At 42.2% G+C, this 71,912-nt stretch overlaps 3 protein-coding genes across 3 annotated transcripts; 2 read left to right on the forward strand and 1 right to left on the reverse strand.

Annotated features, from left to right (window-relative positions):
- Window positions 1-668: 668 nt before the first annotated feature.
- pnn (pinin, desmosome associated protein) lies at window positions 669-11,858 on the reverse strand. The gene is made up of 9 exons (XM_034195594.1): window positions 11,711-11,858; window positions 8,093-8,173; window positions 6,293-6,364; window positions 6,105-6,180; window positions 5,221-5,315; window positions 3,788-3,863; window positions 3,535-3,690; window positions 2,053-2,191; window positions 669-1,975 (listed from the first exon to the last, which is right to left on the reverse strand). The coding sequence occupies exons 1-9, from the start codon at window positions 11,821-11,823 to the stop codon at window positions 765-767; spliced, it is 2,019 nt and encodes a 672-aa protein (XP_034051485.1). The 5' UTR covers window positions 11,824-11,858; the 3' UTR covers window positions 669-764.
- Window positions 11,859-13,748: 1,890 nt separating this feature from the next.
- ehd4 (EH-domain containing 4) lies at window positions 13,749-49,061 on the forward strand. The gene is made up of 8 exons (XM_034195309.1): window positions 13,749-14,052; window positions 18,447-18,623; window positions 24,465-24,562; window positions 43,032-43,198; window positions 43,278-43,411; window positions 43,537-43,648; window positions 45,114-45,278; window positions 46,732-49,061. Exons 1-8 carry the CDS (start codon window positions 13,823-13,825, stop codon window positions 47,287-47,289), a joined length of 1,641 nt encoding a protein of 546 aa, XP_034051200.1. The 5' UTR covers window positions 13,749-13,822; the 3' UTR covers window positions 47,290-49,061.
- Window positions 49,062-57,151: 8,090 nt separating this feature from the next.
- Window positions 57,152-58,868, forward strand: foxg1a (forkhead box G1a). Its single transcript, XM_034159432.1, has one exon. It carries the CDS (start codon window positions 57,405-57,407, stop codon window positions 58,716-58,718), a length of 1,314 nt encoding a protein of 437 aa, XP_034015323.1. The 5' UTR covers window positions 57,152-57,404; the 3' UTR covers window positions 58,719-58,868.
- The last annotated feature ends 13,044 nt before the right edge of the window (window positions 58,869-71,912 follow it).

The raw sequence follows: 71,912 nt of genomic DNA on the forward strand, positions 1-71,912 counted from the left end.
GCCTGACAAAAGTTTGCTCTGGATTGAGGATGCTGTGGACATTTTAATAGTGAAAAGCCCATTTAGTGTACATTTTGCATTATATCTCAAAAGTGCCCCAATCACTCATTTGTGACAATGAGGTGCAAACTACTGCACTCATTAAATAGACAAGTTTGATCAGCATCTGATCCATATTGCAGATTTTTGATATACATTTTAGCTTATGAAAAGCCACTTCTAACAGAACTTTGACCGTGTAATTTTTTTCCAAGGTAAAAATTTGTGAAATTGGAAACTAGCGTTGGCCGACGTTTGCACTATATAAGCGCAGTGCTCTAGTTTGGGGTGTGTCTGAGAGGAGACCACATTTGAGACTGATGTTAGCGCAGACTTTGAGGTTGTGGACTTTGTCCCTAATGAACAGATGACCCAATTACATATTTATAAAGCCACAAAACACCTTCCAACAAGGACAACTTTATTTTTTAAGCAGATAACCTTACAAAAAAGAAAAAGCACTTTAAAAAGAAAAATGCAAGCGATACACACCAGCATGAGAAATGATCTGAATCAGCATTTAAATCAGATCGTTTATCAGGTCACAAACCCAGATTTTTAACAACCATCAAAAACTCCCTTCAGAATAAAATCGGACTAGTTTTGAGACAGCTGATTAAACTCAGAGGAAGGATGCTGTTTTTATTTCTTAAATTTCTACCTTAAAAACCACAAGTCAGGACAATGTGGAAAATGTGTGAAGGGAAACTTCCGTTTGCTTGGATTTAGCGTCTCTTGTCCTTCCGGTCTTTGTGATCCCTCTCAATCCGGGATGACCTGCCCCGGCCTTCCTCACCTCTCTTCCTCCTCTCCTTCGCGTCCCTTCCTCCTCCGCCACTGCTCCCTCTCCTGCGACGACTCCGCTCCCCCTTCTTTCGGTCACTACCGCGATCCGATGGCCTCCTCTTGCGTTTGCTGCCCTCTCTGCTGCGGCTTCGGCTGCTGGATGAGGAGGAGGAGGAAGATGACGAGGAAGAGCCGCTGGATCCAGAGGAAGAGGAGGAACTCCCACTAGACGAGGAGCCAGAGGAGGAAGACGACGAGCTGTTACTCCGACTGCGAGACTTCCTCTGCTCTCTCTCCTTCTTCCTCCCTCTCCCACCTTCCTCCTCCTCATCTCTCATCTTTGCTGGAACAGACGGCAGATCTTCAATGAAGTCGTGTTTTTGTGGCACTTCAGGACCTGGTGCTCCATCTGCTTTTTGATTTTCGATGCTGGGGGAAATCAAATCCTGCACAGGCTCACAGGATACTTGCTGGGAGACTGGAGCACCCTCTTGTGTCTTGGGGGACTTCTCTGTTTGCACCTTGATGATGGGGGCAGGCTCAGGCTCTGCACAGGGTTCTACAGGTTCCTGGACGGGCACGGCTGGTTCTGATGGCTGGACGTCTGGGGTCTTTTCATTTGCCATACCATCGGTGTGTTCCTCCTCTCCTGTAATGCCTCCTCCCCCCTGCTCTCCTGTAACTTCTCCTCCTCCCTGCTCTCCTGTAACTCCTCCTCCTCCCTGCTCTCCATCCAGCTTTCCTCTAACGCCTTCCTCTAGCTCTCCTCCAACTCCTCCCCCCTGCTCTACTCCCTCCATCTCCACCTCCTCTGACTGTGGACTTTCCTCCTTTTCCTTCTCTTCTGCTGGTTGCTTCTCACCACACTCCATTACTTCCTCCCCCTCTTCCACCACCTTCTCCCCCACCTTCCCTTCAACCTCTTTTCCCCTCTCCTCTTCCTCCTCTTCTTCCTCCTCCTCCTCTATGTCTATGTCACCCCTGTTACCTGGCACTTTGACTATCTGGCCTGTGGGCTTACCCTCCGTCGGGTTGTCCATCCTCATCGTTGCTGTGCCGCCGTCTGGATCACGGTTTGGTTGTCTCCGGGGACGGGACTCCATCTTGTTGAGGTGTTCGGCGAAAGCGTTTCGCCTCTCCTCAAATACAGCTGCTCGCCGAAACACAACATGAGTTACTTCAACAACTAAGAGCACCCCACACACCCAGAACTAGGACCCGGCTCACCATTCAGCTTCTTGGTGGAGTCGTCAAGAAGTTTCTGGGAGGCGGAGCACATTTTTCCAGGCATGTAGAAGATGTGAGGTTTGGCTTTGGTGCGAAGGTATTTGATCAGGCGGTTGTTGTGGCTCGTCCACTCCTCCTGCTGCATGAAAAGAGAGAGTGAGAAAAAAATTTTTTATATTTTATGCTCAGACACTGAACCGTCTGAGCTGCACCACACTCATCTCATCACTTATTTCATATGTGAGATAAGTGAAGTTACCCGTTGTACAGTCAGGCTGCTTCGAAACATCAGGGTTAGCAAGCTAGCTACTATTGCTGTGACCAGGTAGCATTCAGTGATTCAGCAGCATCTGCCAAGCTAAATCTATTAAGGGGGAGGGGAGGTGATGGTCTAGTGGTTAAGTGTTGGGCTTGCGACCAGAAGATCCTCAGCTCAAATCCCAGCCTGACTGGAAAGTCACTAAGGGCCCTTGGGCAAGGTCCTTAATCCCCTATTGCTCCTGGTGTGTAGTGAGCGCCTTGTATGGCAGCACCCTGACATCGGGACGAATGTGAGGCATTACTGTAAAGCGCTTTGAGCACCTGATGCAGATGGATAAGTGCTACATAAATGCAGTCCATTTACCATTTATTAAGTGCTAATACATACCACTAATCCTTAAGTCTATTATAAACTATACTGTAAAGTGGGATAGGGGAGCAGCATCCATGTTGTTAGCTGCACAAAATTCGCTGGCTCTGCTCACAAGTACACAAACACAGCCTATGCAAACATATGGCTTCCAGAGTGATCCACCCTGCGTCCTTGTGGACAGCAGATCTACAGGGTGTTGTTGGGTTACCATGAAGAACATTACAACTAAATTTACATTATTCTGTCATGCAGCTTTAACTGCACATGTGACTAAACCAGATTACCTGAGCTGTTCCTCTTGCTGTACTCTTTTGGACAGACAGGGGGCGTGACTGATATCACAGAGCCCTTCCAATGATTAGCAAAGGTTGAAGGACAGCACAGAGCTAAAGAAGAGACCCAGAGCATCAGGACCCGAGGTTCAGAGTGTGCAGAGGCACCCAGGAACATCTGTGCTTGATACAAATGGGAAGTATTAAAGTTCAAGTCTGGAACAGCAGAGGAAGGAGCTGTGGGACTTGAAGTGCCAAACAGACAGAGAGGTGGACACCAAGGAACAGAAGAGGAACACTGGTGATTACCAGTCATGGTAACCTCCAGAAAGAATGAGCACGACCAGATTAAACAGCACCACGACTTTCCTCTCTTACAAACTGAGACGGCACTGGACATCTCAAGTTTCTGTGTCTCGGATGTGGATCATCTAATTAACACACCACCACTGCTTCCGCTCTGAAATGATGCTCGCTGGATACTTAGTCAGCCTCCTGCAAAACCATCTGAAGCATTTTATTCTCTTTAAATTCTCAAAAGCTTTTAACTTCTTGTAATTATTTTTTCCTTCTTACCAGTTGAGCTAATTCAACTTTCTGTTCCAGCAGTCGGAGCTCCGTCTGTTTGGCTCGTCGCTCCTCAAACAGCTCCCTCTTCTCGTTCTCCACCTTCTTTCTCTCAGCTTCTGCCTGAACCTCCAGCTTCTGCTCAATCTCAGAGCGACGTTTTTGCTGCCAAAAACAAAACCGCATAGAGTAGAGTTCAGTGAGCAAGCAGAGCAGGGTGGGAATCTCGCGTCGAGCTCAGTTAACTGGTGGACCTGCTTACCTTCTCTGAGGAGACGTTTGACTCCTGTTTGAACTTCTGCAGCGTTCCCATCAGCAGGCCGAACATACGCCGATTCCTGAGGAGTCACAACACAAAAACCATCTTTATCAAATGTTCCTGGGACCAACAGCATTAATGTTCTAATGATCACAAAAACAACAGGTTTCATGAAATAATAATTCCAGTTAGCCTCCGTCAGTCATCATTTGTGTGCTTTGAGTCATCCAGTTAACTGGACAATGATTTGAGGCACAGCTTCACCAGTTTGACTTAAAGTCAACTTGGAGATACACAGTCACTTTTCTCCACGGTGACAATTGTGTGTCTGGATGTCTTTGGTACCAGGTCTCTCTGGAGGATCCTTGGATTCCACCAGAATGACTGTCATTCAAGGGTTTTTTTTTTCCTTTTTGCAAATTAAAAAATGTTAGCGGAAAAACCTTCTAAACCAATAAGCTTTAAGCCTTCAGATTCACTCTGCAGAGGTTTTCTGCTTTGGACTTTAACCAGATGATGTTTCTTCATCAAGTCTGGTGCATTCCTCGCTTTTAACTGGCTGAGCACAGTGAGTGGAACCAGAACAGCTGGAAAACATGCAGGTGAAGTGACCACCAGCAGCAGTGCTCAGCCCTGCAGGGTTAGGGCCCGTAGGGCCCCTGGATACAGTCAGGCCTCAGCGGGCTAGCGGTTTTGGTCTCATCGCTCTCGTGACCTTGTCCCCCGAATGAACTGCAGGTTTTTCACTGCAGTTTTCAGACGTGTACAGCGTCTAAACAAAATAAGATGCAGTTTGCTGTCTTTTCTGGTTTCATTGGGTCTCTGTGTCAGAGTGGACATGGCTCAGCGTAAGACTAATAATTTTCCTGCTAAAACTATTTCAGGATAAACACCACTTGGCTAAAGTTGCACCTGTAGCTGATGACGGTGCAGTGCAGTATCACTGCTCAACAGCCTCAGTTAGGTCAGGGCGCAGGTTTCATCCTCACCTTCCTGATGTTTCTTAGTAAATATTCTCATGCCCGGATAATGATGTGCGTCAGACTTCGCAGGCTGGCTATAGTGGCGCACGAGGCGGCAGATGGTGTCCGCTTTCAACAGGCTCTGTTCAGTTTTTTTTTTTTTGGCTGTCCACACTTTGATTTCATTGAGATTTGATCATCAGATTTATCATTTTAAAAACATATGACCATACTTCGGTGGCAGTGGATATTGCACATTAACAAACGTGCAATCATCAATTATTGTTCAGACTTTGAGGCTGCAACTACAAAGCATTTTACTTTAAGCAACCTGCTACATTAGGACGCTTCAACCGAAACGTTAAAGGCATCTACTCTCACTAGCATTAAATAAAAACAATGTTTATGTGGTTCCATCAGATCTAAGTCAAAACTGAATCAGCATTTGTTCTGCAAGACTTAGAACTTGCCCACCTCTGTTTGCCTTTCTCATCCATGGTCTGGTCTTGGATCAGGTCTCGGCGTGTTCTCTCCTTGGAGGTAGCTACAACAGACGACTGCAACGCCGGCTGACACACAAAAAAAGGCTACATCAGTTCATAACCGATACCATGACTTAAACTGATGTCTGACAACTAGTACTCCAGGACTAAACTTATCAATGTCAGTGTAGATGATGTAACGTTGGCTCCAGTCAATCATGCAGGTTACTGGTCTAAAAAGCGTTACCATTTTCTCAGAAATACCTGACCTCAAATTACTCACTTTGTCCAAACAATTCAAAATATAAATTTAGAATAAATGAAAGGTATTCTGACCAGAATATCTTGAGAATGTTTAGCTAGTTTGTCTTGTTTGTCACTAAACAGGATAAGACACTTCTGTGCCAATTTTGTTAAAGGCATCTACTCTCTTTATATACATATATAAATAAAAGATCACTGGCATTAACCTGCTAGTTTTCTGCATTACCTAACTAATTAACAAAGCTAGAGTATTTATTGTACTATTCAAGGGCTTCCACCTGATTAGGCTAATTTCAAACCCACTAGTTGAATTCAGCAAAGCAACAGTTTACTTAAAAAAAAAAACAAAAAACAAAAAAAAACGGAACAAGCAGCATTTTCTCAAACTCCTTCAGCCACATCAAATGAGTTTTTATCTCACTGACTGAACCCTGCAGGATGATGCCAAATGTATTTACCAAGTTCACACATCAAAAATCTGCATTTTTTTAAAAATAAGTTCCTTGTGAAACTGGCATTCGGTTCATTTTCAACCATAAAATAATTATTTGTTGAACTTTCACACAACATACACACAAAGACACAAACACCCGCTAAATGTTTTATTCTCACCTTTTTGACATCATCGTCATCCTCGGCGTCAGAGTCGTGACGTGGGTCTCTCCTGGCCCTCTGGTCCCCTGCCAGCCTAAACACACACACACACGCGCACGGAACTCTTCACTATGGACATTTTGACTGATTCCTTGAGCTTGAAGACAGGCTTCGGGGACAAACTGTTCCTTTAACTAAAGTCTCACCTCAAGAGTGCACCTTCTATGTCCCTCTGTTTAGCAGGGGGGCCACCGCTTCCCATCTCAGAGAGACCACGTCTGAGGACACAGGACACAATCGTCACCATCCTTCAACAGTTTCAGTTATTTGTATCCAAATCGGGACAAGATCACATCAGAGCATCACCGTGTCAGATCGCAATACATGTATTGTGACAGCCCTACTGTATGCAGAGTACAGATCAGTTATAACCACACCAAAACAAAGCTAAAACTGTATGAACCAGATTTAATCTGGATTTAAATAAAATGTATTTTTTTTAAATATAGCACCAAAAAAAAGGAAAAAAAAAAAGATGCATCTCATGCTGTCCACAACATGTGACTTTTGACCCTTGCATCACATCAGGACCATCAATTTCTATTTACTCCACCAGATGGCGGATGCAGCCTGTGAGCTGTTGCTAGCAGCCGCCATCTTGCTTAGCGTTATTCCACGTGTCAGGCTTTAGATTAAATATCTTTGATGCGCTGACTTAAACTTGTGTTAAAGTGATCTGAAAACGCTGTTTTGTGCAGCGTTCAAGTGCTATTACAAGCTGACAAAGGAGTATCAGCTGGTTAAATGAATAAAAAATAAGTAATAATAAATTGTGGAGTAATAAATTGAGCTTTCATAAGTGTGGATTATATGCAATATAAATGATGTGGGGAAATGACAGCAATTGCTGAATAAAGGCTAGAAAATTATTTATTTTTGTGTCGATCTGTATTCTGTAGTGACTTCAGTTTTACTGCCTGAATGCTTTTTCGTGATAAATATTTCACCATTCGTTTAGCGATTCAATTAGAAATCTCACTTTCGGAAGTCGCAATGTTTCCCTTTTTAATTAGCCTCTGGGTTTTAATTCACGTCAGGTTTTCCATCTTGAGATATTCTGTAAGAGAACATTCATAGAATGGAAATGTTTTTCTCTGTTTGTTGGGTCATATAACAGTCGCTTTGACATTGTATATTCTACTAATATAAGAATATACATGAATGAGATTCATTTCTCTATGATCTACTCCATATTAGTGTTTTCAGATTTCTTTCAACTTGATCCAAAAATTATTGAATCATCTTACTTTCACCCTGGCTGACGTGGCTGTTTCATTTTATTCATATTATTTGATATTTTCGGAGAAGCTCTCCGTAAAAGCAGTACTGCAGGTGGGTTAAGAGCAGACTTTAATATTAATATCTTTAATATAATGCAAGCATGTGAAGCTCTTACTTTCACCCATGATTATTTCCTATCTTTAACTTCATAATAAAATCAAGGATCAGACGAGTATTTCATGTTGTGGCAGACAGTGTGCTTTGCAAACTGATGGTATTATTTACACGTCTGGACTGGGACAAAGAAATTAATTCAATCTATTATATAAATAGTCTGATTCTCCACTATTTGTTTTGACAAATAGTGGCTATATAAATGCGGGACTGAGTCTGAATAAATGTAACAGCACAGTAACATCACTGAAAATGCAAATGTATCCTGAAATTCTCCTGAAAACATTGATTTCTATTTATTCCTGGTTGTTAAACGCTAACCAAGATGGTGGCACTCAGGCAACAGCCAGCGAATGAGTGGATCAGTCCAGTCCTCCATCTAGTGAGTAAAAAGAAACTGATGATCAGGACTCAAGTACAAAAGTGCACCAGTGTAATAAGAGTAAAATAACATTTTAAATTGGTTTTAAAATAGTTAATGCTATTTTATTTTCAGGTTCTTTATAGATAAGACTGTTGACCGAGATGAGCAGAAGTGTGTCCGTGTGTACCTGAGCAAATTGATGCCTCTGCCTCTACCTCCGCCCACGCCAGGCGCCATGGGACCGCTGAGCCGCCGCAGCAGACCCGGCCTGTTAACACAGAACCAAACCTCAGCTGTAAAACTGTGAGTGTTAGCTGCATGGGAGAGACACGCAAGTATCTGCGCATACACACGGATCCAAATGGTTATCTGTATGTAGCCGTAATAATAATCCCAAATTCTATTCATATGTAGCGCAGCCATGTTATGGTTAGAGGTTGTGGTTAGGGATTGTAGATTAGAATACATAGCACCTTCCATAACATAGTTCAGAAATCTACACATCAATACCAAATACACATACAAGTATGTAACTTCATAATGACATGACCCATATTGACCAATGAGAGAAACGCATACAGAATACAGTTATGTACGGGCAGCAATAGTAGTAATACATAATTAATTTATTGTGTGAAGTAAAACAAAACATTAAAAAAATAAAAGGCACACATCATTAATCATAAAAAGTATCATATTAAACTCACATATCACAGTGTCAAACTTGTAAATATTACTGTAAAAACCATCAATCACCGTAAAATCATAGCATTTTTTTTTCAAAGTAATGACACTTGAAGCGTTTACCACATGATGAGGGAGGCTATTCCACAAAGTTACAACTCTATTACAAAAAAAATATTTTCTTAAGTCTTATCTGCATCTTTGCACCTCAAACATGTGAAAGTGACCTCTCAAATCTGAATAAACTATTTTGGAAAAAAGTTTTAGGTCTGATATTTTCAAAACCATAAACCATGTTGTAAACCTCAATCAGGTCTCCACAAACCTGTCTATTTTCAAGAGCAGTAACCTTCAGCTGCTTTAATCTCTTCTTACATGGTAAATCAACCAACTCTGGTACAATTTTTGTGGCCCTCCTCTAAACTTTTCCTAGGCTTGTTGCATGGAAAATGTACACTCATTTATTGTTTCCTGTTTCAGAGTACGTTACAAAAACTTGCACCCAGAGATGACATACAAATGATGCAGGGCAGCTGTTTATGGAATGTTCGAGGATCTCCTCAATCCCATCGCCACATCTTCCGAAGAGGAAGCAGAGACTGGGGACTCAGAGGCGGACTCATCCATTACCCAGGCCGAAGTCACCGAGGTGGTTAGAAAGCTCCCCGGTGGCAAGGATCCTGGGGTGGATGAAATCCGTCCTGAGTACCTTAAGTCTCTGGATGTTGTGGGACTGTCTTGGCTGACACGCCTCTGCAACATCGCGTGGTGGTCGGGGACAGTGCCTCTGGATTGGCAGACCGGGGTGGTAGTCCCTCTGTTTAAGAAGGGGGACCGGAGGGTGTGTTCCAACTACAGGGGGAATCACACTCCTCAGCCTCCCCAGTAAGGTCTATTCCAGAGTACTGGAGAGGAGAATTCGACCGATAGTCGAACCTCGGATTCAGGAGGAGCAGTGTGGTTTTCGTCCTGGTCGCGGCACATTGGACCAGCTCTACACGCTCCATCGGGTGCTTGAGGGTTCATGGGAGTTCGCCCAACCAGTCCACATGTGCTTTGTGGATCTGGAGAAGGTGTTTGACCATGTCCCTCGGGGCACCCTGTGGGGGGTGCTCCGGGAGTACGGGGTCCTTTGCTAAGGGCTATCCGGTCCCTGTACGACTGCAGCAGAAGCTTGGTTGGTATTGCCGGTAGTAAGTCAAACCTGTTTCCAGTGCATGTTGGCCTCTGCCAGGGCTGCCCGTTGTCACCGCTCCTGTTCATTATCTTTATAGACATAATTTCTAGGCGCAGCCATGGTGTAGAGGGGGTCTGGTTTGGGAACCACAGAATCTCATCTCTGCTGTTTGCGGACGATGTGGTTCTGTTGGCTTTGGCAAATCAGGACCTTCAGTGTGCACTGGGGTGGTTTGCAGCTGAGTGTAAAGCGTCCAGGATGAAAATCAGCACCTCCAAATCCGAGGCCATGGTTCACAACCGGAAAAGGGTGCTTTGCCCTCTTCAGATCGGTGGAGTGCCCTTGCCTCAAGTGGAGGACTTTAAGTATCTCGGAGTCTTGTTCACAAGTGAGGGACGGATGGAGCGTGAGATCGACAGACGGATCGCTGCAGCATCTGCAGTGATGTGGTTGCTGTGTCGGACCGTCGTGGAGAAGAGGGAGCTGAGTAGGGGGGCAAAGCTCTCGATTTACTGATTGATCTATGTTCCGATCCTCACCTATGGTCATGAGATTTGGTTCATGACCGAAAGAACGAGGTCGCGAGTACAAGCAGCCGAGATGAGTTTCTTCCGCAGGGTGGCGGGGCGCTCCCTTAGAGATAGGGTGAGGCGCTCGGAGTCGAGCCACTGCTCCTCCACGTCGAAAGGAGCCAGTTGAGGTGGCTCTGGCATCTTTTCCGGATGCCCCCTGGACGCCTCGCTGGAGAGGTGTTCCGGGCACGTCTCATAGGGAGCAGGCCCCGGGGAAGACCCAGGACACGCTGGAGGGACTACGTCTCTCGGCTGGCTTGGGAACACCTTGGGGTACCCCCGGAGGAGCTGGGGGAGGTGTGTGTGGATCGCGAGGTCTGGGCGGCTTTGCATGAGCTGCTGCCCCAGTGCCCCTGCGACCCGACTCTGGATAAGCGGAAGAAAATGGATGGATATATGCATAACTTTTCACTTGCTAGAATTAAAACTAAATAATTTGTCACACTATTTTAAAAGGTTATCAGTATCATTTTGTACATGGCTATATGGTCAACCAGTGACAGAATTGGATGATAAAGTTTTGTATAGTCTGCAAAAATTTTTACATTGTGTGGTTATGATTGCTGGTAAATCATTCATTCATTCAAATATTAAAAACCAGTCCCAAGACAAAGCCCTGCAGGACTCCACCAGTAATACTCTGGTGAAGGGGGCTTGTACCATTTAAACAAACTACCTCTAAGGAAGTCCTTGATCTAAAATTAAATTTTCCTACTATTCCTGCTTTACACAATTTGTATGACAATCTAGTATGTGGCATTGACTCAAAAGCCTTTTAAAAATCAAAGTACAATACATCAAACAGTAACCCAGTATCATAAAGCCTGGTCCAAAGTGCACAATAGACTGGTTAAACAAGCTCTGGCTTTCCTAAAACCATGTTGTTGGTCACACGAAATGTTATTCGAGGAGACACATAAAACAGTTTAAAATGACGCAATTATCAAAAGTGTGACTGTTTTGTTTTCAAACTATGCAGCAACAATGTTTTAATCTGCGGGAAACACAACCGTAAGACAACGTGTCCTTCTGGATTTAACAGACGTCAGTGACATTCTTTCAGAACATCGAAAAAGAAACTTTCCAGATGTTCAAAATGAAACGGCGGCAGCGATCATCCGCTGTTAGTTATCAGCATTTGAAGGATTTTCTTTTTCTAAAGATGACGCTGTTGTTGTCAATAATATTAAAAAAAAAAATAAAAGTTTATAAATAGCAAACACCGAGTACATCCCATGATTGTTCCCGACCATAGATTTAGCCATAACACCGGCTAACATTAGCACGCTATTAGCTGGTTAGCTGTACGAGCTTAGTACCACAGAGCCGAAGCAAATTACCACAAAAAAAGATCACCATGTGAAAAATTTACCTCGATTCATTGGGGTCCCGTCCGGTCAATTTTCGGATATTATCATCGACATGTTTTAAACTCTCTTTAGCTTTTTCCAGCTGGTCCTGCAAGCTCCGCACCACCACCGCCATCTTTGTTCAACTTTAACAGAGGTCACGTGGGTCGTCTTCTTCTTTTCAGTGATCTCGACAGCGCGTGCTGACGTCTGCGACCTGCTGGCAAAAACGGGCAGTTACATGTCTTGATTGGGGGGACGCGCTTCACCGCGTTCACGACACCACGGAAGATGGCAACGACCCACATCGACAAACCAGTCCATCCCCACAGCTCCAAAATAATGGGCGTGACCTCGGGACAGAGAATCAAAATGTGGTAGCTGATGTTCCCTCACCGTCTCACTGATCCTCCTCATCTGAGTCTCATTAATAATCTAAGTAACAGGTCATTTGACATAAAGCCACTCCAGCGGGACTCCAGGATCCTCCATGGAGACCTGGTATCAAAGACATCCAATCGTCACTTTAGGTCACTGGTTAGAGACCAAGTCTGACAACCGGACAGTAAGACAGGAAGCACCAGGACCCTGAAGGCTTCAACCTCGTTCTTCAGCATCACCACACAGCTCTGATCTTTGACCTCATGACCCCAGAATATCTTCCCAGATGTCATTGGATTTCAATGGCCAAGGAGGCAGAGACATTAAGGTCAGTGGTGATCAGTGAATGTCTCTACACGTTCAACACATTCACCACAAATAGATACACTTTGGATGGACGAGTTCAGGAAGTCACTGAAAGCCTGGATCTTAGTCTGGATCCAGGACCATCTCAAACCCAGACATTCTGATTCCTCACTCAGTCAGAGTGTCCACTGATTCCTCAAAGATCACAGCATCGGCCACAAAGTCAAGGTCATGAAACAGCTGCTGTCCACCATCTGTCCATGGTCCATGCAAGTATACTGAACAGTGGGAACCAGAACCACAATCCCCCTGCTGAGTACAGCACGCACAGAGCAGGATGACCATAATGCTGGGATCCCTGAGACTCTCAGGACGTCCCAGACAGCAGTGTGTCCAAAAGAATCAAACACTTTATGAAACTCAATGACAAAATTCAACCTGGTGTTCAGTCAGAAATCATTAAGCTCAGAGGAGGACAACGGCTGACGTCCTGTGTGTGAAACTAGACTGTTCCTGTCCCTGATCAGCCAGTAACTGGATCTGAATCTTGTTCAGAGTCACAGAGACAAAACGATTACAAACAGACACAATATAATCAGTCAGACTGCAGATTTGACTCTGAAGACAGAGGTTCGACCTCCAAGGACTGACTCAGCGTCACCGTGATCCTCCACCAGTGGGCGCCACAGGTCACACAGAGCTTCAAAGCGCCAGAAATCAGTTTACAGAGAAAAAGATTTAAATCTGGGAGACAGGTAAAAGAAAAGCATCCAACAAAATGTATCTATCTAATCTAATCGATTCCACACTATTTCTTGATTGATTTTTAATGATAAACATTAATTTATGTAAAAAAACAAAACGCCAAAGTTGACGAAAAAAATATATAATTCAGCCAAAAAACGTTGTTCATGTTTCTGTTTCGTTCACAGATTTCACAGGTTTCATTGTTTTGCTGACGTCACAGTGACTGTCTTTAGCTTTCAGTACGTAATTTTTTTTTTTTTCTGTAATTCATTTTAAAATATATATCAGCACCGCGTGCTTCGTGTAGCAGAAAAATGTGTTTTAGAAAAATTAAAACAAACGTGTTTTTTAAACTTGAAAATCTTAAATGATTGAATATGAACACATTTGAAGTGTGGGAAAAACGTCACGTCATGTTCTCAAAAAGTTACTTTACAGCAAAAAATGAACTGTAACGTGTTTGTGGGGTTATCGCTGTTGTTCTGTTATTATTATTATTGGCACTTTCACCTTCAAAAAAAAAAAAACAAAAAACAAAAACAAAAACTGAAAGTTTGCTTTTCGGGGACAGTGACGTCACGTGGTTAGGGCGGTGCCCGCAGGTAGCGCCCCGCGAACACACGCGCGCACGCTCCGGGAGATTGGGAAAGAGAAAAACAGGGAAGTCAGATCCGGATCGAGCGTCTGTGGCTGAGTTGATCATGTTCTCGTGGGTGAAGCAGGAGCAGGGCGGCCGGAACCGGGACGGGGAGATGTACCAGACGGTAACGGACGGACTGCAGAGTCTCTACAGCCGGAAGCTGCTCCCGCTCGAGGAAACGTACCTGTTCCACGACTTCCACAGTCCCGCCCTGGAGGCCGCCGACTTCCACAGCAAGCCCATGGTCCTGCTGGTGGGCCAGTACTCCACCGGCAAGACCACCTTCATCAGGTACCAGTACCGGGACTCAAAAGCGAACCTTCAGCGTTTTTAGAAACGGCAGCAACGGTTGTGTTTGTCTCAACGAGCAGAGAGAGAGAAAAAGACAGAACTTGACAGAAAACTTTAAAACCTGATGTTTTTATTATTCTTTTTTTTTTAAATCACTTTCTTGTCTCTCTGTATCCCAAAAACAACATGCGGATCCGTTACCGGATCTAATGCGGAGAGCACCAGCAAAACCGGATCAGACTCGCACGGTGTCCTCCCAGTAGAACCATTATGTCATGAGCTTTAAACCCGGGAAGGTTCCCCTCATGTGGTTGCGGACACCGGAGGGGCTCAAATTGTTTACATTTAAAGAGCCAAAAATAAATGTGATGTGAAAATGCGTACAGATAATTAATCAATAAATGATAAATTACATACAAATAAATAATCAGTATGTAAAATGCAAATAAAAAGCTTCACTGATTCTTGCATTTCCTTTGATTGTTTGATTAGAGACAAAATGAACCAAAGATATTTCATGTTTTGTTTTTGTTGTTTTTTTTTTCTTTCTGGTCATCTTCATTTGTTCATGTTTATCCACTCCTGCAGTCAGTTGGATCCCATCAGATCTCAAGCAGAGTGGGCCCTGGTTAGTTCTTGGATGAGAGACCTTTTCAGTAGACCGGGGCTGTGTATGTGTATGCGTCAGGAAGGACATCCGGCATAAAACTTGTGCCAAATCCTAATGCGGATCTGTGCTGGATCTGTAAACAACATATGAAATGTTAAAACAAAAAAGAGCTGGAACAGGAGTCATTTAAGATTAGTAATCAGGTAAAATAAATAATTGATGGTATTTCAAACAGGTGATTGTAATCATGATTTGACACAAAAACGGGATCCAAGAAAGTCTGAGACTTTGAGGAGCAAAGATGGGCAGAGGATCTCCAGTCTGCCAACAAATGTGAGAAGATGATTGAAATGTTTCAGAACAGTGTTCCCGAAAGAAAGATTGGGATAATATCATTAAATGATTCAAGAAATTTGAAGGAATTTCAGTGTGCAAGCTGAACTCTTCTGGTCTCAGTTCCTCAGATGGCACTGCATCAAGTACCATCATTCATCAATAGCTGATATAACCACATGGGCAGTGTCTTAATTTGGGAAAACTTTGTCAAGCACTAATATACAGAATTACTTTTACAAATGTCACTTAAAACTTTACTGTGCAAAACAGAAGCGTGATGTTAACCTTTCCTCTCATGAGTCAGAGGAATCTGGGTTGGACCATCACAGTGGAAACGTGTTGTGGTCAGAAGAATAGCTTTTCCAGGAATTTTCTTGGGAAGAAATGGATGCTGTGTGCTCCAAACTAAAGACAAAAAGGACCATTCAGACTGTTATCAGCAACACGAAACATGAAAGGCATATTGAGCTTTTAGGGCACCATAGGCTGGTTTCAAGACATGTTTTCCAGGGACGTCCATGCATTTTTCAACAAGACAACAAAAGAAACCACATACTGCACGCCATTACAAATGCATGGCTGCAGAAGAAGAGCGGATGGGTACTGGACTGGCTTGTCTGCAGTCCTGACCTGTCTCCTACGGAGAATGGGTGGAGAATTTTGAAATGACAAATGCAATAATGATGACCCTGTACTGTTGGACACCTTTAGACGTGTTTGAAGGAAGAATGTGACAAAGTAACACCTGACAGTCTTCGATTGGTGTTCTCAATCACAAAATATTTTTTTCATGTTGTGAGAAGGAAGGGCAAGATTAATACATGGTAAATGCTTTAGAGTTTCTGGAATATGTTTCAGGCTTGAAATGCAGGTAAGACCCGTCAGCTGCTCCCTTTTTTGCACTCTGGGTCACCACAGTAAATCCAGTGTGGATCTGCATGTTGAATTGGCACAAGTTTAATGCTGGATGCCCTTCCTGCCGCAACTCCACATTAGATGGAGAAATGTGGCAGGGGTGGGGTTTGAACCTTCCGCACGGAGACCAAGTGCACGAACCACTTGGCCACCGACCCTGCACGCCTGAAATGCAGGAATGGATGGAAATAAAGAAATGAAATGAAGTTGATCAGGGAAAAAAATACAATCTCTTGAGTTTATACTGTGGCTAATGAAATAGAAGTCAAAGGAAATGTACGTAAAGTCCTTATTTTATGTATTTAGTTTGACATTTTCCACACTCTCCCAATGTTTTTGATTTGCACAGATAAATAAATCGATAAATGTTAATATGTGAATTATAATTACATGTATTATGGTGGCATGTTTGCCTCACAGGGAGAAAGTCCAGGGTTCAAAGGTCATCTGTACTTCAGTGTCCATGTACATGTGGAGTTGCATCAGTAAGCTCGTCTAGAATCAGACTTTTGCCAAATTAACATGTGGTTCCAAACCAGATCCACCATGTGACCTCAAACAAAACAGGAGCTGTAGGTAGCACTGTTTATTTTTTCATTGAGCTGTAGGTGGTGCTTTGTTTTATTTTTTTTGCACTGAACTGTAGGTGGTGCTGTTTTTGCACTGAGCTGTAGGTGGTGCTCTGTTGTATTAGTTTTGAGGTGTGGAGTTTGAAGTCGGTGTCGCAGACTGAACGGTCTGCCCCTAAAAATTGGTCCCCCCTGCCTCCACTGCGCCTGCGTCATTTCGGAGTTCAGAGTCTGACTTTCTTCACCCAAAGTGATCAAATGGATTAATGGGATTATTAACTATCACATGACAAGGTTAAACCACTTAAATCATTCTGAAGTCAGTTTTAAGCAGAAACGAGGCAATACTTGGTGACACTTTCAAATGCATCAGCTAGCAGCTCGTATAGCTGTGGCGCTCTAATCGCTTCCTCCGTCTTTTATGATAAAATAATGCTGAATTTATGTGGAAATGATTGTTGTACAAAAGCTTCAGATATCTGTTGCTGAGCTGGATGATGACTGGAGGCAGTTTGAAGCAGAAACGAGGTGATAATCAGTGAATCAGTGAACTAATGATGCATGCACAGTGAAGGCAGGGCGGACCGATTTTTAGGGGGGACCGTTCGGTTGGTGACACCGGTTTTTCAGCTGCTGTGGGCTCAGACCTGCATCTCCTTAACTCGACACAATCATAATGAAATATTGTTCTTAATTATCGAAAAAAGCTCATGAACTTTACATTTATTCTTACCAATTAATAAATTAATTGGTTCAGAGAAAATTAAGTTGTTTTCAAGGTTTTAACTGAAAGTATTTTGTTTTTAAAATGTTCAGAACAGATTTGAAAATAAAAATAATATTATACGAGTTAAGTTAGTTAAGAGGTATTTGTAGTTAAGACGTATTCTGTAAAGTTTGTTTTATATTTTCAGCTCATCGCCTTCCGAGTTTTGAAACAGAAATAATCAATATTTAGACCTGAAAGGACTTGTTGGATGTTTGTGACGTATGTCACAGAGACACGCCCACACAGTCTCACACTGATCCAGGTTCCAGCTCCTCACACTCACTCTTCAGATTCTATGTCAGACTCAGTCTGTGGTAGTAGGGACTCAAACCAACAACCTTTCTGTTGCAGGACAACCAGCTCTGCCACCTGATTGGCTCATTGATGATAAACCTAATCGTTGGGGTCAGCCTGGTGCTTGACAAAGAATGTATTGATGTATTGATCCAGTTTGCGTTGATAGATTAGCTGTCTCAGTCAGGCAGAAATTGTTTCATAAACTCATGTGACAAACTCACAGCTCGTCTTATCAGACGTCTGCAGAAACAGGAGGAAAGCTGTGAATCATGGGAGGTGTCAGCGTTTCTCACAGAGGAAGTGAAACAAACAAAAGCTTCATTTCTCAGGAGATGACTGTTTTTGGATGTAAATATGAATAAATGTAACGTTTAAATGACCACTTGTGATGATCAATACATCTTAAATTCATATTTTTTTAATTTTTCCTATTTTGGGATTAAAACCCCAAGCAGGACCTGTGATGGGATTAAAACTCCAAACATGAGCCGTAAAAGGATTGAAACCCCAACCCAGGAGACATGGTGGGATAAATACCAGTCACCATTAAAATAAATAAATAGTCATGTGTTCAGCGCCACATGGGGGCAGACACTGTTGTGGTGTTAAGGTGGATCCTGGCAGTGACGTGGCAGGGAGTGGCTGATATGTAAATTACCTCTTCACTAAGTTTTTGTTGTTTTTGGTTCCAAACACACACAGAAGTGTCAACATTAGGAGTTATTATCATCCTGTTAGGTTTGAGTCCACTGGATCTGTTGACATGGTCCTCAAAGAGGGACCGAACCATCCATATCCCAGCCAGCCATGCCATATGATGTGAAATGGGTGTGTCTGTGTGATGTCCTCAATGAATGTATTGATCAGACTTAATTATTTCCCATTTGTCTCGCCACAGGTATCTGTTGGAACAGGACTTTCCGGGGATGCGGATTGGCCCAGAGCCAACCACCGATGGCTTTATTGCAGTGATGTACGGTGAGAACGAGGGCGTTGTCCCCGGCAATGCCCTGGTGGTTGATCCCAAGAAACCATTCAGGAAGCTCAACGCATTTGGCAACGCATTCCTCAACAGGTGAGAACACACAAATGCAACCAGCGTGTTTGACCAAAGTCCACTTTGGATTTAACTCCTAACGACTGAATCAATCACTTACTAACTGCATTCAAATAACTCGTCAGTAAACGTTTCCATTAGTATGGAAAAAAAAAACAGGATTATTAAAGCAGTACAGATTTCTGTTATTCTATAAAAAAACATTTTCCTATTCAGATCTGGGATTCTGAGTTCTGGTAGATCCAGATGAGGACCAGTGAACCTCTGATTTTGGTCCAGGTTCACTTGTTTAAACAACAATAAAATCAAACAGGTCAGTTGAATTCCTTCAGAAACTTTTTTGCTAGTGGCAGGGTCCTGGAGGCCACTATAGGCCGCTGTTGCTTATTAAAATCGAGCTGAACATTCTGTTGGCATGTGAAGAACCTTAGTTTTTTTCAAACTCACATTAGTTTGAAATGTATTTAAACTCTATATAAGTCCTGTTTGAATGTTTTTACCTGGTTTAAAAGAGAAAAAAGAACATGTATTAATGTCTCATTAATTTAGAGAGTTTCATTTATAAACTGATGAACAAAAAGAGATGAAAAACCAGATATGTGGTTAACAGGCATAATCTTGTTTGGAACTGGTTCTGACAGAAAGGTACATTGTTTTGAAAATGTTTTATAAACTACTTCAGTCAGGTTTTGGTTGGAGTTAATGATCGATAATCCAGTTTTACATCGTCTAGTTTACATGTTGACAATACAGATCAATTTGAGGTAATTTACTGGTTTTGAATAAAAAGAAATTATCTTCAGATTTTGATTTGTTGGTAGAAAAATGTGAAAAGTCTGTTTGTGTTAAGAAGTCATAAATAGGTTTATTTATGTTTAATAAAAACAGAATGGGCTGTGATGGGCTTCAGAACCCATCACAGCACCGAAACAGCTCTCCTTAAAGTAACAAATGACCTCTTACTATCTTCTGACTCTGGAACCCTCACCATCCTCCTCCTCCTCGACCTCAGCACTGCCTTTGATACAGTCAACCACTCCATTCTCCTCAACCGTCTGAAATCCATTGGCATCACCGACACCGCCCTCTCCTGGTTCAACTCATACCTCTCTGACAGATCCCACTACATCGCCATAAACCATCAAAAATCTTCTACCGCCCCTGTCCTACATGGAGTTCCACAAGGTTCAGTTCTTGGCCCCGTTCTCTTCATCCTCTACATGCTCCCACTTGGCCACATCATCCGCCGCCATGGACTCAACTTCCACTGTTACGCTGATGACACTCAACTTTACATAAACACCAAAACCATCACTCCTGCAATCCTTTCCACCCTCACCAACTGCATCACTGACATTAAAACCTGGATGAGCCAAAACTTCCTCAAACTCAACAGCAATAAAACGGAAATCATCATTTTCGGCCCAAAATCCATTCTCCACACCTCCCAGAATTTCTCACTCTCCATCGATGGTTACTCTGTTTCCCCCTCCCCTTTGGCCAGAAACCTTGGAATCTACATGGACTCTGCACTCTCATTCAAGTCACACATAAACCACATCACCAAAACATCTTTTTTCCACCTCCGCAACATAGCACGCCTTCGACCCACCCTTTTGCCCTCAGCAGCTGAAACGCTAATTCATGCTTTTATCACCTCCAGACTCGACTATTGTAATAGCATCCTATATGGCCTCCCTCAAATGTTCTTCAAAAACTGCAATATGTCCAAAACTCTGCTGCCCGGCTGCTTACCCGCTCCCCCTCCAGAGAACACATCACCCCCATCCTCTGTCAACCCCACTGGCTTCCCATAAAACAGCGTATACACTTCAAGATTCTCCTCATCACTTACAAAGCCCTAAATAACCTTGCTCCCTCGTATCTTACCAATCTCTTACACCGCCACTCTCGTCCTCGCCGTCTACGCTCCTCGGATGCCAACCTCCTCACCCCCACCATCAAGACCAAGTACCGCACCCTGGGTGAGAGAGCCTTCTCCATCGCCGCCCCCACCCTCTGGAACTCCCTTCCCCTGGCCATCCGAGAGTCTGACTCACTGCAAACCTTCAAACGCTATCTCAAGACCCACCTTTTCCAGACTACGTATAACACCTAAGGCTTTGCTTCTCCATTTTCATCAACCACCATCATTCTCCTCCCTCCAGATCTGTTGTTGTTGTTGCTCTTTGTTGTCTTTTATTGCTCTGTTGTTTCTTCCTACCTCTGTCCTGTTTATCCTTATTTTGTGTGTTTGTACTGTCTACATGTTTTTATCTGTAAAGCAACTTTGAGTGTCATGAAAAGCGCTATATAAAACTTATGTATTATTATTATTATTAATTACAGATTAACTGTTAATTTCAGTCCTTTGAGGGGAAAATGATTAAAAATGTATTTTGAATTCAAACCTGTAGATGATCTGGTTCAAAGAACTTAAACAAGTTTTAGTTGAATTTGAATTCTACATCAGATTGCGATGCTAACGCTAGCACGTGTTTGCGCAGAATGTATTAATGGCCCTGAGCCGCTGGTGGGGGCGGTGACACATGCACGCTTCCCCTGGAAACAACAGGATCTGAGATTCCTGGTTAACGGAAGGCTGGTGCTACGCTAACATAAACAATCTGCTTTTAGGAACTGAAGTGTTTCAGCTAAATTTAAACATGACCTGAGTAGACTCGTCGTGTCAGTCTGAGGTCAAGGAGCCACTTCCAGGTTCTGGGAAGTTTTTATAAAAGCGGTGATGGGCGAGAAATCTGGCCAATGAGGCTTTTCTTTTTTCTTCTTCTTTGTGCTTTTGATTTGAAGCTGCAGGAACAAAAAGACGAAACAATAAAAACTTTATTATGAAATCCTGCTGGAACATTCTGAGTAAAACTACAAATGCTGCTCTTATTACTGCTGTAACGTATATGCTAACTAGCAGCAGCGCTGCCTGCTAAGTTAGCTGTCTGTTACACAGCGTCCTCGTGTGTTTGGACCCCAAGTTCACAGTGAGCTGCTTATTTGATGTTTTAATATTTTAAGTAAAGCAGAAAAAGAAACGTTTTCAGAAACGTTTGTAGTTGACAGATGAGGGTGTTCCTAATAAAGTGTTCTCTGAGCCCGCGTAAATAAGGATAATCTTTGCGTGAACATAACAGTAATAATGTTAATTCAGACATTTGGTGTTGCTAGAATGTTTTGGGGTCAGAAAATTCTGGCTTTCTACCGGCATTAGCAGGTGGGTAGCATGAAAACGAGTTTGTTGATTTTGTTAGAATTCAAATAAAGTTTTGAGAGATTAAAAGAATTTGCACATATATTATGTGCATTAGTTGACAAAAAACTGTAGCCCCACCCATGTAGTTAGTCTGTGACTGGCACTGCACCCCCCGTGGCCTCTGACTGGAGGTTGTGCCCCCCCTTGCCTGTGGGTAGGGGTTGGTCCCACTGGCCTGTGGGCGGCAGTCGTGCCCCCCAACCCGTGACTGTTGGTTGTCCCCCCAACCCGTGACTGGCGGTTGTGCCCCCCTGGCCTGTGACTGGCGGTTGTGCCCCCCTGGCCTGTGACCGGCGGTTGTGCCCCCCCGGCTTGTGACCGGCGGCTGTGCTTCCCCAGCCTGTGACCGGTGGCTGTGCCTCCCCAGCCTGTGACCGGTGGCCATGCTCCCCCACCCCCACACCCTGTAATTCTCTGCAGGATGTTTATTTTTTTTATTTTAGGTGTGTCAGTGGTGGTTTTCCTCTTCGGCTTCACTTCTGCAATCTGAGCTGGTCCTTCCTCTCTGAAACAATGGAAATCTGCTTATTAATCATAACTGTCACAACAAAGTCCTTCGGCAGGCGACCTTTTTTAAACACTTCTCATTTGACTTCCAGCTTCTTCTGTCAAGTAAAATATTTTTATTTCTGTCATCTGAAAAGGGAAGAACAGGAAAAAAAAAATCTGAACAGGAAAAACAGGTCCCGAACCGGATCAGAACCACTGAACCATGTGGAAAAAAGAAATTAGTTGTTATTACAGATTCTAATACAATTACATTTTTTCCGCAAATCTGATTGGTTAATCTTGTGAGATTACAGACCATAAAATATTACGTGGATGGTGGCAAAATATTAAAACCATTTCACATTTGATGTGTTACTCTGTGCACTGACCGTGTTGCTGCGCAGGTGTCACTAATGACGCTGTCACCTGAGACCAACAGAAAGCAGCGACGACGATCCCGAAATGCGTGGATTTAATGGATTTAACTCAATGCAGCTGACAAGATGGAGAAGTCTGTGGGTCTGCTCACAGAATTTCCAGTTTGGCATGAACACGCTGTTGCTACAGTAAGCTTTGACGAGCCGACCACACCACACGATTCGCCGATCGAATTACTTAGACCGTGCATTGGATTAGAATGGGAATAACACTGTTGTGTCTGATGATTTGCGGATGTTAATGCTGGATTACGGTCGCAAATATCCGTTTTACTGGCGACGCATCAATTGGCGACCGTCAAATCCAGCATGAACGTCCACTAATCATCAGACACAACAGGATTATTTCCTAATCAATAATCATCGTTTTGATCTGATGAGAGAATTTTAGGGAAATAGAAAAGTTGTTTTTATTAAAACAAACATAACACAGACCAAATTTATTTATTGTAGATTTGTTTTTCTGCAGAACTCCACAATCTGTTTCACTTTATCTTCTGGAAAAAAAGTTGCTCTTAATTTATTTCACCATCAGTGCTGATTTTTGGATTTCACTCAGATTAAGATAAATATGAAATCTAAGTGGGAAATTCTCTGTAAAAAATTTTACTTGAACAAAATTCCCCTTTAAATTGTTCAAAATGCACTCACATTTTGCTTTCAAAATGTGATTTGACTGGCAACATGTCAGGTTATTTCTAATAAATTAATAGAGTTTCTGTTTCAGGTTCTAATCACAGGTTTGTGAGCCATGTTACTCAAAACAGTTTTCATCTGATTTTCTACAGAAATGTTCATATTTGCCGGGATTTTGGTGTTATTTGGTGCATGAGTTCTCCTTCATTCATTTTCTGTCGGTTATCCGGGTCTGTGTTGCGGTGGTAGGACTACCTGGGAGGAACTCGGAGTAAAGCCGCTGCTTTTTTGCATTGCAAGCAGCCAGCTGAGGTGGTTTGACCATCTGGTGAAGGTGACCTCTGGTCGTCTCATTTGGGAGGTCTTCCAGGCACGTCCAACTTGGAGGAGGCCCCCGGGAAGACCCAGGACACGCTGGAGGGATTATTTTTCCCAGCTGGCTTGGGAATGCCTCAGGATCCCGTAGGACTTGGCTGAGGACAGGGAAGTGTGGGATGAGCTGCTTTGTCTGCTGCCACCACGACCCCTGCATGAATTCTAGGTGTTATTTCATTTTTAACTTTGACATATTATGAAACAGAACTTGAGGGCACTCAGAGTGCTGACCTCTGCCGGGGTCCCTCTGGTCCTCTGCCATTAGTTGCATGCTGATGGGGGCGCTGTTCCACAATGTACAAAGAACACTTAACCCAATTAAGAGGTTATAAAAATATAACTCAGGACTGATCCTGAATCTACACGTGTTTGGTCCAATCGTCTGTTCCAAACCTCTGTAACACAAGTGTGTCTACATGTTTTTCACAGATTTTTGAGGATTGTTCTGTTTTGATGCTCTGAGAACTTTTTTTTGGGGGGGGGGTGCTGTTGGGTTCTTGAGTTTTGAGCACCTGTGTTGGACAGAGTGGGTTGGTTGGATCAGATTTTTACTGTGTTGGGACTGTTCTGTAGGATGGTGGATGCTGCCGGACCTGACTGTGTGTGTGTGTGTGTGTGTGTGTGTGTGTGTGTGTGTGTGTGTGTGTGTGTGTTTAGGTTCATCTGCTCTCAGATGCCCAATCAGGTTCTTCAGAGCATCAGCGTCATCGACACACCGGGAATCCTGTCCGGAGAGAAACAGCGGATCAGCAGAGGTAAGAACTCTGGAATATGAGGTCACATGGTTTGAACCTGTGTCAACAGCCTGACACGGGTCGGAACCATTGAATCTGGGTTTTCCAGTAGCACCTGGTCTGTGTTCTTGGATCCTCAGTGAACTTTTTAATTTAATTTTTTTGGATCAGGGTTCTTGCTGCATATTAAACCAGGCAAAATGGGATCTGAACTCTTATCGCCTTTTTAAGCTCCTCCCATTAAACCTCCCTTTGTGGTTACTGAGTGGTCACGGTAAAGGGCGTGGCTTAATGATTCTTGAAAGATGGAAGTGGGCGTGTAACCGGTGAAAAGGAGGTGTTTTCAGGTCTAAATCTCACATTTATGAAAAAAATGTGTGCAATCAGTTTCATCTTCTGCCTTAAATGCTGCATTTTGGTAGAACTTTAAAAAACTTCAGCTTTCACTCAAATAAAATGAAACGCCGTCTGAGGACGCGTGCTGGCTGCAGCAGGTACATGGTTATTTTGGAGAGGTGGGGATGGACTGGTCGTCTGCCTCGGTGGTCGCCATCCAGAACCTGGGGTAATATTTCTGATTCCTGGTTGTTTTGTTTGTTAGTATCATTTCATGTTGTTGCTTTTTAACCTTCGTCTCAGAAATAATCTCAGCCTGCAGAAATCAACACGTGAGAACATCAAAGTAACAGTTACAAATGAACGAGTGAATTGACCCGGTGCTGCCATCTGCCCAAACCTTCCTTTAAATGTCCCACGGAGAGGTTTGTCAGTGGATCCAATGGACCTGATGGGGTTCTGGTTTCTAACTGAATGTGTTTTAGCTCCAGTCCACTGTTCTTCTGATATCTTTGTTCTGTGAATCGCAGGCTGTTCTGCTCTCGTTTTCCAAAAAGAGGATCTGAAATTAGCAAATGTTTGATGACATGGCAAGCGTTAGCACGAGGAACCGTAATGTCTTTAATCCCATCTTCAGCTTCCACAATCAAAGACATTTGTCTGTCTCTGTTTGTGTGTTTGTCTGTCTGTCTGTCTGTGTTTGTCTGTCTGTCTGTCTGTGTTTGTCTGTCTGTCTGTGTTTGTCTGTCTGTGTTTGTCTGTCTGTCTGTCTGTGTTTGTCTGTCTGTCTGTCTGTCTGTGTTTGTCTGTCTGTCTGTCTGTCTGTCTGTGTTTGTCTGTCTGTCTGTGTTTGTCTGTCTGTCTGTCTGTCTGTCTGTCTGTGTTTGTTTGTCTGTCTGTCTGTCTGTCTGTCTGTGTTTGTCTGTCTGTCTGTGTTTGTTTGTCTGTCTGTCTGTCTGTCTGTCTGTGTTTGTCTGTCTGTCTGTGTTTGTCTGTCTGTCTGTCTGTCTGTCTGTGTTTGTCTGTCTGTCTGTGTTTGTTTGTCTGTCTGTCTGTCTGTCTGTCTGTGTTTGTCTGTCTGTCTGTCTGTCTGTCTGTCTGTGTTTGTCTGTCTGTCTGTCTGTCTGTCTGTCTGTGTTTGTCTGTCTGTCTGTCTGTGTTTGTCTGTCTGTGTTTGTTTGTCTGTCTGTCTGTCTGTCTGTGTTTGTCTGTCTGTCTGTCTGTCTGTGTTTGTCTGTCTGTCTGTCTGTCTGTCTGTCTGCGTTTGTCTGTCTGTCTGTCTGTCTGTCTGTGTTTGTCTGTCTGTCTGTCTGTCTGTCTGTCTGTCTGTCTGTCTGTCTGTCTGTGTTTGTCTGTCTGTCTGTCTGTCTGTCTGTCTGTCTGTGTTTGTCTGTCTGTCTGTCTGTCTGTCTGTCTGTGTTTGTCTGTCTGTCTGTCTGTCTGTCTGTGTTTGTCTGTCTGTCTGTCTGTCTGTCTGTCTGTCTGTGTTTGTCTGTCTGTCTGTCTGTCTGTCTGTCTGTCTGTGTTTGTTTGTCTGTCTGTCTGTCTGTCTGTCTGTGTTTGTCTGTCTGTCTGTGTTTGTTTGTCTGTCTGTCTGTCTGTCTGTCTGTGTTTGTCTGTCTGTCTGTGTTGTTTGTCTGTCTGTCTGTCTGTCTGTCTGTGTTTGTCTGTCTGTCTGTGTTTGTTTGTCTGTCTGTCTGTCTGTCTGTCTGTGTTTGTCTGTCTGTCTGTGTTTGTTTGTCTGTCTGTCTGTCTGTCTGTCTGTGTTTGTCTGTCTGTCTGTGTTTGTTTGTCTGTCTGTCTGTCTGTCTGTCTGTGTTTGTCTGTCTGTCTGTCTGTCTGTCTGTCTGTGTTTGTCTGTCTGTCTGTCTGTGTTTGTCTGTCTGTCTGTCTGTCTGTCTGTCTGTCTGTGTTTGTCTGTCTGTCTGTCTGTCTGTCTGTCTGTCTGTGTTTGTCTGTCTGTCTGTGTTTGTTTGTCTGTCTGTGTTTGTGTCTGTCTGTGTTTGTTTGTCTGTCTGTCTGTGTGTGTCTGTCTGTCTGTTTGTCTGTCTGTGTTTGTTTGTCTGTCTGTCTGTCTGTCTGTCTGTGTGTGTCTGTCTGTCTGTGTGTGTCTGTCTGTGTGTGTCTGTCTGTGTGTGTCTGTCTGTCTGTCTGTCTGTCTGTCTGTGTGTGTCTGTCTGTCTGTGTGTGTCTGTCTGTCTGTGTCTGTCTGTCTGTCTGTGTGTGTCTGTCTGTCTGTCTGTGTTTGTCTGTCTGTCTGTCTGTGTTTGTTTGTCTGTCTGTCTGTCTGTCTGTGTTTGTCTGTCTGTCTGTCTGTGTTTGTTTGTCTGTCTGTCTGTCTGTCTGTCTGTCTGTGTTTGTCTGTCTGTCTGTCTGTGTTTGTTTGTCTGTCTGTCTGTCTGTCTGTCTGTCTGTGTTTGTCTGTCTGTCTGTCTGTGTTTGTTTGTCTGTCTGTCTGTGTTTGTTTGTCTGTCTGTCTGTCTGTCTGTCTGTCTGTCTGTGTTTGTTTGTCTGTCTGTCTGTGTTTGTTTGTCTGTCTGTGTTTGTTTGTCTGTCTGTCTGTCTGTCTGTCTGTCTGTGTCTGTCTGTCTGTCTGTGTCTGTCTGTCTGTCTGTGTCTGTCTGTCTGTCTGTGTCTGTCTGTGTCTGTCTGTCTGTCTGTGTCTGTCTGTGTCTGTCTGTCTGTGTTTGTCTGTCTGTCTGTCTGTCTGTGTTTGTCTGTCTGTGTCTGTCTGTCTGTGTTTGTTTGGCGCTGAAGCGTGCAGTTTTATTAGCACAGTCAGATGACGGAGCGCTGTGAATGAAGGATGCTGGCCGGCTGAGTGGGCGGGGCTGAGGCTGACAGGAAGTGTTTCTGGGCGTTTCCCACATCTGGAAGCGTTTGTGCAGCTGAATTCCGCCTGAACGTGTCCACAGGCCGACGTCACAGAATGAGCTGGAAGAAGCTGAATTCTTTCTCATTTGTTCATGTGCTCACAGCACGTTTATGTGCTCTGTTTACATCCCTGATCATTATTTCTTTTCCTGTCATGGTCGATTTTACTGACAGTCCTTTTGGCTCCTCCCTTCATGCTCGCGGTCAACACAGCCTTTCTTATGTCATTTATTTGAGTTTTCTGCTTCCTGCTGCTGGCGTGCAGGTGGAACTGCAGCACATATCCATCGGGCCTCATGAGAAAACACTGAATTAGTTCCGTTCCAACACACAGAACTGTTCCGGGTCCTGATAACCAGTCCCATCTCCCGAAGGTACCAATCCATCTGCTGCAGCCAGCTGACGTGGGCACATCCTTGGACTTGGTCCTGGTGGTCTCAGCACTGAATGGTGGATCATATCCAGAGTCACTGTAATGTCATAGCTGATGTGTCCTCATCATACAGAACTCCTCATCTCAGTCTCACAAAGTCCTTCCAGCGGGATCCAAGGATCCTCTACAGACACCTGGTACTAAAGACGTTTGTCCTCATGATGCCATAGGATCTTCCCAGCCATCTCTGGATCTCAGAAGCAGAGGACCCAGAGACATGAACATGATTAGTGAGATTGGTGAATGTCTCTACAAGTTCAACACTTTGAGCACATACAGACACAGTTCTGATGGATGAGTCCAGAAAGTCAGCGAAAGCCTGGATCTTAGTCTGGATCCAGGACCATCACAAACCCACTTCCTCACTGAGCTTCTCTGCGCTTAGCGTGTTCACTGATTTCACAAAGATCACAGCATCGCCCACAATGTCAAGGTCAGTAAACCCTTCTTCACCAACAAAAGGAGTAAAGTCTCTGGTGTCCAACACCCAGTCCATCATCCAGTCCAACACCCAGTCTATGCAGGAAAGTAACAATGTAGGTTAAACAGTGGTTGAGAAATGTCAGATCAATTAATGATCTGGCATCAGTACAATCACTGACTCAGTGTTTACAGGCTGTTCTGCTGGAACTCTAAGACCTCTGGGGGTTGGTAAGGTTAGACCTTACTTTTGTGAAGCGCCTTGAGGCAACTTTGTTGTGATTTGGCATTTGTCGTGCACAAGAGTAAACTCTTCTCAAATTCTTGTAAACCATTGTAAACTGTGCATGGCTTCGTGCACGTGCACAAAGAAAAATTTGAAATGTTCAAAATCTCCATCAGGCATTAATTAGGGGCCTTCACGTGAACATTCTGCAAACAATTCAAAAAACACTGCGTGTGCATGCGAGGGGTTGCGTGAGTGCACCGCATCAAAGCGCAGCTCGTCTGATCGACTATAACGAGATGTTAAATCTATCATGAACATACTGTTACTTGCTGCTCACAAGAAGGAATGAACATGCAACTGTTTTACCAAGCCATTAGAATATAAACATGACAAATAATTACCTTTTTAGACTCTTCCAAATACATTCTCCACCTCATTAAGTGCACACACGATAAAAGCAGCAGCTGGAGTCAGATAGAAAATGATTAATCCGCTACCAAATAATTACTTTATATACACAGTGCCCAGTGCACAATGCGTGGCATCCAGTGGAACAAAGCGCGACATCCAGCTGGGAACACAGTGGTGGGATCGTCGCAATGAAGTGCGTGCAAGTGTCAGGGCACCTTAGGTAATGCACCCCCGCACAACCGCAGCCCAATGAAGTTGGAGGAGGTTATGTTTTCGACCCTGTTTGTTTGTGAACAGCCTGGAGCCCACACTTTTTCATATATTGTTATGAAATTTTTACTGAAGATTCATATTCTGATAGGCAGAAACTGATTCCGTTTTCAAGGTCATAGGGCAAAGTCTTGGAAATTTGGAAAAATCCCTATCTTTAACATTGACCAGATTTCTTTCATATTTGAGAGTGTTATGTAGGATGATATCTTTTGTCGACTGACAAAGATTGATCTGGATCTGCTCCAGATTACAGCTTTTGTGGACATTAGAATTTAATATTGAAAAGCCCATGTGGTGTACATTTAGGGAATAACCCTGTTGTGTCTGATGATCATGCTGTTATACGGTTGGATATTTGCGACCGTATGACAGCATGAACGTCCGCAAAACAGACAGAAGGCGGTTATTCCCATTCTAATCCAATTCCATTGTTTGCACTGTTTATTTTTCTGTAGGTAATTCGGTCGCCGAGGCTTACCGTCGAGGCAGCGTCGCTCCAACAGCGGTCAGGGTGCGGAGTAATCCATCAAATGTGAAACGGTAATTCTGTATCAGAATCCACATCAATACTGTCATATGGTAACTTAAATTCCCCCATTTTGGTGGCGTCGTCAGTACGTGACTTTCTCTCGCTCTCAGCTAACAGCGCCATTATGACATCTGCGTAGCAGCATGTGCGGCCGGTGTTCTGTTGAGATGAGACATTTTTTTCTTGCTTGCCTCTACTGGTGGTTGGCTCTCACTGCGGTATTGTATCACTTCCTGTTCCGGAGCACAGCAGTGTTTTTCTGTATCTGTTAGCTGTTTAATCTGCGCAGTTAGATTGATCTAGTTATCTAGATTACGATTTGTTTCACAGTGTAATCTTTACGTGCCTTAACTAAAGCACTCCCTCTGCTGAATCACCTCTAAATTATTTACAGCGTAGCTACTAGCTCTTAGCCGATTTAGCATGGCGGCTTCTCCTGTCTCTCCTGCACTTTTCTGCTCTGGGTGTGAAATGTTTAGTTATTCCTCGGCCTCCTTTAGCAGTAACGGTACTTGTAATAAGTGTAGCTTATTCGTAGCTTTGGAGGCCAGGCTGGGCGAATTGGAGACTCGGCTCCGCACCGTGGAAAATTCTACAGCTAGCCAGGCCCCTGTAGTCGGTGCGGACCAAGGTAGCTTAGCCGCCGTTAGTTACCCCCTGGCAGATCCCGAGCAGCCGGGAAAGCAGGCTGATTGGGTGACTGTGAGGAGGAAGCGTAGCCCTAAACAGAAGCCCCGTGTACACCGCCAACCCGTTCACATCTCTAACCGTTTTTCCCCACTCAGCGACACACCCGCCGAGGATCAAACTCTGGTTATTGGCGACTCTGTTTTGCGAAATGTGAAGTTAGCGACACCAGCAACCATAGTCAATTGTCTTCCGGGGGCCAGAGCAGGCGACATTGAAGGAAATTTGAAACTGCTGGCTAAGGCTAAGCGTAAATTTGGTAAGATTGTAATTCACGTCGGCAGTAATGACACCCGGTTACGCCAATCGGAGGTCACTAAAATTAACATTAAATTGGTGTGTAACTTTGCAAAAACAATGTCGGACTCTGTAGTTTTCTCTGGGCCCCTCCCCAATCGGACCGGGAGTGACATGTTTAGCCGCATGTTCTCCTTGAATTGCTGGCTGTCTGAGTGGTGTCCAAAAAAGGAGGTGGGCTTCATAGATAATTGGCAAAGCTTCTGGGGAAAACCTGGTCTTGTTAGGAGAGACGGCATCCATCCCACTTTGGATGGAGCAGCTCTCATTTCTAGAAATCTGGCCAATTTTCTTAAATCCTCCAAACCGTGACTATCCAGGGTTGGGACCAGGAAGCAGAGTTGTAGTCTTACACACCTCTCTGCAGCTTCTCTCCCCCTGCCATCCCCTCATTACCCCATCCCCGTAGAGACGGTGCCTGCTCCCAGACTACCAATAACCAGCAAAAATCTATTTAAGCATAAAAATTCAAAAAGAAAAAATAATATAGCACCTTCAACTGCACCACAGACTAAAACAGTTAAATGTGGTCTATTAAACATTAGGTCTCTCTCTTCTAAGTCCCTGTTGGTAAATGATATAATAATTGATCAACATATTGATTTATTCTGCCTTACAGAAACCTGGTTACAGCAGGATGAATATGTTAGTTTAAATGAGTCAACACCCCTGAATCACACTAACTGTCAGAATGCTCGTAGCACGGGCCGGGGCGGAGGATTAGCAGCAATCTTCCATTCCAGCTTATTAATTAATCAAAAACCCAGACAGAGCTTTAATTCATTTGAAAGCTTGACTCTTAGTCTTGTCCATCCAAATTGGAAGTCCCAAAAACCAGTTTTATTTGTTATTATCTATCGTCCACCTGGTCGTTACTGTGAGTTTCTCTGTGAATTTTCAGACCTTTTGTCTGACTTAGTGCTTAGCTCAGATAAGATAATTATAGTGGGCGATTTTAACATCCACACAGATGCTGAGAATGACAGCCTTAACACTGCATTTAATCTATTATTAGACTCTATTGGCTTTGCTCAAAATGTAAATGAGTCCACCCACCACTTTAATCATATCTTAGATCTTGTTCTGACTTATGGTATGGAAATAGAAGACTTAACAGTATTCCCTGAAAACTCCCTTCTGTCTGATCATTTCTTAATAACATTTACATTTACTCTGATGGACTACCCAGCAGTGGGGAATAAGTTTCATTACACTAGAAGTCTTTCAGAAAGCACTGTAACTAGGTTTAAGGATATGATTCCTTCTTTATGTTCTCTAATGCCATATACCAACACAGTGCAGAGTAGCTACCTAAACTCTGTAAGTGAGATAGAGTATCTCGTCAATAGTTTTACATCCTCATTGAAGACAACTTTGGATGCTGTAGCTCCTCTAAAAAAGAGAGCTTTAAATCAGAAGTGCCTGACTCCGTGGTATAACTCACAAACTCATAGCTTAAAGCAGATAACCCGTAAGTTGGAGAGGAAATGGCGTCTCACTAATTTAGAAGATCTTCACTTAGCCTGGAAAAAGAGTCTGTTGCTCTATAAAAAAGCCCTCCGTAAAGCTAGGACATCTTTCTACTCATCACTAATTGAAGAAAATAAGAACAACCCCAGGTTTCTTTTCAGCACTGTAGCCAGGCTGACAGAGTCAGAGCTCTATTGAGCTGAGTATTCCATTAACTTTAACTAGTAATGACTTCATGACTTTCTTTGCTAACAAAATTTTAACTATTAGAGAAAAAATTACTCATAACCATCCCAAAGACGTATCGTTATCTTTGGCTGCTTTCAGTGATGCCGGTATTTGGTTAGACTCTTTCTCTCCGATTGTTCTGTCTGAGTTATTTTCATTAGTTACTTCATCCAAACCATCAACATGTTTATTAGACCCCATTCCTACCAGGCTGCTCAAGGAAGCCCTACCATTATTTAATGCTTCGATCTTAAATATGATCAATCTATCTTTGTTAGTTGGCTATGTACCACAGGCTTTTAAGGTGGCAGTAATTAAACCATTACTTAAAAAGCCATCACTTGACCCAGCTATCTTAGCTAATTATAGGCCAATCTCCAACCTTCCTTTTCTCTCAAAAATTCTTGAAAGGGTAGTTGTAAAACAGCTAACTGATCATCTGCAGAGGAATGGTCTATTTGAAGAGTTTCAGTCAGGTTTTAGAATTCATCATAGTACAGAAACAGCATTAGTGAAGGTTACAAATGATCTTCTTATGGCCTCGGACAGTGGACTCATCTCTGTGCTTGTTCTGTTAGACCTCAGTGCTGCGTTTGATACTGTTGACCATAAAATTTTATTACAGAGATTAGAGCATGCCATAGGTATTAAAGGCACTGCGCTGCGGTGGTTTGAATCATATTTGTCTAATAGATTACAGTTTGTTCATGTAAATGGGGAATCGTCTTCACAGACTAAAGTTAATTATGGAGTTCCACAAGGTTCTGTGCTAGGACCAATTTTATTCACTTTATACATGCTTCCCTTAGACGTTATTGCTTAAATTTTCATTGTTACGCAGATGATACCCAGCTTTATCTATCCATGAAGCCAGAGGACACACACCAATTAGCTAAACTGCAGGATTGTCTTACAGACATAAAGACATGGATGACCTCTAATTTCCTGCTTTTAAACTCAGATAAAACTGAAGTTATTGTACTTGGCCCCACAAATCTTAGAAACATGGTGTCTAACCAGATCCTTACTCTGGATGGCATTACCCTGACCTCTAGTAATACTGTGAGAAATCTTGGAGTCATTTTTGATCAGGATATGTCATTCAAAGCGCATATTAAACAAATATGTAGGACTGCTTTTTTGCATTTACGCAGTATCTCTAAAATCAGAAAGGTCTTGTCTCAGAGTGATGCTGAAAAACTAATTCATGCATTTATTTCCTCTAGGCTGGACTATTGTAATTCATTATTATCAGGTTGTCCTAAAAGTTCCCTAAAAAGCCTTCAGTTAATTCAAAATGCTGCAGCTAGAGTACTGACGGGGACTAGAAGGAGAGAGCATATCTCACCCATATTGGCCTCTCTTCATTGGCTTCCTGTTAATTCTAGAATAGAATTTAAAATTCTTCTTCTTACTTATAAGGTTTTGAATAATCAGGTCCCATCTTATCTTAGGGACCTCGTAGTACCATATCACCCCAATAGAGCGCTTCGCTCTCAGACTGCAGACTTACTTGTAGTTCCTAGGGTTTGTAAGAGTAGAATGGGAGGCAGAGCCTTCAGCTTTCAGGCTCCTCTCCTGTGGAACCAGCTCCCAATTCAGATCAGGGAGACAGACACCCTCTCTACTTTTAAGATTAGGCTTAAAACTATCCTTTTTGCTAAAGCTTATAGTTAGGGCTGGATCAGGTGACCCTGAACCATCCCTTAGTTATGCTGCTATAGACGTAGACTGCTGGGGGGTTCCCATGATGCACTGTTTCTTTCTCTTTTTGCTCTGTATGCACCACTCTGCATTTAATCATTAGTGATCGATCTCTGCTCCCCTCCACAGCATGTCTTTTTCCTGGTTCTCTCCCTCAGCCCCAACCAGTCCCAGCAGAAGACTGCCCCTCCCTGAGCCTGGTTCTGCTGGAGGTTTCTTCCTGTTAAAAGGGAGTTTTTCCTTCCCACTGTAGCCAAGTGCTTGCTCACAGGGGGTCGTTTTGACCGTTGGGGTTTTACATAATTATTGTATGGCCTTGCCTTACAATATAAAGCACCTTGGGGCAACTGTTTGTTGTGATTTGGCGCTATATAAAAAAAAAAATTGATTGATTGATTGATGTGCTTCTTGTTGCATAAATGGACAGTTCCGTGTTCCGACAATGCTGCGCAGTTGCGTGGAGGGCTGGCCTTTCAACAGGACGTCTCATCAGAACACCAGTCAGGGCGCCGAGTAATATATCCAAATGTGAAATGGTTGAATATTTTGCCACCGTTACCCCGATATTATATGGTCTGAAATCTCACACGATTAACCAATCGGATTTGCAAATAGAATTTGCATTATATCTCAATCAAAAGTGCCTCAATCACTCTGATTTGTGACAATAAGGTGCAAACCGACACTCTCAATGAATAGACTAAGTTTGATCTGCACCTGACCTGTATTGCGGATTTAGCAGATATTTGATTTTAACATTGAAAAGCCCTTTTGATCTATAGTTTGTATTGACCTTGAAAATTTTTTCCAAGGGAAAAGTTTGTGGAATTGGAAACTAGTGTTGTGGAAGGTTGGCGCTCTACGAGCATGGTGTTCTAGTTATATATTTACATTTCCTTTGACTTCTGTTTCATTGCAGGCTGCATGACCAAAGATATAACATGTTTGTTGTCTGGTAAACTTCATTTCATTTGTTAATATTCATCTATTTCTGCATTTCAGGCCTGAAACACGTTCCCAAAAAGTTGGGATGCTAAAGCATTTCCCACTAATGTTGCTGTTCATTCTCACAACACTTAACAGAAGTTTTCAAGTTAAGGACACCAAGTGATGAAGTGTTTCAGGTGTTATTTTGTCCCATTCTTCTTGCAAACACATCTTAAGGTGTCCAACAGTATGGGGTCATCATTGTTGCAGTTTTCATTTCAAAATTCTCCACACATTCTCTTCTGGGGACAGATCAGGACTGCAGACAGGCCAGTCCAGTACCCGTACCTTCTTCTGCTGCAGCCTTGCCTTTGTAATGTGTGCAGTATGTGGTTTTGCTTTGTCTTGTTGAAAAATACAGTTCTATCCCTGGAAAAGATGTTGTCTTGGAGGCAGCATATATTGCTATAAAATCTCAGTGTACTTTTCTGCATTAATGCTGCCATCACAGAGTGTAAATTACCTTTGCCAAGAACACTGACACAAACCCAAACCATGACACACCCTAGTTTTTGGACTTGTTGCTGATAACAGTCTGGATAATCCTTTTTGTCTTTGGTCCACATGGAATCCATTTCTTCCAAAAAAGATCTGGAATACTGATTCCACTGAACACAGTACATGTTTCCACTGTGTGATGGTCCAAACCAGATGCCTCTGCATACAGAGAAGGCAATGCTGCTTCTGGACAAGGTTTAGTTAACATGAGACTTCTTTTATGCACAATAAAGTTTTAAGTGAACCTGTGACAGATTGGCATCCTGTCCAGGGTGTACCCTGCCATCACGCCCTATGACTCCTGGGATAGGCTCCAGCTGCCCAGGACCCGATCTTGGATAAACATTTGAAGATGAGCGTGGAATGTGTGTGTGAGTTTTAATTGACATTTGTTTCCCAAAGTAAACCATTGCCTATGTGATTATATCAGCTATTGATGAATGACAGTTCTTGATGTCTGAGGTATCGGAGATCATGGGTGTTCAGCTTGGACTATGCACTTGGCTTCCACACACCCTTTCAAAGTCCTAAAACTAAAGTAAAGGATGCAGCTTCATTCATTCATTCATTTTCTATACCTCCTTATTCCAGTTAAGGATCATGGGAAGCTGGAGCATATCAGCATCCACAAGGTGAGGCAGGGTTCACCCTGGACAGCACACTAGTCCATTGCAGGGCCACATATAGACACAGACAAACACATTCACACCTGTGGTCATTTTAAAGTTTTCAGTTTACCTAACTGGCATGTTTTTGGATGTGAGAGGAAGCCAGAGCACCTGGACAGAGCCCAAACACGGGGAGAACGTGCAAACTCCACACAGAAAGGACCAGGTGGGAAGAGAACCTGGAATTTTCTCACTGTGAGGCAGCAGTGCTAACCCCTGAGCCACCATGCTGCCCTGATGAAGGTCCAGTGTAAAGTAAACCATAAATTGTAATTCATCTCGTTTTTCCTAAATTTCCATTCTTTCCAAATTGTGTTGCATTATTTTGTCATAATCTGTTTGACGATCTGGACACAGTTTGCATCTGCTGACTGAGGTTTATTTTGGCCCAAAGTCTGCAGATATTTTCACTGCTAGTTGAAGTAAACATAGAAAAATCCACAGCTGGAACCTGCACAAGTCAATCTGTTACAAAAATATGACATCTGATAGGATGATGGCTGAAACGAGTTCCTACACTGAGCTGCAGGGGCACAGTCTTTGTTTTTGTCTTGTCCATATCCGGGCCTGATCTTTGTGCACATATAGCTTTTGCTGGATCATGGGATCAGTTTTTGGCTGCAGGCTTCAGGGTTTGCCCACTTAGTTTTTGTTCAGGAATTTTCACACTAATCTGCTGCCAAACGTCAAACTCCTGGATTTCAGAAGACAGATCTCACATTCCATCTAACCTTAACCTTCATCTCTAACATTCTGCTTTTAAAAACAATAAAAATAAATCTTGTTTGGTTTATATTTTGACAGATTCTTATTTTAGTCTTTTTATTCTTTTCTCATCCTCCCTTCCTTCTCTAAGTTACTTTTGTTTCTGAGTTTGTCCTGGATCAGAGCTCCGGTAACATTCTTGAGCGCCGGCTCGTTGTCCTGCTGGGCTTCAGTCAAAAATCCCTCCCTTTCACAGCTGGTTTCACTGCGTTCTCCTCATGATCCAGTAACGACCTCGCTGACCTTCCAGGCAGCAGTCCTGTGAGCAGGATTACCCCCAACCCTCGGTTTCTCACCTCGGACCTGGAGCCCTTACGTGGTGCTCACAGACTCCGTTCTCCAGCTTCTCCTCGGGGAGCGAAAGGTCTTCACTTCCGCTGTGAGCGCTGCATGGATTAAGCTGAATATTGTGGTCTGTACCATCTATCTCAGCTACTTCATCAACAAAACTGGGGTCAGTGTCCACATATCCACACTGCAGCCAGTCCACCTGCAAAACTAGTTCAACTCCTTCAGTCCCAACTGGGAGGGAACAATCCACAGGTTTATCTCAGATTTACAGTTGCTGATCCTCGACTGGGTCCCACTTGGGTGCAGACTGTCCCAGTGCTGCTGGAGGTCATGCTGCGAAGACGTAATCTGCACTGCATCAAATGAAGGAAGCAGAGATACAACCTGGACTTCAGGTCAGGGACCATGCACCCATGCGGCATGCTGCAACATCTACCGTACCACAAAAAACCACTCCGGATCCCAGAGTGCAACCACCCATGCAGAAAGTCCAACCCCACTTCTCAAACCTTGAATTCTCCCTGAAAGACTTTGAGCTTATTTCAGGGTGGTCTGGGCACAAAGTCCCATCTGTTTAGCTGCTTTTCCGTTGAGCTCATGGATTCTACAGTGCCCTACAAAAGTATTGGAACACTTGGTATTTCACACATTTAAATTTGTTTAATAAATACAAATTTCTAAAATTATCTCCCTTAAACTCAAACTGAAAGCAAATCTCTACAACTAAATTAACTAAAAATATAAAAGCCAAGATGATGGGTTGCACGTGCAATGGAACGCTTTGGTATAATACCTGTAAATAGTCAGTTTTATTGCCAGTTTTCTTCAGACAAGTCGGGATGGATACATGAACATTTCCAACTCACTGAATATGTCTTGGACTTTATTTACATCAATTACAAAGAAATACAAACAGTATGACACTCTTTGGTAAATGTGTGTGGAGTAGACAGTTCTCAAAAACTGAATGACTGTGCAAGAAGAAGAGTGAGGAAAGCCACCAAGACACCCACACAACCCAGAAGAAGTTCTAGTTTTATGTGGCTGTGATTGGAGAAATTGTGCACAGTGCAAGTTTTGCATTTTGTTTCCCCAATTATACAGCTTCATGATGAAGTGGTATAGAGGAGCCTTACATCTCAGATGTACCTTCTGGCAAATTATAGCTGAACTTTCTGGTCTTCTTTTTAAGAAAGGCCTCCATTTTTTAAGAACTGAAATGGCATAAAGAAATTAAAATGTGTGAAATACCAAGTGTTCCTAATTGTTCCCTTTCACACCGGGGGTGCTCCCGGTTGCTCCCAGTTGCGCCGTGCGTCATTATGACAACGCCGCGTGGAAGCAACTCAGTGCCGAGACGATGCAGCTCGGCGCCACAACAGTGCGAGGGCGCAAAGGAGGAAGCAAGTCGGGCGCCGAAAAATTTAACCTGTTTAATTTTTTTGGCGTCCTGTGCTCGACGCAGAAAGGAAGTGGTTCCAGCGCAAGTCGGGGCAAAGAGGCGTTACCCGGCGTGACTCGAAGCCAATTTATGATTCCTGCTGTGTTCCATTGTTCCTGCAGTATAAATCACGCAGGATTGTTGTTATACCGTGTACTCAATGCAGTAAAAACTACATGCTGAAGAAAAAAAATGCAGAGTGATTGCCAGAAATATCGAGTAAAAAGTCCGGACATCTTTAATCCACTCATGAACGTTCGTTCGCGCGCGCACATGTGAACAATTAAAAGAAAAAAAAATGTCTGGCTGCAGGCATTAGTTCCTTGTTCTTTGTTCAAACTCTCACATCACAGTTTTAAAAAAGGGCATAAGTCCTGAGACAGGACATGTTAACATCAAGTAGAACTCCAGACATCTCCACATTTGCTTGACGGTTCGCACGCGCATCTCGCTGTCAAAGGAGGAAAGAAAAGAAAAAAAATTGTCTGCAGGCAGTTAGTTCCTTTCTCTCCTCAAACTCTCTTCTCACAGTTAAAAACAGACATAAGTCCAGGACATGTCAGCTTCAAGTAGAACTCCAGACATCTCCACATTTGCTTAAGGACGGTTTGTGCACGCGAGCGTGCATCTCGCGGTCAAGGGAGGAAAGATAAACTATAACAGAACTCAGAGCGCAGCCATGCAGCTCAGCACAACAAGCAGAAGAGAAGTCGGAGTGCACAGTCTGTCTGCAGCCAAACTGTGCACTCTGACTTCTCTGTGCAGAGAACCTGCAGGCTGCGTTCTCACCTCCTCTCTGCCCCCTGCTGCGCGCACCTGATGCAGAAATTCCTGCATCGTCATGATGCCACAGGGAGCAACTGGAAGCAGCCCTGGTGTGAAAGGGGAAGCTTTGGAGGGCACTGTGTGTTCGTTGTTGTTGTTTGTCTGTCGGCTGCATCTGATTGTTCAGGGTCACCACAGTGCCAAGTACAGATTCATGGTGGGATTTGAGCTTTACGGGGATGCTCTTACATCCAGTTCCAGAAGGAGAAACCTGCTCACAGCCCCAGTCTTCCTGAGTCGTCTTTCAGCCACAAACTAATCAGGGCCGACTCTGGTCCAGGGAGGTCATCTGGTAAATAAATAAAGTCTTTATAGTTCTTAGAACAGTAATTATTAGATCAGGTCTGGGAGCACATCACTGCATCCGCCACCGTTCTGAATGGCGACCATCCAGATAGACAGACAGACGGTCCCAGCTCTATAAACAATGGTCTCAAAAATGCACAAGGAATGGAGAGAAAAATTCCACCCTGACACGTTCACTTTCTGAGATCTTACAAAAGTGTTTTTTTTTTTTTTTATTCCATCTCAGACTAATGAAACAAAGTCTGATCAGCTTCTCTTCTCTCGGCGTCTCTGGGTGACAAGATGGCGCCTGCAGCCCAAATGGTAGTTTCTGAGGTTGTACTGGCCCCACGTGGATGCTATGTTGGATTAATTTTGTAGGAGACAAAGTAAAGCTTGAACAGACTTCAGTTGTGTTTGTATATTAAAGAAGCAGAACCCCAGTTTTATTCCCCCCCCCTTGGAATACTGCTGTTTGTCCATGTGGAAGATGTTTTTGCTTCAGTGAGTATCGTGGTGTTGTGTGGCACTTGAATGCAGCACCACTCCCAGGTGATCTAACTTCCTGTGTTGACCTCTGACCTCACTTGTTCTCAGACGTGGTACAGTTTGTTACAGCACTAAAGAGGAAGTGTGATGGTCATCCTGGAGGTATTTCCTGTTCAGAGGAAACGGAGCAAATGAAGCATTCATTCTTCTGGCAAGAGAAGCCATCGCCAGTTTGAACCCGCAGGAGCTGGTTTTTGGTCTCTGACCGCTGATGCAGACACGTTACCTAGCAACTGAGCTGAACCTGTAACTGAACCCGGGGAATGCCTCATTTATTCATAAAGGACTGTTTCAAACCAGGGTCATGTGACCTTCAACACTTCTACACGTAAACAGGAAGCTGACGTGTTCTTCTTTTCTTCTCAAACCCAAGCTCAGTTTGGACTCTGCAGTGGGCGACCCCGTGACCTCCAGATAGGGACACAAGTATCCACAAACCTCGGCTAGAAACCTTCAAATTATCAGTCAGAAAATGTTATTTAAAATGTCAGTTAACGTTCGAGTTTAGACTGTAGACGTTTCTTATATACACCAAGAGGAATGGCTCTTCAAAGACAATAGAAGATTCCAGAAATTGTTGGAATTACTTCTAAAACTTTGTGAATGAATCCGTTAGTCATTCATATTCTTGAATTCTATGCTGGACATCATAGCCAGCTCATACACAGAGCGGGGCAGAGTCTCTGACTTCTCAGTGAATTCTGGCACTCCTCAGGGATGTGTTTTGGTTCATGGACTGCATTTATATGGTGATTTTCTATCTGAATCAGAAGCTCAAAGGGCTTTACAATGATGCCTTGCATTCATACACATTCATTCACCGATGTCAGGGTGCTGCCATGCAGGGTGCTCACTGCACACCCGGAGCAACTTGGTGATTAAGGACTTTGCTCAAGGGCCCTTAGTGATTTTCTGGCCTGATGGGGGTTTGAACCGAGGATTCTCTGGTTTCAAGCCCACCGCTTAACCACTAGACTTTCATGTTCTTGTGGAAACTAGTGACTTAAGTACTTTTGTTGGTGACTAAAGGTTTACTGACCTTCACAACAATACTCTGATTGCAGCACTTGAGAAGCTGAGTGAGGAATCAGTGTCTGGGTTTGTGATGGTCTTGGATCCAGACTAAGGTTCAGGGTTTCAGTGACTTACTGGACTCGTCCATCAGACTTGTATCTGTATGTGATCAAAGTGTTGAACTCAAGGTGCAGTCAGGGACTGAAGGGTGTCCAGTTTGGTGACCTCAGAGTTGCGTCTCTGTTTTTTGTGGATGATGTGGTTCTGTTGACTTCATCTTCCTCTGATGTGCACTGAGCAGGTTTGAGGCTGAGTGTGAAGTGACTGGGATGAGGCATCAGTACCTCCAAATCTGAGACCATGATCCTCTGTTGGAAAAGGGTGGATCAGGGAAGAGTTATTGTCCCAAGTAGAGGAGTTTAAGTAGCTTTGGATCTTGTTCACAATTGGGGTAAGTTGGAGCGTGAGATTGAGAGACAGATTGGTGCAGCCTCTGATGTATTATGGTGGTCACTGTGCTGGACCGTCCTGAAGAAGCTGGGCCAGAAGGCGAGATTCTGGATGTACCAGTTGATTTACGCTCCTGTCCTCACCTATGGTCATGAACTTTGTATAATGACTGAAAGAATAAGGTCACGGATATAAGCAACGGAAATGAGGTTCCTCCATCATGTATCTGGACTTACACCCTGGACAGGGTGAGAAGCTCGACTGTCCAGGAGTGACTGAGTTTTACTGCAGTGCTCAAGTCACATCACCCCACAGTGCTCTGAAATAATTGGAGGCTGAAGAACTGTTTGCTCATGTGTTTTTCGCCTCTGACGGACTTCCCAAAAACTCATTTCACTTGAATTTTCTCCTGAAACGTCCAACAGCACAGTAAACATTAATCAGCTGTTATGACTGTTCATGGAGGTGTTTCTCTTTACTTTTATGATCATGCACGCTATGTTAGATGGTCAAAACCAAGGGTCACCAAACCTGATCCTACAGATCACCTGACCCACCCACTTTCTACCACTTCCCGCTTTACCCACTGCTAATGGTCTAACTCAGGTGGGCTCAGCCAATTAGGAGTGAGAAAACGGCAGACTAATCTGCTTCATTGGTCAGAACATGCAGGTGACCTCTGTGAGCAGGGTTGGTGAGTGTCCTGGATTGATGGCTTTATTGGATTCTGATGCTATTTGATGGTGTGCAGTGATCTTGCAGAAGGTGCAGACTGACTCTGCGGAGGATTTGAAGTTTGTAAGACAGTCTACTTTTGCTCCTGTAGGTTATGACTTTGCAGAGGTCTTGCGGTGGTTTGGAGAACGGGTGGACCGGATCATCCTTCTGTTTGACGCTCACAAACTGGACATCTCTGATGAGTTCTCTGAGGCCATCAGAGCCTTCAGAGGACAAGATGATAAAATCCGTGTTGTGCTCAACAAAGCCGACCAGGTACACACTGCTGCCGCGTAAAAGGTCCCAGTGCTGCTAATCTGTGTCAAACTAACATCTTGCTCACCCATCTTCTTAGGTGGACACCCAGCAGCTGATGCGGGTTTATGGCGCCCTCATGTGGTCTCTGGGTAAGGTGATCAACACCCCAGAGGTAGTGAGGGTTTACCTGGGCTCCTTCTGGGCCAAACCCCTCCACAACACTGAGAACAGGTCAGCAGGATTTGATATTGTTCATCCTTTCATCCATTCGTGTACAAAGATCTGATGTGACAGAAGAATCAAGTTTTTTTTTATTTTTCAAAACCACTTTTCATGAACTCCTCTCCCGTATTCAGACGCCTATTCGAGGCTGAGTCTCAGGATCTCTTCAGGGACATCCAGAGTCTGCCAAGGAACGCTGCCCTCCGAAAACTCAATGACCTCATCAAGAGAGCCAGACTGGCTAAGGTGAGACCTCCTGATTTTATTAAAAAGGTTAGGACTTGTCTTTTGACTTGTCTGACAGCTCTACACGCTCCATCGGGTGCTCGAGGGTTCATGGGAGTTCGCCCAACCAGTCCACATGTGTTTTGTGGATCTGGAGAAGGCGTTCGACCGTGTCCCTCCGGGCACCCTGTGGGGAGTGCTCCAGGAGTACGGGGTCTGGGGTCCTTTGCTAAGGGCTATCCGGTCCCTGTACGACTGCAGCAGGAGCTTGGTTCGCATTGCCAGTAGTAAGACAAACCTGTTTCCAGTGCACGTTGGCCTCCGCCAGGGCTGCCCTTTGTCACCGGTTCTGTTCATTATTTTTATGGACAGAATTTCTAGGCGCAGCCAGGGTGTAGAGGGGGTCTGGTTTGGGAACCACAGAATCTCGTCTCTGCTGTTTGCGGATGATGTGGTTCTGTTGGCTTCGTCAAATCAGGACCTTCAGCATGCACTGGGGCGGTTTGCAGCCGAGTGTGAAGTGTCCGGGATGAAAATCAGCACCTCCAAATCCGAGGCCATGGTTCTCAACCGGAAAAAGGTGCTTTGCCCTCTTCAGGTCGGTGGAGTGTCCTTGCCTCAAGTGGAGGAGTTTAAGTATCTTGGGGTCTTGTTCACGAGTGAGGGACGGATGGAGCGTGAGATTGATAGACGGATCGATGCAGCATCTGCAATGATGCGGTTGCTGTATCGGACCGTCGTGGTGAAGAGAGAGCTGAGTAGGGGGGCAAAGCTCTCGATTTACCAATCGATCTACGTTCCGATCCTCACCTATGGTCATGAGATTTGGCTCATTACCGAAAGAACGAGATCGCGAGTACAAGCGGCCGAGATGAGTTTCCTCCGCAGGGTGGCTGGGCGCTCCCTTAGAGATAGGGTGAGGAGCTCGGTCACTCGGGAGGAGCTCGGAGTCGAGCCGCTGCTCCTCCACGTCGAAAGGAGTCAGTTGAGGTGGCTCGGGCATCTTTTCCGGATGCCCCCTGGACGCCTCGCTGGAGAGGTGTTCCGGGCATGTACCATTGGGAGGAGGCCCCGGGGAAGACCGAGGACACGCTGGAGGGACTACATCTCTCGGCTGGCTTGGGAAAGCCTTGGGGTTCCCCTGGAGGAGCTGGGGGAGGTGTGTGTGGATCGGGAGGTCTGGGCGGCTTTGCTTGAGCTGCTGCCCCCGCGACCCGACTCTGGATAAAGCGGAAGAAAATGGATGGATGGATGGTTTAGGACTTGTTCTATTTCAGTAAAAAACAAAAACCCCACAGGTTAGGAATTTTAGGAATTTCATGGAAGAATCTCTTTGTGGGTTTATCAAAATGTCTTTTGTCACAGTAGAATAAATGAACCAGTTTGTCACTCAGCTGCAGTTCAACTCCACCACCACTAGATGACGATGGAGTAAAAGAGGATTTCTGAAAAGTGAGAAGTCTTCTAACTCTAGCAACTCCTGCAGGTCCACGCCTACATCATCAGCTACCTGAAGAAGGAGATGCCATCACTGTTTGGGAAGGAGAAGAAGAAGGAGGAGCTGATCATGAGGCTGCCAGAGATCTACACCATCCTGCAGAGGGAGCACCACATCAGCCCCGGAGATTTCCCCAATGTCACCAAGATGCAGGTACGCAGAGTTTGGAGTGTGCACTGATGCTGCCACGTATATACAAAACTGTCTTCACTCGAAATCCAAGTCATGCCCGGACTGGAGGAATGTCCTTAAAATCCTGCCCCTTTGTCACTCAGAAACGTCGAGTCGCCAGCTGTCGAGCAAAAGTCATTGATAACAAAAGTGCAAATCAGTTAAAGGCCCCCTGACACTTGCATGACTATGATCCGCACACTTGCACGCACTGTGTTCCCATCTGGATGCTGTGCTTTGTCCAACTGGATGCTGTGTGCTGGATGCTACATATATAAAATAATTATTTCATAGCAGATTAATTATTTTCTCTGAGTTGGCTGTTGAAAACGCCTCTAATCGCTTCCAGAATCACAGAGGACTATTCCAGCTGCCGCTTTTCTCTCTCTCACGCATGTGCGCGCTTAATGAGGTGGAGAATGCATTGGAACCGTCTAAAAGGTAAGTATTTGTAATGTTTATATTGTAATGGCTTGATAAAACAGTTGCATGTTCATTCCTTCTTATGAATAGCTGTAAAAGTATGTTTATGACATCTCGTTATAATCGCTCAGACGAGTTGCGCTGTGACGCGGTGCGCTGACGCAATCACTCACTCTCACGCAGTGTTTTTGACATTTTTGCGCAATGTTCACTTGAAGTTTGCGTAATTAATTTGTGATGGGGATTTTGAACATTTCAAAATTTTGTTTGCGCACGTGCACAAAGCCCAGCACAGTTTACAACTGTTTGAGACCGGTTTACTCTCTTGCACGGTAGAGTGCGTGCAAGTGCGAGGATCAAAGTCGTGCAAGTGTCAGGGGGCCTTAACACACAGCAAATTGTTAGCCTATTTGCATCTGAATAAATGAAATGCAATAAATGCAAATTAAGTAAACTAATCATCAGATTAACTACACTAGGGACCAGAATGTCAATAACAAGGAAGATATTATCTAAACAAAGGAGAAGATTAAGTAAACTAATCATCAGATTAACTACACTAGGGACCAGAATGTCAATAACAAGGAAGAGATTATCTAAACAAAGGAGCAGATTAAGTAAACTAATTATCAGATTAACTACATTAGGGACCAGAATGTCAATACCAAGGAAGAGATTATCTAAACAAAGGAGCAGATTAAGTAAACTAATCATCAGATTAACTACATTAGGGACCAGAATGTCAATACCAAGGAAGAGATTATCTAAACAAAGGAGCAGATTAAGTAAATTAATCATCATATTAACTACATTAGGGACCAGAATGTCAATATAAAGGAAGAGATTATCTAAACAAAGGAGTAGATTAAGTAAACTAATGAAAACATTAACTACACTAACAATCAGATTAAGTAAAATGATCAGATTAAGTAAAATAATTATCTAATATAAGGAGCAGGTTACGTAAACTGGCTATCAGGTTAAGTAATGTTTTTTTTTTTTCTTTTTCCAGGAGCAGCTGCAGCACTATGACTTCAGTAAATTCCCGTCACTGAAGATGAAGCAGATTGAGTCCGTCGATAAAATGTTAGCCAGTAAGATTGCGGTGCTGATGGCCATGATCAGGGAGGAGGAGTCCAAAGAGCCTCCCGCCATGGTTTCGGGCGGAGCCTTCGAGGGCTCTCAGGACGGGCCTTTTGGCCAAGGCTACGGTGAAGGCATTAGCGCCGGAGCTGATGCCGAGGACTGGATCGTCAGCCGCGATAAACACCGTTACGATGAGATCTTCTATACGCTGATGCCCATTAACGGCAAAATCACTGGCGCCAATGCCAAGAAGGAAATGGTGAACTCGCAACTGCCCAACACCGTGCTGGGAAAGATCTGGAAGCTGGCCGACTGCGACAACGACGGCATGCTAGATGACGAGGAGTTCGCCCTCGCCCAACACCTCATCAAGGTCAAACTGGAAGGTTACGAGCTGCCCACCGAGTTGCCGCCTCATCTGGTGCCGCCGTCTCACCGCAAACACCCCACCGCAGATGCCCTGTACAACCACAACGAGGACTAACCCCGCCGACGCCTTGGACGCATGACCAGGATGAATCTACTGAAGGAACAGGAGGTCCAGATGTTCAAATCTTAATTCCTGCTGCCCCAGAACAAAAGGTCAAAGGTTAAAGTTTTCAGAAGAACTTTGGTTGAAGATGTTCTAAAAATATTTTATGATGTCAGATGATTATTTTTTCCCCCATAGCATTTCACATCCAGCAGCAGCTCTCTGTTTGTTTGTTTGTTTGTTTTTTTTTACTTGTCTTTGTTTTTGCTGTAAATCATAGGTGGTCAGTTGTGGACGTTCAGCTCTTGGAGGTTCTGGAAGGTTTTAGCTGTTAAATAGTTTTCTTCAGTCTGCTGTTACAACACATGGAATCTTTGACATGCTGAAGGCTTGTGCAATTAAAATGTAGAACGTTCAGACTATGAAATGGAATTTATTTTTTTATAAGCAGGTTTAGGACATCAGGCTCGACCCTGAAGGTTCCCAGGGATTGTATTGGAAAAGCCAAAGTCCACAGTAGGACGGGTTGGATGCCTGAAGAAACTCAAACATCATCCACAGGAGGCATGAACTTGTAGAGACATTCACTGACCTCAGCAGTGAATTTCATGGAGTCATGAGGTCAAAGGTCAGAGGTGTTTGGTGAAACTGATTTCTTTGCTGGAGAATGAAGGTCCAAGTCTTGAGTGTCCTAGTGCTTCCTGTTTTACAGTATGGTGGTCAGACATGGACTCCAATCATTGCTGGAGTGCATCCCAGCAGTCATAGGGCGTGAGGCGGGGCACACCCTGGACATGACGCCAGTCTGTCACAGGGTCTCCTATAGCAGACAAACAAACACATTCACACCTGCACGCACAGCTACGGACAATTTAAAGTTTCCAGTCCACCTCACCTGCAACCCTAACCCTAAAAACAGTTAAAGAGGGGACAGTAGACATCAAGCTCCTTTCAGAGGGACCTTCATCTGCCATCTATCATGAATTCATTTTTCTATACTCACTTACACCAACCAACCAGTTAAAAGTCACAGGCAGGGATGTGGAGCCTATCCCAGCAGTCACGCGACAAGAGGTGAGGTTCACCCTGGACAGGATGCCAATCTGTCACAGGCTCACATGTGGACAAACAAACGCATTCACACCCGCAGAGAAGCAACAAGTAAGTTAAACCGGGTGTGTCGGTGCTGATGTGTTGCACAGTATTGCTGTTGGATGTTTTGCAGAGTGCACGTGCAGATCACTGATCCGGAACAGCCACTGTATGAGACTGGCAGACTGTTGTGACACAGTTTTGCTTTGCTTACATTGTTAGCGGCCCAAACTTGGTACTGGTACCGGCTATGTCAGCCAATGAGGGTGTCCACACTTGTGCTTTTTTTTCATTTCCCTTCTTCTCTGAGGTAAAAAAACACAAAACCCAGGAAGAACCAACATGGAACCAGTACTGATATCTCCACCAGAAACCAGTCTCTTAGTTTGGACCAGTTTCTGATCTGGAACATAAGCCTCTCCTTCAGCCTTGGGCACGCTCTGAACCAGAAAGTGGATCCTGCCAGCAGGTAAAAAGTAACAAGTATTTGGGAAAGTTTGCACAAACAGTTCAAATATAATGAAATAAAATAATGTTACAGTCATGAAGAGGAAAAAAATGAAAAATCTTTAGACACACACAGTACCAGTCCAAAGACGGCACATGTACGATGGATGGCGCATGTGATGTATACCCTTCTTACTGGCCAATCAGGTAGTATTTTCTACACAAATAAAGGAGTTTTTCTTATCCTTGTGTTTGTTTTCCTCTTGCTAACAGAGACTGTGCAGGTGTGTAGCCATAGGGGCGAGGTTATGGAAGTGTGTCATGAGACCACAGTAAAGGTTTATTTTTTAAAGGCAATTTAAAACTTATTTTTTAATAATCCTGATATTAGTAATAGTAATAATACTAATAATATTATGATTTATGTATTTTAACAACTAAAATGCTGTGCAGTCAGTGTTATTGAGTGTCCCAGTTTTACTACCACAATACTGCGCTAAGTGGAATTGATGAGCAAAATCTTAATTTATAAAAACATCCAGGATTATCTTAAAGGTGTCCTTAATGCGTGGTAGAAACTGTCAACCATATGTGTTGAATTGAGGTGACTGTAATGTGCTCTATATAAGTACTCATTCAACTGAAGGGGTATCTGTGTCTGTTGGCAGGTTTATTGGCATGTGTCAAATCAGCTTTCAAGGTGCATAGCGCCACCTGCTGTATTGAAGTGTTAGTTATTCTAAGTCAATACAATACAGAACGTGAAAATTAAAACCTGTGTTGACTTGCGTCCGAACTTTGGTCTATGATTGTAAAAACTTCATTCTTTTTCTTTCTGCATTTCACAACTTTTTCTGATGAAGAAAAATAAAATCTGTATAAAAGGAAAATGTGTTTTTGTTGGTTGGAACACATAAATTTGAAGTACATAATGTCAAAATAAAAATGAAAGTACACTTTTGAAATCAGTGCCTCAATGAGACCACTCAGTGCAGATTCCCGGTCATGGAAAATAGTGCAGCGGATAAGAGAATATTTAGAGGGGAATCCTGCAAATGGTGATAAAAGCATCAAATTCAACAGAAATACTCCTCAGACAAGACTCTTTTGAAAAAAAAAAAAAGGATTGGCCACTTGAATTTTCAATCGGTGGTCAGGTAGGGGTCAATTGAAGAATTACACAGAGGTCAAAATTAAAAGATGCTCCATTCATATTAAAAAATATTCCACATTATTTGCCTGATCATAAAGATTCCAAAAAGGTATAGTTTTGGACTATCTGTTACTGAATTCTATGGAGTTATGGGATAAAAACAGCAAGAATGGTTACAAAGGTCAGTTACATTTTGTACAGGGGTCAAAAGTTAAAGTTGCTCCAATTTTGGTAAATAGTTATGCAAATTATTAGTTGAGTGAATATGGTTTTTAAAAGGAATAGTTTGCATCATGTATTATGCTTAGTTATCAAGTTACAGGGTAGCATATGTCACGTCATAGAATCCAATGGATGCCAACATTGTTTAACCTTTACTTTGCAAACCAAGCACGCAACACAGTCAGAAATATTCCATTTATTAATCCTATTAGCTCAACCAGTAATTTGCACAACTTTTTACCAAAATTGGAGCAACTTTAACTTTTGACCTCTATACAAAATGACACTGACCTTTGTTACCATTCTTGCTGTTTTTATCCCGTAACTCCATAGAATTCAGTCAGAGATAGTCCAAACTATACCTTTTTGGAATTTTTATGATCAGGCAAATAATGTGGAATATTTTTCAAGATGATTGTAGCATCTTTTAATTTTGATCTCTGTGTAATTCTTCACCTGACTCAGCCACATGGGGTGTGCAGCCAGTACATTCTGAGTGCCGGTCCCAAGCCCGGATAAATGAGGAGGGTTGCGTCAGGAAGGGCATCCAGCGTAAAACAAGCCAACCCAACTATGCAGACTAAGAATCGAATTTCCATACCGGATCGGTCGCGGCCTGGGTTAACAACGTCCGCCACCGGTGCTGTTGCCCAACAGGGTGCCGGTGGAAGTTGGGCTACTGCTGGGCGAAGATGACGATGAAGAGGAGGAGAACGTTTCAACAAACAGCGGGAGAAGAAGAAAACTAGAAGGGTGGAAATGAGAGTGGGGACTTTGAATGTTGGTAGTATGACTGGTAAAGGGAGAGAGCTGGCTGATATGATGGAGAGGAGAAAGGTAGACATATTGTGTGTGCAAGAGACCAAGTGGAAGGGAAGTAAGAGCAGGAGCATCGGCGGTGGGTACAAGTTGTTGTACCATGGTGAGGACTGGAAGAGAAATGGTGTTGGGGTCGTTTTAAAGGAAGAGTATGTTAAAAGTGTGTTGGAGGTTAAGCGAGTGTCTGACAGGGTGATGAGTGTGAAGTTGGAAATTGAAGGGGTGATGATGAATATCATCAGTGCATATGCCCCACAGGTAGGTTGTGAGATGAAGGAGAAAGAAGATTTCTGGAGTGTGTTAGATGAGGTGGGGGAGAGTGTGCCCAAGCATGAAAGAGTGGTGATAGGAGCGGACTTCAGTGGACATGTTGGTGAAGGGAACAGAGGTGATGAGGAAGTAATGGGTAGATATGGTATCAACGATAGGAATGGGGAAGGCCAGATGGTAGTTGATTTTGCAAAAAGGATGGAAAAAAAAGAAAGAAAAATTGCATCTTTCAGAATAAAATATAATAATCTTTACCTTCAATAAAATGTGATGAAAATAAGAAGAAATCAAGTTTGAGAAGTTCCTTGAATAAACAACAGAATCATTATAATGTCTCATGATGTTTCAGTGTCCATGCAGACTGACAGCTTCAGGAGGCTTTGCAGCTATTTTAAGGGACAGTTTTTTAACAGCATGATTTCTTCAGTTTTGTTCCTCCATTTTGCAGCTTTCACCAGCAAAAAAGAAAGAAAATAATAGAGTGGAGAAAAACAAGAATCTGCAATGAAAAGGAAGCAAATAAATACAAGGAGATGAAAACAGTAAGGACAGACTTGGAAAAGATACATCAAAGGAAAAACCATCTCAGCAGAACAGTAAATCCTTGGACAGTTACCATTTTTGTAGGGGAAAAAAAGAGAAAGAAACAGTTGAATTTAATCAGGACATTCAAGCAAGAAAAGACTTTTCCTCAGACTAACTGAAAACTAAAAGAAGTAATCTACTGTCTTAATCAGATAATTTAAAGGGATTCAATGAAAATGTTGTTAAAATCATTAAAATTAGTTTTTTTCCTCATTCAGCTTTAATTCTTTGATTAATTGTTCTTTGATTATACATTTAATTTACATCATTTAATACTTAAAATAATTCATAAATCCAAATAAAAGTGTTTAGTTTTTTCTTTCATGTTCATTCTTTCATTCACAGTTTTATTTTTTGCTGAAATTATATTTTATGCTCTCATGAACAAAAACTGTTTTTTAGATCAGAAATTAAAAACAAGTTCATAATAAAGTGACATTCAAACACCAAATTACTGCACATGTAAATAATGTCTCTGAAGAATATTGTGCAAATAACCTATAAAATCATTATTTTGCAAAAAACAATTAATATTAAAACATGTTGTATCAGATTTCACCATTTAATGTGAGATTATAATCACATATTACTAAGAATCACATAATAGTTATTTTTTCTGACATGTCAAAAATATAAAAACTGTAACAGTACATTCTCTTTAATATTCTGATTTGTTTGTTTTCTACCACAAGTCCATTAAATTAGCTTGTAATTGATTTTATTTTATTTTATTTTTTTGTTTAAATTTGTTTCCATTTATTTCATTTCATTTTATTTTATCTTGTGCTACCAAATTCTGTGTTACTTGTATTTTTACAACTCAGTTGGGTTTGTGTTAAACTTTCAGCGTTATCACATAAAATATTCCTTAAATTTAATGTTTTAAAAAAGGTCAACCTGAAATAATCTTTGTGGTTCCTCAGCCTGACGCTTGGGGGCGCTTCCTTCCCTGATTCCTGACAGAGTCTGAAGTATTCAATCGAGAATTCTCTAAAGTCTGCGCACCAACCTATTGTGCACACAGGGCAGGTCAAAGGTCACCACCGTGACCCCTTTACTGATTGCTTTTCTTCAGAGAAACAATAAGAAAGGTTTGGTTCCTCTGAAGAAAACGACTCCAAAACCCCCAAGAACCACAGAACCTCTTCACAGAGCTGCAGGAACCCTTTGAGAACCCAGGAAGAACCAAATGACTCAGCAACCCCAAGTACCAAAATTTTGGAGGAGATTAAAGAAAATCTAAAAACACTTCTGAGCCCTTAAGAGTCTCAAGAAGATCTAAAATTACTTAAGAACCTCAGAAACATGAAACAAAACTGAAGAATCAGCAAACATACCCAGTGAAGATCTCCTCGAAGCCACTTCTGAATCACCTAAAGAACCTGAAGAACCTTGCGGTCTCTGAGTTCCCGCTACTTTAAATTGCCGCAGATTGTTAGAGAAGGAACTCATTAAATGCCGGTTCTGATCCTAGAACTAAACGTTGGTTCTGATCATCCAGCATTTAATTATCATTTTAACGGTTTTTATGTGGAAACATGTTCATCTGGTCAGCGGCAGCAATCTGAGTTCCAGTAGGTGTTCACACACTTCAGCACAACTGAAACTGCTGTCAAAAAACTGATCTGGAGCTGAAACTAGCTCAGTTTCTGGACCACCAGTCACATGACCCACCTGATCTTAGATCTGTCACAATGTGATCAATAAATCTGGAATGATGTTTTTCCTGCTCGCACATTTATGCAAAATTTAATCAAAACCTCTTTCTTAGTAGTAGTAGTAGTAATAGCAGGAGTAGTGACAGACATTTCTCTCAATTAGTCATGTTTTACTTTTTTATTTTTATGTGTCACTTTTTTCAGTTGCTCCTCCTACTTTTACCAACATAAAAGATGAACATTGTTTGTGTTTCCTCAATAACAACAAACAAACAAAAAAGTAATACAGCAAAAAATGTGATCGGTTCAACAGCCGAAGTGCTCTTGAGCAGCACATGAATTCTGCCTGGAATTTATTTTGTATTTATTTATTTTTCATATCCTGGTTTTGTCTTGAGCCTCTCCAATCACACTGCAGCACTCATCCTTATTATTTATATTTAAAAGAAAACGTGCATTGAGTTGATTTTATTTTAGCTTTTAAGTTTAATTTCTGGTGTATTTAAAATGTATTTATTTATTTTTTTGTTTTGTTTTGTTTTCTTCATGTTCTGTTACCTTTTTAATTAAAGTTGATTTTTTAAAAACCTGAACTCTGGTGCTTTTGCTGAAGACGAATGGGATAAGTTGATCTGGTTTAGATTTTAGGATTGGTTCTGATTTGAGTGACCCGTTTGGCACCTGTTTCAGAAACGAGGTTCAACAAACTCCGAGTCTGTTGCTGAAGCCTGAGTTAATTTACCCTGAGATGGGGGAACTCAGACTTTTTAGTTCCAGAACTGCCGATTTGAGTGAGTTTAATCAACTCAGAGTAGGTTCACTATGAGTTTATGCAAGTGTGCAAAAGGCAGCATTAATGGAGCCCCGATACTGGGATTCACCATCGCAACTACTTCCAAAAAAAAAAAAAAAAAAAAAAAAAAAAAGTTCGATGCGACACTGTTGCAGCTCCACCAGAGCGAGAAACATCAGAGAAAAATCACTGCGCATGTCCATGCGTATTTTTTATTTATTTCTATATTATTTAATATTGAATCACAAGTATAATTTACAAGTAAAAACTGGTAGAATTTACTTAAAATTTATGTCATTTAGGTGAAATCCTGCAGCTCTCCAAAAAACACAGAGACACGGAGAAAATTCAATATGAAGCTTAAAAGCCCTGAGACTGCGCCTCATTTTAATCATATTATAAGAATGAATATAATTCAGGGGCAGTTTTAAAATGCGCAGCAAAATATAACGCTGCTTTCACACACATTCATCTCACAATATCATCATTTAAGCAGGAAGATTTAACATCTGACTTTTATTCTGACAGCAGAAAGAAGGCAGAGAGAGGCCCACAAAACACACACACACTTCAGCTGTAAGAAAATGATTCAGTACTGTAAAGAGTCTGCCAAAAAAAGTCGGTTAAAGTACTAAAACATGACGCCGATCTTCACAGGACGAGGCAGATGAATGAATGAGGAAGTGAAACAGCTGTAAGAGGGCGGAGCCTGAGAGAAAGTCAAAAACCTGCTCCGCCCACCCAGTTAGGTTCACAGACTAAGTTACCATAGTAACTGATCCTGAGCTTAATTTACCCCTGTTTCGAAACGGGCTTTAGTAAAGTCTCCTTTCTCAGGTTTGATGAACCGACCTTTTTGAAACAGAAAACTCAAAGAATTTCTCTCATTCTAAAGTTAACAAACTCAGAAATTACATGAAACCCGCAATCTAAAACAGGCTTCAGCATGATTCATGGACTCTGATTTGAAGTTAAATGAATAAAATCACTTTTATTTTTATTTTGTGTGTGTGTGTGTGTGTGTGTGTGTGTGTAAATCTGTTTGCCATAACTGATCTGGATCAAAGTGCCTTTGTGTGTGAGACAGTTCGTCATGCAGCTTTAAAAGCTTTAAAGTCTCGCTTAAAGTTTCACTTTGATGACGGATTGGATCCTCAGATTTAAGGTGGCACTGAGGCTTTGATACTATCTGAAATAAATCAGTGTTTAAGATGGAATTGGTGCGTTTGGTCACTTTTTGTTTTCAGGTACTTTTATTTTTGGCAAGTATTCTGAAATGTTACGTTATGTTATGTAACGTGTGCGCTTACTTCACCTATTTTTCATGCAACAGCAACTACAGTAAAAGTACTATAGTGTTAGTATATTTGTAATAGTAGAAATAAAAAAGAATGTTCACAATAATACTTGTTATGTAGTACTGACAGTAATATTATGTGTTTTGCGGTAGAAGTAAATGCGTCGTAATGGCAGTAAGAGAAATACTACTCTTTGGTATTAATGCAGCAGTAATGGAACTAACAGGATCTGAACAGTACTTCATTTTTAAAGTATAGTAAAAGACGATACTTTTTTTAAAGTATAGTAAAAGACGACTGTCAAAACACTTTCCTATCACACTGCAACTAATAAATGTGCCAGTACTTTAATTATGCAGCAGAAGCAGCAGAAGTTTTATATTAATATAACAATTATTACTACATGCTTTTGCTTTACAACATTACTGCAGATGTAGTGGTATCACTGTATTCACTACGAGCAGTACTTAAAAATATATATCACGAATGAAAACATGTATAGAAATGCATTTTACTGGTTTCAGTAATATTTATACAGTCCTGATACTGTACATGTTTTCGGAGTAATACTTCTCACAGCAGTGCACCTTACTATATCTACTGTGATTTTAGGTGGAAAAGTACCTTTCATGTAATTTTTGTATATTTTTTGTAACCACAAAGTATAATATTTAAAGTACTGAGTAAATGTAGTATTTGTGTGACAGCAGTACTGGCAGTATCAGTATTTGTATTTTCTGTGAAGCTTAAATTTGGAAAATCTTTCAAGGTCAAGCTGAAGTATAAATGCTGAAGATAAAGTGGAACAAATACAGCAAGTAAAAAATAAATTGAATTAAATTGCAAAATTAAAATAAATTGCAAAAATAATAAAATACAAATAAAATGAAGAAATTAAACCGGAAACACTGAAGTGCAAACAGTTTATCTAATAGAAGAATAAAATGAAAACGGGAGCTTTGATCCGTTTGGACGGATCGGGTCTATCTGGTCCCGGTTCAGTTTTCGGTTTTAAACGTTCTGTCCGTTTGGATCCGAAACTGCGTGCGCGTGTCCGCGTGCCCTGCCTGTTTACTTCACCGTCACGTGGAAACGTAAACAGTTTAGGAAGCGCACGAGGACAATATTTGAATCGGAGGAGCGTCGATAGAAGCGCGCGCGCGCGTGTCGGGGGGGAAGCCTGCACTGTAAAAAAATGAACGCGTGTTGAAATCACTTTGGATTTAAAAATGCGTTTTAAAACATTTTATCTCTGCACCGTTGCTTCATTTACCACATGAAAAAGATAATTTAAAGATAATTGAATATCATTACTGCAGCAGTTTAATGAAAGTTATTGCCTTTGACTTTATTTCACTGGTTACGTGTCAGTATAAATGGAATCTGCCGGGTTATTTTCCTGAGAGTTGAGATCCACTTTTATTTAGAAACAAAACCTGATTTGAATCAAAGCGCGATTGGATATTTTTTGCAGCGCGCGCGCGCGCCCGGTGCGGCCCGGTGCGCTGTGATTGGCTGCCGGCCGTGATGTTCGGCGGTGATGCTGCTGGTTGGTTGAAGACGGAAAAGTCTCTTCAGCGGCTCGGTAATTAATTGCAGATATCGATGTGTGTGTGCGTGTGCGCGCTGCGTGTGTGTGTGTTTCTTCTTTTCTCCAACATGAAATAGTTTGTTGGGCTTCACTTTCGTCCTTCCGCCGGCCCCCCTTCCTTCTTCCCCGTCCTGGTTCAGAGCCCGGACGCGGTGAGACCCAGCTGAGTCGGTGTCGGTGCGTCCTGAGCCGCGCGGTGATGTTGGATATGGGAGAGCGCAAAGAGGTCAAAATGATTCCAAAATCCTCCTTCACGATAAACAGTTTGGTGCCAGAGGCCGTGCAAAGCGACAACCACAACCAGCACCCGAACCACCACCACCAGCACCACCACCACCAGAACCAGAACCACCACCACCAGAACCACCAGCCTCACCGGGCCGGCGGCGCGGACGAAGCCGAGCACAAGGCTCCTCTCCCGGTCGCGGAGCCGAAAAGTGAGTCGGCGGTGCAAGAGAGCTGCCCGGAGGAGAAGGAGAAGCAGGAGGAGAAGAAGGAGGTGAAGGACGGGGACGCCGGAGGGAAGGAGGGAGAGAAGAAGGGCGGGAAGTACGAGAAACCTCCGTTCAGCTACAACGCGCTCATCATGATGGCGATCCGGCAGAGTCCCGAGAAGCGGCTCACCCTGAACGGGATCTACGAGTTCATCATGAAGAACTTCCCCTACTACCGCGAGAACAAGCAGGGCTGGCAGAACTCCATCCGGCACAACCTCAGCCTCAATAAGTGTTTCGTCAAGGTACCGCGGCACTACGACGACCCGGGGAAGGGGAACTACTGGATGCTGGACCCGAGCAGCGATGACGTCTTCATCGGCGGGACCACCGGGAAGCTCCGGCGGCGCTCCACCACCTCCCGAGCCAAGCTGGCCTTCAAGCGTGGCGCCCGCCTCACCTCCGGCCTGACCTTCATGGACCGAGCCGGATCCTTGTACTGGCCCATGTCCCCCTTCCTGTCCCTGCACCACCCGCGGGCCGGAAGCGCGCTGGGCTACAACGGGACCACCTCTGGCTACCCGGGTCACCCCATGTCCTACAGCACCATGCTGACCCAGAACATCGGCAACAACCACTCGTCGTTCGCGGGTTCGAACGGGCTCAGCATGGACCGGTTGGTGGGCGGGGACCTTCCGTACGCCACGCACCACCTGACGGCGGCCGCGCTCGCTGCTTCGGCGGTGCCCTGCGGTCTGTCCGTGCCCTGCTCCGGGGCCACCTACTCCCTGAACCCGTGCTCGGTCAATCTGCTGGCCGGACAGACGAGCTACTTTTTCCCGCACGTCCCGCACCCGTCCATGAGCACGCAGGCCGGCGGCGGCGGCGCGCTGCAGGCCGCCCGCGCCTCGGCCTCCAACTCCCCGCAGGCTCCGTCCTCCTCCGCGCTGCCCTGTGACTCTCTGAGGTCGCCTCTGTCCTCCTCTTTGCCGGCCTTCTCCTCGGGACTGTCCGGGGGGTTGTCTGACTATTTCACGCATCAGAACCAGGGCTCCACCCCGAACCCGCTTATACACTAACACCCGAACCCACCCCGACAAGGACCCAAAACCGACTGTTTTACACTCAAAACTCACACTGTAAAAATACAGAATTATTATAATCCACTATAAAAAAAGAAAAAAAGAAAAAGAAAAAAAAGAGGAACAGCAGAAAGAGAAAGAAAGCAGCGCTGACGTTTCCAGGTATTTTTTAAAAATTCTTCTCCTGCAGGTGTGTGGGCAAAATGTCTGTTCATGTTCGTCTGTGGATTCTGTCAAAAACAATGAAGGAGGCTTTGATATTTAAACACTTTGGTCTAGTGATAATAATAATAATAATAATAATCATCATCAATATTCGCAGTATTATCAAGTAGAATAAATTCTTTATTTTAAATTTTCCATAATGAAGCTGTTATTTTCTAAATTTAAAACGGTTCGTTTAATTTTATAGACCAAAGAATCGTTTTTTGATTCAGTATTCAGCTGCCGAACATGATGAGTGAATGAATGAATGAGTGAACGAATGACGCCTCCTTCACTGCAGAAAATGTCCATTGAACCCCAGTCTGACTTTTTTCACTAATTTTTTTCTAAAATATATATTTAAATTATAATATTAACGATACAGTTTGGTGCTGATTCAAGTTTCTCACCGCATCAGAATGTTTTGCCTTATTTGTTTTTCTTTTTTCCCACTCATTTTTTAAGCATGAAAATACAAATGCAGGTTTTTTTTTTGCCTCATTTTTCTATCAGATGTGCTTTTTTGTGGGATGGATATTTTCCGCAGTGGCAGTCTGTCATGTGATTTCTCTGTGCTTCATTTTTGTAAAAGAAAAACAACCTCTGTAATTAGAATTTTGGGTTTTTTGGTCTTTTTTGCGTGAAGGCCCAAAAATGTAAAAGTAGAAGTTTGGAGAGATTTTGTCTTTAACTGTCGTCTCTGAAGCTGTTTGTGATGATCTTGTGCTTTTTTCTTCTTCGTGTCTGTTGCTTACAAAAGCTAAAAAGAAAAAAAAAATGTTTTAATCCTCAGAATTAAATAATAATAATAATAATAATAATAATAATAATAATAAAAGAATAGGTTACATGCAAAACCATCCCAAATCTTTTTTGTCTTCTTTTCTGCTGCTGCTCGTGTTTCGTCTTCCAACAGTTTATGGTGTAGGACAAATTAATTCAACATGTGACTTTAAATTTTTTATACAGACACGTGTGTTGTCTGAACCGGTTTACTGCTTCAAAAACAGGTGAGACGGGTTTTGAAAAATACTTTTAAAAAGGCAATGACCTTTTAAAATCCACTGAAATCCAAAACTAATGATGGGATCCAACCACCAGCCAGAAACGGATTTTGGATTCTGAAACTTTGAATCCTGGACATAAGCGTCCGTGTTGTTGCTGTTGTTGTTTTGAGATTTGTGGTTATTGTTTGTTGTTGTTGCGCACGCTTGAAAACGACACGCGCCACCGGGTGGAAAACTGCGCCAGATGACACGCGCAGAGACGTGAACGTGCACATTTTGAAGTTGTGTCTCTGCGGAAGGAAGTTTGTGCGCAAATCACCAAACATGACAACAACTTCATCACACAAACCCTTCTGACGTGGTTTTTACCTCCCGATCATTTATTATGAATAAAGCAGTTTTTTTTTCCGCTGAAATTGAGGTCATCGTTCCTGCTCGTGTTCCAGAGACTATGATCCGGATTAGCCTGTAAGAATTTGATGTTATGTTTGTTTGTTTGTTTGCTTTTGCTTTTTATTTTGAAAATCTGAACATTTAAAATTCATGTAATAATAATAATAATAATAATAATAATACAATCATTAGTGTTTACAAAGCTATTCGTCATAACTTTTTGTGTTTATCAATAATTAGGTTTTTGCGTGACTATATTCACATTTTTTTACAATGTTAGAATATGTTCATTTTGTGTGTGTGTGTGTTTTTTTTTTAATTTAGCGCACGTGTCACGGTGCCACAGTGCATCATTTAAAATCTCAGCCGTGCTTTTATTTTTTCGTTGTTTGACTTTTTGGTTCATGCGGTGATTATTCCCCTGAATATTAAAAGTGTTTTTATTTTTTATTTTGACAAACTCATTTTCTACGATGTTTCCATTGCACGAATGTACACAATGTCCACGTCATATTTGCGGCTTATTATTTGTTTATTGACGCGTGTCGTTGATTTCCCCCCCGTCCCCGCTCCCCCCCACCCGCCCCACGGCGTTTAGTCTGATCTATTGTTATTACAATTTAAATTTTATTCCACGAACACATTATTATTATTATTATTATTATTATTATTATTATTATTATTATTATTAAAAATGTTTTCACGTGGCTTGTTTTAGTTTTGGATCCGGATCCAAATGTATCTGCTGGGATTTTATTTTCGTTGAAATCTGCACGTTTTAATGTCGTGGCGCAAACACCTGCAGACATTGATGTTTTGTTGCAGTGTTTTTTTTTTGGGGGGGGGGGGGGGTAATATTGCTTTTAAAAGATATAAACTAATGTGTGGGACATTCAGATCTTTCTTGTAAAAACCGTGTGAGGTGTTTAGAGACAAGAGTGATATTTAGTGAAATATTCCAGATATAGCCTATTCTGCTTCATTTTTGAACTACAGGATAAGTTTGATTTACTTTTCACGTCCACGCGGAAAGCACAGCGGGATTTATGCTACAATTTGAAGCGATTTTAATTTAAAGGTTCAGGTTTTAGTTCGTTTAATCCGCAATGGATTCACGTTTAGTTTCTGTCTGAAATCCAAACGTTGTTCGCTCTGCGTGAATTTAAATTGTGCGGAGGATTTCGCCTTTGACGCACTGTTTTCTGCGTCATCTAAATATTTTATGAAATATTAAATGTTTTATATAATAAACTAAATATTTCCATCTTTGGCAGCATTTTGGACAATTTACACTGCAGTTAATTACTGTAAGAATATATTTACTAAAAACATTTCTATGCCTTTCTCTCTGAAAATCAAATATCAGCCCAGATGGGTGATGATGGGTCAAAAATAAAACGGATTTAAAATTTGTTTTATTTAGTTAATGTTTTCCAAAACACAGACGTGTTACTGAATAAAAATTCTGCTCTTTATGTTCTTCTGCTAAAGCTACAGTTGATGTCATGGAGAAAAATCATCATCGTTATTATTAAATCATTTTAATTTTTTTTCGGTCTGTATTTGGCTCGCGGTATTCACATGCATTGATTTGTTTTTCAGAGCTTTCAGATCCGGAGGAAAATGTTTGTTACTGTAGCTGCTGAGATTTTGTTCCTTTTACATCTGTGATATATTATGGTCCAAACCTCTGCAATATAATAATAATAATAATAATAATAATTATTATTATTATTATTATATTTAGTTGCAGTTTTTTCCTTTGCTCATTGACTAAAATCAATATTTCTATTTCTGAAAAATTTACATTTGAATAATAATTATCTATCTATCTATCTATCTATCTATCTATCTATCTATCTATCTATCTATCTATCTATCTATCTATCTATCTATCTATCTATCTAGTGATTAATGTGATTTGCCTGATGAATAATTAAGCTGCCTTATTTGATAAAAATGGTTTGAATTGGGAAAAAAAAAAAAAATCTCAATTTCCTAATTTTGATTGCTCTGTCAGTCTAAGGGAAGGACGGGGGATCGGGTTCGGGTGAGTGCACGTATTATGCAGCAACATTTGAGAAATGCAGAAAACCACCCTTCAAATCAGATCCGAATGATTTTTAAATCCCTGGCCTGCTGATTGTTGAAGGTCAAAGGTCAAAACCTGCAGTGTCCTCTGCAACATCTTTTTTATTTTGGCACTACTGAATGAAACAGTGAAAGTGTAAAAATGTACGAATTCTTAAAGAGCTTTAGTTTTGTGTCAAGCTTTTAGGAAAGAGACATTTTTGAATTATTTCTTTATTATGATGTGAAGGACTTTTACTTATGAAATCAGCTTTGGAGGCTTCATTTTTCTTCAGTTTCATTTCACGAAAAGTTCACAAGAAAAAGTGTTGATTGTATTTGAAGCTTTAACATTTTACAAAGCCAAATGTGTCTGTGTGCATTGTTTTTAAACTGTCAGATGATTTTCTTTAAGAAGAAATGACAAAAAGTGATAGTTTCAGTTTCGTCAGATGAAATAATCCAAATCTACATGTTGCAAAAATATTAGCACATCAAAGCAGGTTTTACTGGATGTCAGACTCATCAGTAATTAAGAAAACACTGCGGATTGATTTTAAATGTACATTCATAATTTGTATTTGTCACTCAGTTCATTATTTCAGATGATCGAGCTGCTTCAGAGTTTTAATTTTTTTTAATTTAAATATTTTAATGGTTTAAGCATCAAATAGAATTTTCTGTTTGTGTCGACTATTCTGAAAATTTAAGCAAAAATAACTCCAAAACAAATTTGTCCAAAGAGAAAGAAAAAAGATTTTCATAGAGAACGGTGAAGAAATGTTGATTTGTGGATAAGTTTCATGAATAAATTAGGTTTGAATGCTGTGTCAATCTAACAACAGAATGTATGTCTTTAGTGTTAATATTTGCAAGGGAATCAAACCATCAACCCTTTAGGTACTGGACAAAACAAGACTGAATCTCTTTGGGCAAAAATGGATTCTGATGAGTTCTACCAGGTTTAACTGAAGGATTGACACTTCAATTCCTGTGAATGCAAATGTCCATGGTTGAGGACCCAGCTGAGACGTGTGCACATCATTTAGGAGAGGATAACTCAACTGTTCTAGACTAATATGATCCCAATGAACAACTTGGGATATGTGCCAAAATCTCTATTCAGACGAACAGCCCGGATACTTCAAATATAGCTGTATTTTCTAAACTCGAAGGTACTCAGTATGTTCAGAATGACTAGTACAAGGGTCGTAGAAGATTGTACAACTTATAATTTTGATATTTTAAGAGAAACCCGATAGAAAACATTAAGTCAAATGACCTACATACAGTCCAGAATTGCCACATATTTAGTAACTTAAACTTTCTGGTCTATTGGCTGTTGGAAATTTCCCTAAAAATTTTTATATAACATTTAAGATCAGATACTGCTGTCTGCTAAAGAAATAAGTTTTGTTTTGTATTTTTCACTTTAAATCAATATTCCATTGATAACAACATGACTGAAAATGAAATTTCATTATATTTGGCAAATATAAAATATATAAATATATGAAATTTTCTTTCAATGTGTATTTAGTTGACCCACTTATTTTAGCCATTTTCTCTTAAAATGTCGAAATAGAAATTTTACACTTTTCTATGACCCTCCCAAACATGCATTGGTCATTCTGAACATACTGAATACCTTGGAAAATCTGTATTTGAAGTAACACTCGGGACAAAAAGGGGCGTGGTCATTTTTAAAAGGGTGTGATCGTTTTCGGGCAGTTCGTCCAGGATAGAGATTTTGACACGTATCCCAAGTTCTTCATTGGGGTCATATTAGACTAGAACAGTTGAGTTTTCCTCTCCTAAAAGATGTGCATTTCTCAGCTGGGTCCTCGACTATCAACATGGTGAGGACGTTCTCAGAAGACAAACATTCTGTTATTTGGTCGACACCGTGTTCAAGGGGAATCTATGACAACACAATAAGTCAAATAGATCCACAAAAACAAGATTTAATTCAAATTTTTGCACTGAGATTTTCCACAGTAAATTTTACTCCACATTTCAGTGTAAAAAAAGAAAAAAGAAAAATCTTCAAGTAATTTGCTGTTTGCTACAAAGCTGGAAATAAAATCTATTTCAAAACATATGAAAATAAAATAACTAAAATATCTTTTATTCATTCACATCTGACAATAAATGTCTGGATGTGATTTTTTTTAGTCATTTTGGTCTAAAGAAAAATAATATTAAATAAATAAATAAATAAAATGAATAATTCAATTAAATAAATATATGAATAAATTAAATAATTGTCCCAAAACACACAACCATGTAAAAAGTTTTACTGATATTAGACTTTTGCACCAATAATAATGATAATTTAAAAGAAAACAAAAACATTTTTTTCTCCATAATCTTAACTCCCAACCCCCCCCCCCCCAAAAAAAAACAACAAGAACAACAAAAAAGCCCAAAACCTAAAAATCAAAAATCATTTTCATCCTTCAGAACTAAAACTGAAGATTTGAGGTTCTAAAATTGCTTTGAATTAAAGAAAATATGACATTTTTGCACAAAATGCAAAATTTAAAAGATAACTGAGCATCTGATCAGGATCAGGTTTGAGAAAAAAAAAAATCCAGATTTCAGCACATTAAACCTATAGATACAGACAAGAAATATTCAAATTATGCCAGTCTGACATTGTAAATATAATCAATGATATTTAAGAATTAATAATAGTTATTATTCATGAATCCTGCAGTGAAAATATCATTATTAAGAAGTCAAATTTTTAAATAAAAGACATAATTTGAATTTCTAGTTCAAAAAAATAAAATCACAAAGATAATAATGAAATCAGCCTTTCACCTCCCAGATCTATCCGAAATAAGGCAGACACCTCATTCTAGTTATTTCACATGGCTGCACAAGACAACAAATAATTAACATTTCTAATTCAACTTTTGTTGCCAAATATTTTAAAATGAATGATCTATTAATGATTATTTTCTAAAACATTTGTATGTAAATAAAATCTTTCAAAGTGGAATGACTGTAAATCATTTTCTGAATGAATGACAGGAATGCTAATAATAATTTCAAATTTTTGGTGAAAAATGAAAATGAAATTCAAATAGTAACAGAATAAAAAAAAAAATCAACTGGTGTTAGATCTGTCAAATTAAAAAAAGTCCATGGCTGAGTTTTTGAATCCCAACAAGAAAAAATCAATAAAAAGATTTTTTTTCCCCCAAATATTTTACATTAACTTTAGAATGAAAATAAGTTTAACCTGATTCCTCTGGACTGTGAAATGCATTAATTCTTGAAAGGAATATGAAAAAAAGTTGTTTAGTCTGTAAAGTGTCATTGTTGTAGTTTGGAGTTTCATCATCTAAATGTTGTTTCATCAGCAGATTAATCATGAACACAGAGATTTATAAATCATAGACTGGTGTGAAATAGGGAGTGTGAATGTGCAGCTGCACAATATTTCATGAAAAATACAAATAAACACTGCTTTTAAATAAATACACTGAGTTTTAAAAGGGTCACACAAAGGCTGAACGAATCCACGATCAGTTCTCAGTTTGTGTTTGTGTTCAGGCTGTTCTCAGATCAGCCCGTCCAAACAACAAAGAGACTTTCAGCAGTAATTTGTTCATTTCCTTAAAAAAAGAGAAGAAGCTGTGAGTTAAACTGTAACGCAAGAACCTGACCCCCCCTCCTGCTGGGGAACCAGATCTGAGTCCTGCTGATCTTATCGCTCCATGTTAAATGGGGTGACCAGCAGTCAACAGACAAAAGAGCCAACAGACGGATGCAGCAAGGACGATTGAGGACGGACCGCGTCTGGGAGAATCAAACCTTTTCTTCTAAACATTGGCCACAGTGGTCCAGCCCGGCTTCCCAGATCAGAACCAAAAACACATCTAAAGACCTCAAACCGTGTTTCATAAAAATCACTTCTGGTAGAAAACAAACAGCAAACGGAATGCGGCTCATTAGAGTGCAGCCTCCTGCCATTCAGCAGGTTGTAATAACCCCGACCTCCCTGACCTCCTGACCCCCCGACCGCATGAGCCAGTTTTTTTTTTTTTTTTTTGGTTTATTTATTTGTTTGTTTTTGTTCAAGTACATGTTCTCACAACGCAGCTGAATGTGGGGGAAAAGCCTAAATCATCCTGACAAACAAACAAACAAACAAGCGCACAGCCTTATGGGAAATCTCTTTTGGGATTCTACACATATTTTGTGAGTAAAAGTGGATGGAATATATTTCTGGTTCAAGGTATATTTTGGCATTATTACAGTAAAAAAAATAAAATAAAAACATTTGAAAGAAAACTTGTTTCATTTGAAACCCTGTTTGGAGTTCAGATGGAATGTGACCTCTGACCTTGTGTGACTGATAGTGTAGGGCAAAGCTTAGAGTTTGCGTTTGAATAAAAAGATGTGCTTAATTGAATTTTTATTTTTTGTGATCTAACCAACCTCAGAATGTTTCACATTTTCTTGTTTTTTGCAGCTTTTCTTTGATCTCCTTTCTAACATTCTTCCCTTATGACATCATAAAGTTCACAGACTTTGCCTACATCTGATTGGTCACAGACGTCTGAAGGTTCACACCATGTTGTGATTTAATGTTTGTAGTAAATCGACAGGTAAGATGGGGAAACTTTATTTCTCAGCACTGCTCCCTGCAGGGCAGTGCAGGCATAATAGTGTTGGCTGAGGTGTGGACTCTGAGTGCCCTTTTTTAATCCTTTGTCACATTAAAGTTTTACACACACAAACAGAAACATTGATGTTTCCATGTTACTGTCCACATTACCTTTACCAGGGGAGGTGATGGTCTAGTGGTTAAGGGTTGGGCTTGAGACCAGAGGATCCGCAGTTCAAATCCCAGCCTGACTGGAAAATCACTAAGGGCCCTTGGGCAAGGTCCTTAGTCCCCTAGTTTCTCCCAGTGTGTAGTGAGCGCCTTGTATGACAGCACCCTGACATCGGGGTGAATAATGTGAGGCATTATTGTAAAGCGCTTTGAGCGTCTGATGCAGATGGAAAAGCGCTATATAAATGCAGTCCATTTGCTGTCAGATTAAAATGTAAAAGCTGTGAAATGATGGTCTGTCATGTATGAGATCGAACTGAGGAAGGAACCAGTTGCACATTTAGAATTTTACTAATTAATGTTGGAAGTTGGAAGTTAATTTTATTTCAGTTTAATTCAATGTGAAAAACTTTGCTTGAGAAGATAAAATATTTGTTGATTGACAAGCCGTTCTGATGTTTTATGTGACAAAAATAAATAAAGTGATCAAGTCCTAATTATTAATCAATTAGTTGTATGAAAAACAAATCAATATTGTTTAGTTGAAACACAACAGAAGAAGCTGCAGGAAGTGAAAATGTGTCTGTGCACGGCGGTAACTAACGAGCACATTAGCTACAATGAAGCTGCGACTAAATGAGAATGAGCGAATGATGCTGAAAATATTGGAGCAGATGTAGCCAACAACTCTTTCTGTAACCTTTGATTCTTCTTTTTTTAATTTTCAGAAGAAATCAAAGCAGCATATGAGCATCAGTCATAGAAGAAGATAAAGTCAAATAAAGTTTCTCTTCTTCTGAAGGTCACATCTGAGTCCAAACCAGAGCAGGCAACAAAGAGCACCGAGAAGTGGAGACTAAAAAATAGGTCAGAAGCCAAGACTTGACCAACTGCAGTCTCTGGGGTCGTCAACACTGAGGCACCTGTGTGCTGGATCATGTCCAGAGAAAAACACCACATGGAGAAAATGTGGTAGCTGATGTTCCCTCACAATGTCAGTGATCCTCCTCATCTGAGCCTCACTAAGTAACTGTTCATTTGAAACAAAGTCATTCCTCAGGGACCCAAAGATCCTACATGGAGACTTGGTACCAGAAACATCCAGACGTCACCTTAAGTCACTGGTTAAGACAGGAAGCACCAGGACCCTAAAGACTTGGATTTTCATTGTCCTGCAAAAACATCACCGTCACCAAACCTCTCTGACCTTTTGCCTCTTGACTCCATAAGATCTTTCCAGGTGTCTCTAGATCTCAAAGGACTCAGAGACGTGAACGTCACTGCTGAGATCACTGAATGTCTTTGCAAGTTCAACACTTTCACCACATACAGACACACGTCTGATGGATGTTTAAATCCTGGATCTTACTGCAGAACAATCACAAAGGCAGACCCTCTGATTCCACACTCAGCTTGTCAAGAGCGAATCCACTGATTCCACAACAATCACAGCATCATCCACAAAGTCAAGGTCAGTGAAGCATTCCCCAACAAAAAAGGGGCCACAGGCACAGTCCCTCAACTTAGTAGGGATTCCATAAAGTCTTAGGATGTCCCCCAGAGGACCCTGTTTAGCCTCAGCAAACACTTTTCAAAGATCAACATATTGTCTGGTTCAAAGAAGTTGAAATTCAGAGCGAGGATGCAGCTGATGGTTGACTTTGTGGTCACGAAGCTGGACTCAGTTCAGAAGGGCCTCTGTGAGTAGCTCTGTTGGCACAGAGAGCAGTGTATCCAGCCAGTCACAGTTTCCTTTTCAAAGACACAAGTCCTTTCTTCCAACTGGTGGTTGGGATGATAACCATCTATAACCATCTCTCAATTGGAAGCAGACACTGCACTTTAAAGAGAGGAGCCACCTGAAAAACAGCCCCACAGAGTTTCTTCCTGCTGTCAGCTGACTAGAAGATCAGGCACAAGATCCTGTCACCAGACACGTGCAATGCCTTGGCATCAGCATCAGCCTTCCACAAGAGTTCTTTGTAATGGTCAGAACTGCTGCAAAGCCCTGCACTGCTACTCCTCTGAGTATTTTTCAGATTGTCCTCTGAGGTGAGACATGTCTTCAAGTTAACTTTTTCAACTCCAGTGCATTCCCTGGTAAACTGCCACATTCCATTTGGATTGTTGGTCTTTTTGGAAGTAGTGACAGGTCTGTGATTAGAGTTCAGTTCTATAGATCCGGAAGTTCTGCAGGAGTCTGTAGTGCCACCAGTGTTGAGTGCTATGTCCAGAGGTGATCCAAGATCCAACATCCACAAAGTGAAGGAGCATTAAGTACCATGAAGTGTGGGGACTGAAAAAGTCCTCGTACCCAGCCAGGACAGTGCTTGTGGTCAGTACCCATTGTTGCTGTTTGTGGTCTTTACTTGTGATCAGTGCCCGTGGTAATGGTTCGTGGTCAATGCCTGTGGTCAGTGTCCGTGGGCGGTGCTCACGGTCAGTGCCTGTGGTGAGTGTCCATGAGTGGTGCTCGTGGCCACTGCTCATGGTCAGTGCATGTGGTCACTGCTCGCAGTCAGTGCCTGGGGTCGGTGCCCATGGCTGCGCTGAAACCACCCAGTGTCACTTCTAGAACTGTAATCGATCAGAGAGTGAGGCTGCATGTGGACGGCCTCCTTCACTGAGACTCGAACACAGGAAGGAAGCGGGTATTGGCGGGCTTGAACCCAGGACCTTCTAGCTTTGAAGCAGGAGTGCTAACTGCTGTGCTGTTTGTTTTTCTGCTAGAACCCCGAAAGCAGACAACAGAGTGACTCTATAATTTGAATGAATTTGTCTTTGTAAATGAACGTACAAACTGAAGAACATTTGGAAAAAATGGCCGGCTCTTTAAACTCTAACTGGCTTTAATAGTTGCACATTTCTGAAGGGAGAGGCTTAAGTATCACACCATGTGATGTGTGGAAAGGTGGTGGGGTGTGATTTGTCCTGGTGGAGAAGCGTCTCAGGGTCTGATCATTACAATGTCTGCAGCATTTGATGATCAGCTGTGATATCAAGAGAATAAATGTCACAGCGTGAGAAACCTAACACAATCACAATCACTGGTTTAGAACAAAACATATCACCAGCTGGTTTAGAAACAGAACATATGACAAACTGGTTCAGAAACAGAACATGTCACCAGCTGGTTTAGAAACAGAACATGTCAGCAGCTGATTTAGAAACAGAACATGTCACCAGTTGGTTTAGAAATAGAACATGTCACCAGCTGGTTTAGAAACAGAACATATCACCAGTTGGTTTAGAAACAAAACATATCACCAGCTGGTTTAGAGAGAACATGTCACCAGCTGGTTGGTTTAGAAACAGATCATATCACCAGCTGGTTTAGAGATAGAACATGTCATCAGCTGGTTTAGAAACAGAACATATAACCAGCTGGTTTAGAAACAGAACACGTCACCAGTTGGTTTAGAGACAGAACATGTCACCAGTTGGTTTAGAAACAAAACATATCACCAGTTGGTTTAGAAACAAAACATATCAACTCCCGAGATTGCAAAACATATTAGCTCCTGACATTGCATCTCATCTTAGGGTGCTGATGCTGCAGAAGGGAAGACAGACGAAGGAACATGACGAGATATAGTCACATAGTTATTCACGTTGGCACCAATGATATCAGGATGAAGCACTCAGAGGTCTCAAAAATGGACATAGATGGGACTTGTGACCGTGCCAGAAAGATGTGTCAGCATCGATTAATAGTCTCTGGTCCCCTCCCCTCCCGGGGTACTGATGAGGCGTTTAGCATGCTGACATTGTTAAATAGGTGGCTGGCGCAGTTTTGTAGACAGCAAGGTTTTAGCTTTATTGATAACTGGCCTTCGGTCTGGGGCTGCCATGGCTTGGTGATGTCGGACGGCCTCCACCCTACTGGGGAAGGCGCCGCCATCTTGTCTGCGAACATAGATAGAGCTCTACAGGGAGGGTAACATTAGGAATCTACAGCAGGCCATGGAGCAGGTGATTAGAGACCCTGCAAGGCTTATGACAAATGTGGGTGTGGAATCCATTATCTTAATGGGGAATTTAGTGCAGAAAATCCACTATGGTGATAGTGCAGTTTATTTGCCAGGGAGGGAATTTCAACAAGTTGAGACTGTGGCCTGCTTCCGTAGTCGTGTCCATAAAAATCATAGAGGGATATGCTTTCCAAACTTAATACCCATTACTATATTTTATGATGTTGAAATTGAGGATGGCCCAGTGGTTGTTCCAGCGATAGCAAAGATTTCGTGTCTGCTACCTACAACGCGGGTGGAATGTCTTAAACCAAAACCTACTTCTAGGCATCTTATACAACCCCTGGTAAAAATTATGGAATCACCGGCCTCGGAAGATGTTCATTCAGTTGTTTAATTTTGTAGAAAAAAAGCAGATCACAGACATGACACAAAACTAAAGTAATTTCAAATGGCAACTTTCTGGCTTTAAGAAACACTATAAGAAATCAGGAAAAAAAATTGTGGCAGTCAGTAACGGTTACTTTTTTAGACCAAGCAGAGGGAAAAAAATATGGAATCACTCAATTCTGAGGAAAAAATGATGGAATCATGAAAAACAAAAGAACGCTCCAACACATCACTAGTATTTTGTTGCACCACCTCTGGCTTTTATAACAGCTTGCAGTCTCTGAGGCATGGACTTAATGAGTGACAAACAGTACTCTTCATCAGTCTGGCTCCAACTTTCTGTGATTGCTGTTGCCAGATCAGC

Source organism: Thalassophryne amazonica, chromosome 19 (genome assembly GCF_902500255.1).
Source record: "Thalassophryne amazonica chromosome 19, fThaAma1.1, whole genome shotgun sequence".
NCBI classification, from domain to species: domain Eukaryota; kingdom Metazoa; phylum Chordata; class Actinopteri; order Batrachoidiformes; family Batrachoididae; genus Thalassophryne; species Thalassophryne amazonica.

Coding starts and splice junctions, on each gene's coding strand:
- pnn (XM_034195594.1), bottom strand. CDS start 11,823: ATGGCGGTGGTGGTGCGGAGCTTGCAGGACCAGCTGGAAAAAGCTAAA. Junction 8,174..11,710: donor CGGGACCCCAATGAATCGAG/GTAAATTTTTCA, acceptor CTGTGTTAACAG/GCCGGGTCTGCTGCGGCGGC. Junction 2,192..3,534: donor AAGTTGAATTAGCTCAACTG/GTAAGAAGGAAA, acceptor CTTTTCATGCAG/CAGGAGGAGTGGACGAGCCA.
- ehd4 (XM_034195309.1), top strand. CDS start 13,823: ATGTTCTCGTGGGTGAAGCAGGAGCAGGGCGGCCGGAACCGGGACGGG. Junction 14,053..18,446: donor GGCAAGACCACCTTCATCAG/GTACCAGTACCG, acceptor GTCTCGCCACAG/GTATCTGTTGGAACAGGACT. Junction 24,563..43,031: donor GAAACAGCGGATCAGCAGAG/GTAAGAACTCTG, acceptor TTGCTCCTGTAG/GTTATGACTTTGCAGAGGTC.
- foxg1a (XM_034159432.1), top strand. CDS start 57,405: ATGTTGGATATGGGAGAGCGCAAAGAGGTCAAAATGATTCCAAAATCC.